Source organism: Lithobates pipiens, unplaced genomic scaffold, assembly GCF_037356315.1.
Source record: "Lithobates pipiens isolate NorthernLeopardFrog02 unplaced genomic scaffold, aLitPip1_a1.2 Scaffold_3, whole genome shotgun sequence".
NCBI lineage: Eukaryota > Metazoa > Chordata > Amphibia > Anura > Ranidae > Lithobates > Lithobates pipiens.
Genome location: NW_027507790.1, coordinates 180,575,353 through 180,647,441, shown reverse-complemented (window position 1 = coordinate 180,647,441; position 72,089 = coordinate 180,575,353). Strand labels below are relative to the sequence as shown.

At 41.4% G+C, this 72,089-nt stretch overlaps 1 protein-coding gene across 1 annotated transcript; it reads right to left on the bottom strand.

The window, feature by feature from the left end:
* Window positions 1-17,605: 17,605 nt before the first annotated feature.
* CRHBP (corticotropin releasing hormone binding protein) lies at window positions 17,606-56,929 on the bottom strand. The gene is made up of 7 exons (XM_077462575.1): window positions 56,783-56,929; window positions 56,525-56,615; window positions 55,394-55,551; window positions 45,079-45,289; window positions 34,844-34,992; window positions 31,038-31,158; window positions 17,606-17,832 (listed from the first exon to the last, which is right to left on the bottom strand). Exons 1-7 carry the CDS (start codon window positions 56,870-56,872, stop codon window positions 17,678-17,680), a joined length of 975 nt encoding a protein of 324 aa, XP_077318701.1. The 5' UTR covers window positions 56,873-56,929; the 3' UTR covers window positions 17,606-17,677.
* Window positions 56,930-72,089: the final 15,160 nt, after the last annotated feature.

Genomic DNA, 72,089 nt, shown 5'->3' with positions numbered 1-72,089 from the left:
TATAGCAAAATGACGTTGGCAAAGTGGTTGTGTTATCCTGATCACATCACACCACAACACCAATCTAGGACTCCAATCGCGACTGATCACTATGTAAACAGGAAGAGACATTTATCGACTTTTCCTCACTCGCATCTGGCAGACGCGAGTATAGGAGAGCCTATCAACTGCTCCCCTGACAGGGGGGTCTGTTCTGATTGTTTATCACTGCAGCCCCCCTCAGATGCCCACCCAGGACCACCAGAGATGCCACCAGGACCACCAGGGATGACCACCACTGATGACCACCAGGTATGGCATCCCTGGTGGACATGGGTGGAAATGTGTGCCCACACATGCCAATGTGTGCCCACGCATGATGCCAATTAGTGCCCACCAGTAATACCTGCCAGTGCCTCAGAATCAGTGATGCCAATCAGTGCCATCTATCAGTGTCAATCAGTGCCACTCATCAGCGTCCATGCCCATCAGTGCCCACCTATCAGTGCCCATCAGTGCCACCTATCAATGCCCATCAGTGCCTTCCATAAGTACACATCAGTTCAGCCTTTCACTGCCCATTTTTGCCGCCTATGTGTACCCACCCGTGCTGCATATCAGTGCCCATCAGTGCCGCCTATCATTGCCCATCAGTGTCACATATCAGTGCCCATCATCAGTGCACATCAGTGTCACCTCATAGGTGCCACCTCATCCGTGCTCACCAGTGCCACCTTATCAGTGCCTGGCAGTACAGCCTCAACAGTGCCCGTCAATGAAGGAGAAAACTTACTTATTTACAACATTTTATAACAGAAACAAAGAAAAACTGTATTTTTTTCAAAATGTTTGGCTTTTTTTTATTTGTTTAGCAAAAAATAAAAACCACAGGGGTGATCAAATACCACCAAAGAAAGCTCTATTTATGGGAACAAATGTTGTTTGGGTACAGTGTAGCATGACCGCGCAATTGTCATTTAAACAGCTACAGCACTGAAAGCTGAAAATTGGCTTGGGCAGGAAGGCTGCTTATTATGGGGCTGCTTATTATGAGGGGCTTCCACCATCCCTGTGCTGTGCTGACTTCCTCCTGGGGCTGTACCTCTGCTGTGCATATTATGAGGGGCTCCCACCATCCCTGTGCTATGCGGACTTCCTCCTGGGGCTGCTTATTATGAGGGGCTCCCACCATCCCTGTGCTGTGCTGACTTCCTCCTGGGGCTGTACCTCTGCTGTGCATATTATGAGGGGCTCCCACCATCCCTGTGCTATGCGGACTTCCTCCTGGGGCTGCTTATTATGAGGGGCTCCCACCATCCCTGTGCTATGCTGACTTCCTCCTGGGGCTGTACTTCTGCTGTGCATATTATGAGGTGCTCCCACCATCCCTGTGCTATGCTGACTTCCTCCTGGGACTGCTTATTATGAGGGACTCCCACCATCCCTGTGTTGTGCTGACTTCCTCCTGGGGCTGCTTATTATGAGGGGCTCCCACCATCCCTGTGCTGTGCTGACTTCCTCCTGGGGCTGCTTATTATGAGGTCTCCCACCATCCCTGTGCTATGCTGACTTCCTCCTGGGGCTGCTTATTATGAGGGGCTCCCACCATCCCTGTGTTATGCTGACTTCCTCCTGGGGCTGTACCTCTGCTGTGCATATTATGAGGGGCTCCCACCATCCCTGTGCTGTGCTGACTTCCTCATGGGGCTGCTTATTATGAGGGGCTCCCACCATCCCTGCACAGGGATGGTGGGAGCCCCTCATAATAAGCAGCCCCAGGAGGAGCAGGCGCAAACTGGACCAGCGGTGCATGGCAGACAATCCGCTTCTCTCTTTCTCATCTAATGAAACTTCGTATTTGGGATAGGAAATTCTTCAACGGAATTTCCTATTTCGGATAAAAACCAAACTTCCATCAGCATCGACTGTCATATTGAGGTATATTTTTGCCTTTAAATTTATCGTAACGAATGTCGTTCATACAAATTAACGGAAATTCGTATTTTGTACGAAATGAAACGGAATTTCGGACACGAAATACAAAGTACGAATTAATTTTAATACGAATCGTAACGGAACAGAACGAAACAAATTTATTGACGGCGCCCATGTCTAATTGTTATTGACATTTTAAATACTCATACCTAATTAGAGACTATACAGGGACTGATTTTTTCTGCCATCTGATCCCAAATATTCCTCTACATCATTATGTAGAGCAACAATTATTTTTTTTCAGATCCTCAGCGAGTTCTTTGTAATGAGGTGCCATGTTGAACTTCCACTGACCAGTATGAGAGAATGAGAGCGATAACACCAAATTTAACACACCTGTTCCCCATTCACACCTAAGACCTTGTAACACTAACAAGTCACATGACACCTGGGGAGGGAAAAATGGCTAATTGGGCCCAGTTTGGACATTTTCACTTAGGGGTGCACTCACTTTTGTTGCCAGTGGTTTAGACATTAATGGCTGTGTGTTGAGGTATTTTGAGGGGACAGCAAATTTACACTGTTATACTAGCTGTACACTCACTACATTACATTGTAGCAAAGTGTAATTTCTTCAGTGTTGTCACATGAAAAGATATTATAAAATATTTACAAAAATGTGAGGGTGTACTCACTTTTGTGAGATACTGTGTGTGTGTGTACATATATATATATATATATATATATATACTAGACTGTGTGTGTGTGTATATATATCTATATATATATATATTGTAATGTTGGGGTGATTAAGCACAATTGGTAGATGCACGTTTTAGTCTACATCAGGCAGGCGTTTTATGGTTAAGGGCCTGGTAGCCCACGTTTATTATAAGAAAACAAAAATATTTAGTTCATCCAGTAATCCCACGCAGGGGTTTAAATTCATTCAGTACACAAATGAACATACCAAGCCACCTGGCTCTCAATTGTCAACAGTTCCTCTGCTTGCTCCCAACAGATTTGTCAACTCTTTCCAGCCCCCTGGACTCACCGGCTTCCTTAGTCTTCCTGACTCTCAAGGTTGTCAGCCTTTCCCAGTCCCTTACACGGACTACAGTCTCCCACAGGGCAAACCACTCTTCAGCCAGCAGCAAGCTGTTCACACTCCTCCACCTTCCACACCAACAGCCCTTCATTTATATGGCTTATATGCAGCTGGGCACACACCCTGCTCGTTAACATCAAGACCCAGACACAGGGCTGGAGATATGCAAACTCTGTGTCTGCGTCTCGTTTTCCTCCAATTTCATAGGGACAGAGCCTCGCTCTGTCACATATCCCCCCCCTTTGTTTCGATCCGGAGGGAGGAACACCAGCACCCATCATGATGGTTGGGACACCTCTGTGCTGGCTGTCAGCCACGTAGGCCCAACCTTTTTTCCGGGTGCGCTTCCAGGAACATTCCCCCCTGGATCTTAACAGGTTCCTATATTTTCCTATACTCAGCCTTCCTCTTCTTTTGGGGTCCCTGGGCTTATTCACTTTTCTTGGGGGAACTCTGCCTTCCTTGAGCCCTCCTTTCACCTTACAAATACCCATTTTACCCTTCACCATCGGTATTTCAGGTTTAAAACAGTTTCTCTTGGTACCCACTGCAACCAAATCATTGTTTACAGAACGAACTCTTAACAGATCACAGCTTTCCAATTCAGTGTTTGTTAGAAGAAGACCTGAGGAGGGACTACATCCGACGGGACCATAGCACAGCTCCATCTCACCCGTTGTCCAACACTCCATGGGTACCTGTTCTAACAAACTACCCTGACCTAAGCATAAACCATTTTTTTCAGGTATACACATTACATTGTTATGGCAACCAATATTAACACTTTCTTCCACAGTGTCTCCAGGCACCTTAACTTGTACCTCTGGGCCAGTGACAGAAAGCATCTCTGCTACTGCCGAGTCCATTCTGGGCCGTTCTTTCTCATGAGGCCTAGCGGGTAAGGCAGTATCTGCGCCCTCTACTGACAACTGCTCCGCCACACCTCGGACCACACCAGCAGAGATGTTTCTAGTCATCACATCAGACGGAGAGACCTCTGATATCTCAAGCAGTTCTCTCGCGTGCCTTCCATACCAATCAATAACTAGAAGTACGCTCACAGAGAATCTGGAGATCCTGTGCCAAATGGGTAACCATTGGTCCCACCAATTCCACTGTTGGTCAAGGTTTCCCAGCACTGCCTGTACCACTTGGCTCCACCCATTGGTGCTACGCAGCACCACCTGGTCCAACTGCGGTGGAGATACCCAAGTATACAGCAAGTTCATTTTTACCAACTCTAGCATTTCCAGTAAAGTTTCTGTCATCTCTAAACATCCCATGTCTAAACACCAAAACTTTCTAGGGTCCTTTACCCTGTCCAAGACATGGGGGGGCTCAGCAACTGCAGGTTGAGAGGGTGAGACATTTGAAGAGACCTCATCCTCCTTGGAGGTACTCATCACGGCCTGTTGCTCCCCTGGAGAGCTGTCAGACACATGTCTCACACTTATCCTTTCTGCACCAGTGTTGGTGAGCCTCTGCAGGTCATTACAAGTCACACTATCACTTTGATACTCCATATCATTTAGCTGTGGGGCTGTGGACAACACATCTGCGATGCCAGTGCCCTGAACTGTTTCTTCAGAGTGGAGGGCAGCAGCCTTTGCAGGGACCAGGACGCCCTCAACCACCGGCGGCTCTGCGATCCCCCTGTCTGGCATAGCAGTTGTGTCCACACCCTTGTTACTTAAGCTAGCCTTACCCAGCATGGCTAGCAATTGTTTGGCCCAGCTGTCCCAGTCCATGGTGGTTCCACCATGGGCGTTCCACAGCGTTGCATCACCTGCTGTAGAAAGCCGCACAGAAACCTGGGATTCATTAGCTTCAACTGCACATTCCTCACTTCTATATACATCATTTTGTAACACCACACTTTTATCAACGTTGCATTGGGGTGATGCTTCACCTAAAGCTTGGTGCAGCACATCATTCTGAACACCTTTTTCTGGTGGCACTACAGACACATCCAGCTTTGTACACTCAGCTTTTGCAGGCTGAATTAACCCCTTGCCCACTGGGCTACACGTAGGGTTGTGGGGCTGCGCCCACACTCTCTCACTGTGTGGCTCAGTCATAACATTACAGGAAACACATTTCTCAGCATCATAATCACCAATCACATCACATTGGCGAACACTATTGTCAGCAAGACCATCAACATTCTCATTATGTGTAGACATAGCTCCTGCTTTTGTGGGTTGTCTATGAGTCACCATAACCTCTGAGCGACTCTTCACAGCACCTGCTCTCTGTAAAGGGGCACTTTTGCCTATTTGGGCAGCTCCATAGCTGACCTGGGAAACTCTCTGCTCCAACACTGCAAGCTCCTTGGAAGTTTCCCTGGGCAACCCTGCAGCAGCTGTCACTAGGGAACATGGTACCAGCACTGTTTTGGTCACCCCTAGCTCAATTTTCCCAGCCATCTGCTGGATCATAGCAGGCATATGCAGAGTCCCCATGTCCTTTTCAGTCTTTAGCCCTGCGTCTAGTTGGGCTTTACGCTGCGCCTCCCCACTGCTCTGGGTAGCACAATGCAGAAAGTCTATGTCCATTTGTACTGCGGATCTCCCCACTGGACATACTCCCACTTCACTGGATTCAGCATCATAAACTGAAACAGTCTTACCAGTTCCTGCAGCTGATGTCATAGCCTTCACTTGAGTGCGTTGTCTCACTGGTGTGGTGTCTCCACAGGCTGACTCCCCCATGTGGCCAGGGAGCAAAACTGCAGCCTTTCTGGACCCACTGACGCCCCCTGTAGGTAACACAAGATCCTTGTTGCTAGGGGTAACTGCAGACTTGCGCTCCAAAGCTGGTTGGCTATACCTCATGCAGGATTCAGGCTGATATACTCTCCTTTCTGGACTGACCCCTTTGCCTAAGTGGCCATGACAGAAAACCTTACTTTTCTCTGGATTTCCAATTCCTAGGACTTCCGGCGACACTTCTCCCATCCTGGAGCATTGCTGGCGGCCCATGATACGATGGAACTCTCCTCTAAGAAGGATTTCCTCTTTAAACTTGCGATAGTCATCCTGGCCCCCATCCATCAAATGGTAAACCGACCGGAACTCTATCCGCAATAAGGTTTGCAGCAGTTTTGGCCACCGGTCCCTAGGCCATTTTCTCTTTACAGCAACTTTTTCAAATCTTACAAGGAAGTCTCCCACCTCCTCTGTAGGCAGCATGGGTTGCATATAGTCAGAGGCCAAGATCTCAGCCCCTTGCAGTGCACCCGACTCTTTGCGATTCCGCTTGAACCATTCATTCGCTGTCTCACATGTCACTGGCCCCTTTTTACTGGTCCTACAAGGTGGAGACATCTTCTCAGACCATGCTGAGCTCACTTCTTGGCATCTCCTCCATGACTGGCTCTCACTCGTTGCCATTGGATACCACTTCTGAGGACACAGCTGATCACAATCATTAGTAGATGAGCTCCAGAATTCATCAACCTCCCATCCAGCTTGGTTATTCCACAAACATTCCTGTGACAAGGGGCAATGGGCAACAGCATGTCCCCACTCACTACAACGGATGCAGCGCAGAGGCCTCCTTGCGTCATGCTGTGGCACCTTTGGGCTCAGGCTGCCAGGAACAACATCCTCTTTAACTTGATTAAACATGAACTTCTTGCTTTTTGACTGCCTCATCCTTGCAATCACATGCACACAGCAGCTTGTAACAGTTCCTGATGCGACTCACCATAGAGCAAGGACCCGGATTCCACCGTCTACATGCCCGCATTCGAACACCACTTGTAATGTTGGGGTGATTAAGCACAATTGGTAGATGCACGTTTTAGTCTACATCAGGCAGGCGTTTTATGGTTAAGGGCCTGGTAGCCCACGTTTATTATAAGAAAACAAAAATATTTAGTTCATCCAGTAATCCCACGCAGGGGTTTAAATTCATTCAGTACACAAATGAACATACCAAGCCACCTGGCTCTCAATTGTCAACAGTTCCTCTGCTTGCTCCCAACAGATTTGTCAACTCTTTCCAGCCCCCTGGACTCACCGGCTTCCTTAGTCTTCCTGACTCTCAAGGTTGTCAGCCTTTCCCAGTCCCTTACACGGACTACAGTCTCCCACAGGGCAAACCACTCTTCAGCCAGCAGCAAGCTGTTCACACTCCTCCACCTTCCACACCAACAGCCCTTCATTTATATGGCTTATATGCAGCTGGGCACACACCCTGCTCGTTAACATCAAGACCCAGACACAGGGCTGGAGATATGCAAACTCTGTGTCTGCGTCTCGTTTTCCTCCAATTTCATAGGGACAGAGCCTCGCTCTGTCACAATATATACATTAATACAATGTCTGAAGTGTATTAGAAACTGTACACACTGTATTAGATACTGTGTACACTGCCTGCACTGTATTAGAAACTGTACAATGGCTGCACTATATTGTATACTGTATAAACTGCCTGAAGTGTATTAGAAAATGTACACACCGCATGCGCCGTATTAGAAACTATACACCACCGAATGCACTGCATATATAGGCTATTTATATATATATATATATATATATATATAGTGTATGCTATATTGTACACCACTGACCATATGACTGTATATATCTACCACAGTCCATATGACTGTATATATATATCTATCGAATACACTGCCACTAACTGAATAACCTGCCTGCTCGTCCCTACTCCTAACCCTTATTCTAAATAACATGTAGAAGGAAGAAGCAAATACTTATCTATTCTCAGGGCACTATGGTCAGGTCAAATGATTTCTCCAGTGTCCAGCTTCAGGGTAGAGGAGAGAGAGCGCTGACAATGGATGGAATGCCTGGGCAGTGACGTCACCCATAGGCTTACTATGGAGCATCCATTGTTGGCTGTACCTTCTCCACACTGAAGCTGGCCGATGGGAGCTGATCATGTGACCGGAAGTAAGAGCCCAGAGAACAGGTAAGTATAAGCATCTTCCTTCTGTGGGGTAGTTAGAATAGGAGTTAGAAGGAGGGAGGGAGTCGCTTTAAGCTTAGTTAGTTAAAGCGTGGACTTTCACCATATGCAGGAAGACGGATCTGTGTGTTGTCCCAGGCAGTCCACCCCCCAAACACATTAAGCCCCTAATGTTAACCCCTTCTTTGCCAATGGCATTGGTACAATGTCAGTGCATATTTTTAGCACTGATCACTAATAATGTCAGGTGTCTGCTCTGTCTGCTGCAATGTCGCAGTCCCGCTAAAATCCGCAGAGCACCACCATTACTAGTAAAAAAAAATAATAATAATAAAAATGCCATAAATCTATCCCCTATTTTGTAAATGCTATAACGTTTGCGCAAACAAATCAATATACACTTATTTATTTATTTAATTTTTTTACCAAAGATATGTAGCAGAATACATATTGGCCTAAATTTATGAAGAAATTAGATTTTTAAAATGTCTTTATTGGCTATGTTTTATAGCAGAATGTAAAAAAAATATATTTTTTTTTCAGAATTGTCAGTCTTTTTTTGTTTGTAGAGAAAAAAATAAAAAAACGCAGAGGTGATTAAATACCACCAAAAGAAAGTTCTATTTGTGGAAAAAAAAGGACATCAATTTTATTTGGGTACAGCGTCGCACGACCGCACAATTATCAGTGTAAGTAACGCAGTGCCAATCGCAAATAATGACCTGGTCAGGAAGTGGGTAAATCCTTCCGGGGCTAAAGTGGTTAAACATAGCTGAGCTCCACCCTTATATAACTAAATGTTTTAAAAGTATTTATGTAATTAACCACTTCAGGACCGCCGTATTGCCATTGTACGTCAGCACAATGGCACAGGCAGGCACAATCACGTACATCTACGTGATTGCCTTCCAGCGGGTGGGGGGTCCGATCGGACCCCCTCCCGCTGTTTACGGCGGTCCGATTCGGTCCAGGAGCGCTCCGTGATGAGGGGATGGCCGTTGGTTTTCGGCCACCCCCTCTGGATCGCTCCTGGCCAATGAGAAGCTTCCTCCCCTGTGTATTGTTTACACAGGAAGGAGGAAGTGATGTCATTCTCCTCGGGGCGGTCTTTTTGACCGGACCACGAGGAGAAGACTAAAAGTAAGTGTGCACCAACACTACACTGACATGTAGGTACACACAGGCACACAAACCCCCCCCGATCGCCCCCCGATCCCCCCCCGCCCCCCCTCCCCCCCCCAGTCACAGTGTCACTGATTGCATTGATCATTTCTTTACTGATCAATGCATTCAGTGTCAGTTGTGACAGTAAAAACTGTCAGGACAGTTAGTGTTAGGTCCAGGGTAGCCCCCTATCACCCCCCAATAAAGATTTAACCCCCTGATTGCCCCTAGAGTTAACCCTTTCACCCCCTTTTGTCAGTGTCACTAAGCGATCATTTTTCTGATCGCTGCATGTGTCGCTAGGTAGCTAGTTATTTTTTTAGGTTCACCGCCAGGTTTTTATATCGCTAGGTACCCCGATATACTACCCAATAATGGTTTTAACCCCCTGATTGCCGCTAGTTAACCCTTTCACCCCCTTTTGCCAGTGTCACTAAGCGATCGTTTTTCTGATCGCTGCATTAGTGTCGCTACAGTCGCTAGGTAGCTAGTTATTTTTTTAGGTTCACCGCCAGGTTTTTATAGCGCTAGGTACCCCGATATACTACCCAATAATGGTTTTAACCCCCTGATTGCCGCTAGTTAACCCTTTCACCCCCTTTTGCCAGTGTCACTAAGCGATCATTTTTCTGATCGCTGCATGTGTCGCTAGGTAGCTAGTTATTTTTTTAGGTTCACCGCCAGGTTTTTATATCGCTAGGTACCCCGATATACTACCCAATAATGGTTTTAACCCCCTGATTGCCGCTAGTTAACCCTTTCACCCCCTTTTGCCAGTGTCACTAAGCGATCGTTTTTCTGATCGCTGCATTAGTGTCGCTACAGTCGCTAGGTAGCTAGTTATTTTTTTAGGTTCACCGCCAGGTTTTTATAGCGCTAGGTACCCCAATATACTACCCAATAATGGTTTTAACCCCCTGATTTCCGCTAGTTAACCCTTTCACCCCCTTTTGCCAGTGTCACTAAGCGATAATTTTTCTGAACGCTGCATCAGTGTCGCTAGTGTCGCTAGTGTCGCTAGGTAGCTAGTTATTTTTTTAGGTTCACCGCCAGGTTTTTATAGCGCTAGGTACCCCGATATACTACCCAATAATGGTTTTAACCCCCTGATTGCTGCTAGTTAACCCTTTCACCCCCTTTCACCAGCGATCACAGTATAAGTGTCACTGGTGACGCTGGTTAGCCAGTTAGTTATTTAGGTTCCCCGTCAGGTTTTTATATAGCGCCAGGGACCCCCATATACTACCTAATAAAAATTTGAACCCCCTGATTGCCCCTAGTTAACCCTTTCACCACTGATCACCGTATAAGTGTTACGGGTGACTCTGGTTAGTTTGTTTTTTATAGCATTTTATATTCAAATCCGGAAGGCAGTGCTTGGTTTTCGGGGTCCCGTACGTGGCTAGGCTCCCAAAAAGTCCCCCACATGTGGTATCCCCGTACTCGGGAGAAGCAGCAGAATTTATTTTGGGGTGTCATTTCACATATGCCCATAGCATGTGTGAGCAATATATCATTTAGTGACAACTTGGTGCAAAAAAAAAAAAGTTTGTAATATTCCCGCAACTTGTGGCAAAATATAAAATATTCCATGGACTCAACATGCCTCTCAGTAAATAGCTTGGGGTGTCTACTTTCCAAAATGGGGTCATTTTGGGGGGTTTTGTGCTATTTTGGCATTTTATGGCCTTCGAAACTGTGATAGGTAGTGAGGAGTTAAATCAAAAATTTGCACCCTTAGAAATCCTGAAGGTGGTGATTGGTTTTCGGGGTGCCGTGCGCGACTAGACTCCCAAAAAGTCCCACACATGTGGTATCCCCATACTCGGGAGAAGTAGCGGAATATATTTTGGGGTGCAATTCCACATATAACCATGGCATGTGTGAGCAATATATCATTTAGTGACAACTTTTTGTAAAAAAATTTTTTTTTTTTTTTTTTGTCATTATTCAATCCCTTAGGACAAAAAAAATAAATATTCAATGGGCTCAACATACCCATCAGCAATTTCCTTGGGGTGTCTACTTTCCAAAATGGGGTCATTTGGGGGGGATTTGTACTGCCCTGCCATTTTAGCACCTCAAGAAATGAGATCGGCAGTCATAAATTAAAAGCTGTGTAAATTCCAGAAAATGTACTCTAGTTTGTAGACGCTATAACTTTTGCGCAAACCAAAAAATATACGCTTATTGACATTTTTTTTACTAAAGACATGTGGCTGAATAAATTTTGCCCTCAATGTATGACTAAAATTTAGTTTATTCGATTTTTCTTATAACAAAAAGAAGAAAATATCTTTTTTTTTCAAAATTTTCGCTCTTTTTCCATTTATATCGCAAAAAAAATAAATCGCAGAGGCAATCAAATACCATCAAAAGAAAGCTCTATTTGTGGGAAGAAAAGGACGCAAATTTCGTTTGGGTGCAATATTGCATGACCGCGCAATTACCAGTTAAAACAGCGCAGTGCGAAATTGCAAAAAGACCTCTGGTCCTTAAGGTGTTTATTGGTCCGGAGCTGAAGTGGTTAAAACGTCAGGTATAGAACCTCAATTTAAAAACATATACCCTTAAAAAAATAAAATGCAACTCCCACAAAACTATCATATGGTAGTTTCCACTTAAACCATCTTCTGTTTTAAGAATGTATCATGTAATAGTAAAGGATGGCCACCACTGGCCCATGTTTACCTGCTGTCCTAGTTCGGTTTCTTCAAGGCCTGCTTCATGTGTTTCATACCTGGCACCAATGAGTGCCAAATAACTTTAAACAACTGTGAGGGGCATTGATAGTTTCAAGAAACTATTAAATAAGCACCCGAACGACCGCAACATACAGGGATATACAATGTAACACTGACATATAATCACACACATAGATTGGACTTGATGGCCTTGTGTCTTTTTCAACCTCACCTACTATGTGACTATGTAACCTAGAAAGACTTTAGGTTGCATCTGTCCAGTGCTTCTGAATCAGTTAGCCATAGGGCATACATGAATGATTTGCATGGCTTTACCCATTGTCATTGTTCTTTGGATTTGTATTGGAAATGATGACATGTAAATACCATCTGTTTGGTACAATTTTCTTTGCATATGTTTGACTGATTTTTTTATATTTTGCTTGGAGTTTTCCTTTGAAATTACTAATTCAAAAACATGTTTTATATAATTAAAAAAAAGAATGTGTTTGCATAATATAATTGACCTAAGTAAGTTTATATTGGTCAAATTAGCTTCTAATAGGCTATTATTCAGATTACTGCTGTCCAATGGTTCTTATTCAATGTCAAAGCTGAAGTTTAGTCAAAAATGTATTTTGCTTCAATAGTTTCAGTCACAGCGCTTATCTTTAATTATGTCCCATGTCTGTCAGACAGCTGGATCCTGGATCTTCTACGTAATGGTGGCAGGTCCCCTTCCTACTGCTGATCTTTCAGCGCTGAGGAAGGTAAATCAGAACTTCTGCACAAAAATATTTTTAAAAATGTCTCCTCCTATCTCCTACTATCTATTCTGCCTAACCTGTGTAAAAAAAAAAACATACCTTTTTTTGAGTCCACTGTGGTCTGTTCACGTGACCCCCTGTGTCAGTGAGCAACAGCTGTATGGGAAAGAGGGCAGCGTTTAACAGTGGCTGGGAAATATAGGAGTGGTGACATCACCCATAGGCTCCAATGTTGCAGCCATTGTCAAAGCTCCCTCCTCTCCCCTGCAGCTGACGTTGACTGACACAGGGGAGCTGGAACTCGTGACCAAATCGGTGCAGATAGAAAATGGGTAAATGCACATATCATTTTTTTACACAGGTTAGGCAGGTTAGTATTAGGCAGGAATTCCACTTTAATAGCTCACACTTTTCTGTGAGCTGCAGCAAAACATATCTGATAGGGAGCCATCTTTTCCTCCTTCCTTACTTGAAGTGTTATGCAATAATTTTAGTAAATATAAACTGCTAAATACCCTTTCTTATCAGCAGTACATAGCAGTCATGTGACTTCATTCAGTGTCCAGCCGATCACTGTTAAAGATTATAGGAGAAGTTTTCATTCTCCCCTCATTGTCCTATGAAACTGCAGGATCCCTGACCCTCTGTCTGGACAGTGCTGATTGACCCTGTGCTAATCACATGCACCCTCTTTATAAAAAAATATTTCTCTAGCAATTCACACCAAACTGAGCATGTGCAGATTCTCCCCATGGCTTTGTTCTACCAGGAGATATATTGGGGACTGTGGAAGAAGGGGAGGATCGGAGAAGACAGGATCAAACCGCCTTTTTACATAATGCAGATGATTAACCTCCTAGGTTCCACAGTGAGTATAACATGCATGCTTTACTGCATGTACGGTACAGTGCATCTGGAAAGTATTCACAGCGCTTCACTTTTTCCACATTTTGTTGTTACAGCCTTATTCCAAAATGGATTCAATTAATTATTTTCCTCAAAATTCTACAAACAAACAATACCTCATAATGACAAAGTTAAAATAAAAAACGAAAAAAAATCATGTGTACATAAGTATTTACAGCATTTGACATTACACTCAAAATTGAGCTCAGGTGCATCCTGTTTCCACTGATCATCATTGAAATGTTTCTACAACTTGATTCCACCTGTGGTAAATTCAGTTGATTGGACATAATTTGGAAAGGCATACACCTGCCTATATAAAGGTCCCACAGTTAACCATGCATTTCAGAGTACAAACCAAGCCATGAAGTCCAAGGAATTGTCTGCAGACCTCTGAGACAGGATTGTATCGAGGCACAGATCTGGGGAAGGGTACAGAAATATTTCTTCAGCGTTGAAGGTCCCAATGAGCACAGTGGCCTCTGTCATCCATAATGGAAGAAGTTGGAAACCACCATGACTCTTCCTAGAGCGGGCCGCCCGGCCAAACCGAACGATCGGGGGAGAAGGGTCTTAGTCAGGGAGGTGACCAAGAACCCGATGGTCACTCTGACAGAGCTCCAGTGTTTATCTGTGAAGAGAGGAGGACATTCCAGAAGAACAAACATCTCTGCAGCACTCCATCAATCAGGCCTGTATGGTAGAATGGCCAGATGGAAGCCACTTCTCAGTAAAAGGCTCATGACAGGCCGCATGGAGTTTACGAAAAAGGCACCTGAAGGTCTGATGCAACAAAGATTGAATTCTTTGGCCTGAATGGCAAGCGCCATGTATGGAGGAAACCAAGCAATGCACGTCACCTGGCCGATACCATCCCTACAATGAAGCCTGTGGGTGTCAGGATCATGCTGTGGGGATGTTTTTCAGTGGCAGGAACTGGGAGACTAGTCGGGATTGAGGGAAAGATGAATGCAGCAATGCACAGAGACACCCTTGATGAAAACCTGCTCCAGAGTGCTCTGGACCTAAGACTGGGGTGAAGGTTCATCTTCCAACATGATAACAACTCTAAGCACACAGCCAAGATAACAAAGGCATGGCTATGGGACAACTCTGAGAATGTCCTTGAGTGGCCCAGCCTGAGCCAAGACTTGAACCTGATTAAACATCTCTGGAGATATCTGAAAATGGCTGTGCACCGACGCTCCTTATCCAACCCGATGAAGCTTGAAAGGTCCTGCTAAGAAGAATGGGAGTAACTGCCCAAAAATAGGTGTGCCAAGCTTGTCACATCATAATCAGGAATACTTGAGGCTGTAATTGGTGCCAAAGGTCCTTCAACAAAGTACTGAGCAAAGGCTGTGAATACTTATATACATATGATTTTTGTTTTTGATTTATTTTTAATAAATTTGCAAAGATTTTACACAAACTTCTTTCACATTGTCATTACGGGGTATTTTTTGTAGAATTTTGTGGAAAATAATGAATTTAATGCATTTTGGAAAAAGACTGTAACATAAAATGTAGAAAAATAGACACGCTGTGCATACTTTCTGGATGCACTGTATAGGCTGATTTTACTGTTGCGGATTTAGTAACACTGTACATGAGCAAAATTAATGACACTGTAATGGTGTGTTCAATAAAAACATGGTAACAATTAATTATTTGTGTGTTATTAGTTTAAGCAGACTGTGATTGTCTATTGTTGTGACTTAGATGAAGATCAGATCACATTTTATGACCAATTTGTGCAGAAATCCATATCATTGAAAAAGGGTTCACATACTTTTTATTGCAACTGTATATCTGCTGTCTTCAGCTTGCTATATTCTTTAGAAAGTGCACATAGTGTTAGAGATTTTTTCTTCCTGTTCAGCACTGGGAGTAAAGTCTTGGCATACGCTGTGCGGCAGCTGATTGGAGGAAAGGCGCACACACCCCCCCACTCCACAAAGGAAGGAAGGAATGTTCAGAGCTGTGCTGTGAATAGACCAACTCTCTGCTAATCTATTTATAGCACCCACCCTGGCACAGATTTCAGGCTGGTTTTATCTCCGTTGTCAGAGAACTTGTCAGATGTTATCATGCTGATAACAGAAGAATGAAGCAGCAGAAAGACACGGGACTTATTTCTTTGGAGAGAGATAAAAGTAAACACTACAGATACAGTAGCTGTGCTTAGGTCAAATTTCATGAATCAGGTTTACATCCACTTTAAGTCTGTCAGTGCAGGAAGAGGACCTGTCATCACTGCACAGAACATTTCTACAGGATCCAGCTAACGTGGGACATACATCATTGTACAGTAGGTAAGTTTTATGACTGCAGTTATAGAAGCAAAATATTTTTTTTACTAAAGTTCAGCTTTAATGGTGCATTCAATTTTTTTTTCCTGGTATTTGCTGTCAGTGGGCTGATGAAACTCAGTATCCAATCAGATTCTGCCTTTGAGAATAAAAAGAGTCGGTCTAATTATTATAGAAGAATTTAATTTTACTACAATGTTCTGTCCCCCAGGGGACAAAATATATGTACTACTTTGTACACTCGTCTCACATGCTGTGGGAGGCTAGCATTTTGGTTAGAAAGGAAACCCCCTCTCCCACCCCAACATACATTTGACAATGCACCCAGCAAGTAGACAGCTACATTGATTTGGTTGGTGCTTAACTCCAACTTCAAGCACTTTCTCAAGACAAGCGCCGGCAAGAGGAATGCAGAGGGGGCATGTCAGCCTCTTGCCCCTCTGCATTCCATTTGTTGATGCTTGTCTTGGAACAGTGCTGAAGTCGGACATTAGCGGCAAATATCAATGCAGCCGTCTCCTTGTTAGGTGCATTAAGGGATGCCAGTATGGGGGAAAGGGGGAGTGGCATCTTGTCCGACCTTCCAAAATAGCCTTCCAGAGTATGTAGGAAGATGTGATATATACCTGTATTGTGTTCTTTGGGAAGAGAACACTATAAAAAAAAGGAAGAAATTAGACTTCTTCTTTAACAGCCATGAGTGAGACAATTCTATTAATTAAATCAACCCTGATACTAGGTTAAAAAGTAAAAGAAAAAGGCTTCCCTGCAAAAGAGTAGAGTTCACACTTGCCTGTCCCACCTCCTTTACTCACATGAAGAGCTACCGTGGATTAGGAATCTTCACTATCTGACATACATCCAGGTGTGTTGGTTGATGGTCTCCTGCTACATTCTGTGGTTCTATCCGATGGCTCCAAGTGGCTAACAAACACAGTACTGTCATATAGGGTAGTGGATGAAACCACAGAGCACAGTGGGGGGGGGAGAGGGTGCAGTCTTTTGACTCCCCTGGAAGTGTGTTAGATATTTAAGATTCTTCAGCCAATATAACTCTTTTAGAGAGAACATTAATGGCACTAGTAGCTGGAACAGTAAAGCCCCGTACACATGAGCGGACTTTTCAACATCCAAAGTCTGACGGAATGATTCCGTCAGACTATTCGATCGTGTGTGGGCTGCAACGGACTTTTGATTCGCAAAAGTCTGACAGACTTTAGAAAATGGAACATGCTTCAAATTTTTCCGACGGAACTCCGCCGGACCCAGTTCCTACCGAAAAATTTGCTCGTGTGTATGCTATTCCGACGGACTAAAACCGACGCTAGGGCAGCTATTGGCTACTGGCTATGAACTTCCTTATTCAAGTCCAGTCGTACGTCATCACGTTCGAATCCGTCGGAGTTTGGTGTGATTGTGTGTGGCCAAGTCCGCTCATTCGGAAAGTCCGGCAGAACTCCGGCGGAACTCCTTCGGAAGTCTGTCGGACATAAGTCCGCTCGTGTGTACGGGGCTTAAGTAATAATTATTATTTTCCAGGGAGACCATTTTTTTAAACTTTTTATAATTTAGTGACAGGGTCATTTTACATAAGTTTATTGACATAATAAACGATTATTTGATTTCAGCAATTATCATATTATGTTGTGATTTTTACATCTGTTTGTAAATTTCGAACAAAATTTTTCAAAGATCTAAGCGCCATCTTGCATAAGAATCAAGAAGCAGGAAGGAGTCTATTAAAATAACATAGAAAATGTCATAGCTGGTTTTAACTCCTGCTTGTTGAGCAGCTAAAAAAAAAAAAACAGTAAATTGTTGCAAATGAATAATTATGATTCTGTTTATTTGAAAATAATGCTTTGGAATTAGGGAGAAAATGCAAGATCAATCAATTGGAGAGCAGACCTCTTCTACGCTATTTCCCTGCTGTCTTTCCAGTTGTCTGTCCAGCTGTATGTACTCAAATGTCACCCGGTTAATATATTGGCCACTTGAAACCATTCGTATCACGCTGTTGTCACATCCAATCTTCATTTGGGCTATGAACAAAAGTACAACTTAGTAAATCGACAATAGACATAAAAATGTAAAACCATAGAACACATGTCAAACATGCCAAGGTTTCAATGATTTGCAGACACACTGATTGTGTTATACACTTATACAAATTTATTATACTTATACTTGTTATACAAAGCCATCCACAACATTGCCCACATCTACATCACTAACCTCATCTGCAAATTGTCCCCTCCGCTCCTCCCAGGACCTCCTGCTTTCTAGCTCCCTTGTTACCTCCACTCATGCTTCCTTCAGGACTTCTCCAGAGCCTCTCCCATCTCTGGAACTCCCTGCCCCGTTATATCCGATCAGCCCCTACCCTGTCCACCTTTAGGAGATCCCTGAAAACTCATTTATTCAGGGAAGCCTATCCCATAGCCACCTAACAACTGTCACCGAGCCACCCCCATCAAATCTTTCTCTGCAGCTATTACCTTTTGTACCACCACCCCCTCCCTTTAGAATGTAAGCTCTCTGAGCAGGACCCTCCTGTACCTTTTGTATTGTACTGTAATTGTGTTGTCTCCCCTTATACATTGTAAAGTGCTGCGTAATATGTTGGCGCTATATAAATCATGTATAATAATAATAATACACTTACTTAGGCTAAATATGTTTATCAAGTTCAACCAATGTTGCTGGGGTCCTCTATGCACCTTATTAAAACATAAATGTGGGAATCCAAAGAAATAAAACAATCATACTCACCTAGCTGGCTGCAGCACCAATCCCATCTGCAGTTTTCCCCCACCACCACTACACCGAGAACTGAGTGATCAAAGACCGCTGATCGTTCATTTATCGGTATGCAGTGTGAAGTGAGCTGGTGACTGTCAGTCAACAGCTCTCTGCCCTCCTCCTCCAGAGCTCACTGGAGCACTGGGCTGTGCATGGGGCGGGAGCAGCTGGTTCTGTCTCCCAGCGGCTTGTTAAGAAGCTGAGCTAGTCAAGGCAGCTGGATGGATCCGGACTATAAAGTCAGAATCAATCCAGAGCCTGGACCAGCGGAGTGACTTCAGCCGACAGCATGCTTTAGTCTGCTGTTGGCTGAAAATGGGTCATAGGAGTGCAGAGAGCTATGTGCACTCCTGTGACCCATAGAAGAAGTTTAGCCAAAAGAGCTTTGGCAATACTTCTCTTTTTACAGTTCTGCAATATAATTTTTGTGAGCTGGTATTCAAAACTGAATAATTAATGGTTTGTATGTGTGAGATTATGTCTCTTTTTTTATTTTAGTTTATACGTATTTTAATACAGGTAAGCATTTTACTCATGTTAGAAGCTGCAGGTTAACATTGCATCCTGTTATTGTGATGAATTTTATTTATTTCCCCAAAGGAACAAGTGCATGTTGTACTTTGTCATGTTCTGATTCTATGCCCCATTATTTCCTAAACACACCTCTTCTTAACCACTTGCCTCCCAACCCAATTCTGGAACTTCTCTCCTATGTGTAAAAATCAAAAAATCATCTTTTTTTGCTAATAATTTACTTAGGACCCCCAAACATTATATATATAATGTTTGGCTTAGGGAATAAAACTTTTTATGTCATACTAAGTTTCAAACGCAATTTTTTATTTTTTTTTAACAAAAAAACAAAACACATTCATGAATTAAAGCAGAACACTTCAGTAATTTTTTCATCCTTCCATTTATTAAATCTTCTGCCCTTGTTGTTAAAACTTTGGATAGTAAAACATTTTTTTTGCCAGTAAATACCTTATACAGCCCACTTCCGGTTTCTTGTCTGGTAAAAAGCCTAGGCTTATGACATCATGCACAGCTCTCTCTCACACTCTTGTGAGAGTTTGCCAGGAAGGGAGGGGGGATGAGTCATAAGAGGGCCAATAAGAGCTGCAGAGCTGGAGATGTGCTTCTGTGTATCTGTGTAAATCCAGGAAGTAAACAGGCAGCAACATCAGCTGCCCACAGTTAAAATTATTTTAGCCAGACTCAGTGGAGGGAGATTTCTGCAGCATATTTGGCAAATACAGAATCACAGTATGTATAAAATAATATGTAAAGTGGTTGGAGGGAAGCTTCAGAATGACAAAGATGTTTTTATTACAAATTATGTGAGCACAATATTTACCCCAATTTCTTTGTATAATGTGAAAGATGATGTTATGCCAAGTAACTAGATGCCTAACATGTCACACTTTAAAATTGCGCACACCCGTGGAATGGCACCACGCTTCGGTACCTAAAAATCTTCACACACTACACTTTAAAAATGTTTACAGGTTACCAATTTAGAGCTAGAGGAGGTCTGGTGCTAGAAATATTGCTCTCACTCTAACGTTTGCGGTGATACTTCACTGGTGTGGTTTGAAAGTTATTTACATATGCGGGCATGACCTACGTATATGTTCACTTCTGTGTGTGATTACTCCGTAATTGGGGCGCTTTAATTTTTTTTATTGTTTATTTTATTTTTATTAATTATTATTATTATTTTTTTTTTTTTACACTTTCCCTCAAATTTTTTACTTTATCAGTTTTATTTATATTATAAGGAATGCAAACATCCATTATAATAGGAATAGGGCATGCCAGGTTCTCTTTATTGGGAGATCTGGAGTCTATAAGTCCCCAGATCTCTCCTTATATACTGGAAAGCCTGAGATTAACAAAATAAAACGATCTCAGGCTTTCCAACAAAAAAAAAGCAGTGTTTACATCTGCCTGCGCCGGGACGTCGCTTACGGTCTCCGAGGTTCATAGAAATGGCCGGGTACCAGCTGCAGACATCATTCAGATATCGCCACTTCACGTTCCTGACGTCAAATGACGGCAACCCGAGGGAAGTGGTTAAAGCTGGCTATAGCTCCGTCCTATTGTAAAGCTCAAATTATGGGCATTCCTATGGGGGTAGGTACACCTGGCACAGAGCCTCTGTTCCCTCTCTAAGCTGAGTTATCTGTCACTATTATGAATCACTAGCACTGATTGTTCATTAGTAATAGTTAAGCCCCATACACACTATCAGATTTTCTGTTAATTTTTGTTTTCAGATTTACCAAACCATGTACTGCAAGGGCCTGCCTGATTGCATACAAATTGAAAACTCCTAAGGTTTGACCTCATATTTTTGGTAAATCTGAAGGAAAAAATAAGCAGAAAATCTGATCGTGTGTATGGGGCTTAAAAAATTACTCAGAGCTGCAGCTCTATGTTATGTATCTGCCAGTGCCCTGTGTGTGTGTACAAGTAACCACAGACAGTGCAGCCCTGAGTGATCTTTTAATATTATGAATGAACAGGCAGTGCTGAATGCTCATTCATAATAGTGACGGATCACTCAGCACTGAAGCACTATGTATTTATCTGCCAGCTGCTTGTAAACAGACACAGCCCTGGCCATTGGATAATACAGGACCGCAGCACTGTGTGACTTTTCACTTTTATGAATGATTAGTAGTGACAGCTTGGTGCCATGTATGAAACAGCCGTGCAGCACTGCCTATTAGTAAAATAATAGTGAAAGATCACTTAGCACTGTGGGTTGTTAGATTAATTGGCTGGGTCACATTAGCCACATTAGAAATCTGTGAAGCGCTATGTCAAATGCTGTAGCAAAATCCAAGTCCTTTCTTGTATTAAGAGAGGTATGGACTCCAGAGAGAGAGATATCGTTTTGCCCCTGTTCAAATCATTAGTAAGACCTCATCTGCAATATGCTGTTCAGTTTTCGGCACCAGTTCTCAAAAAGGATATCGGGGAACTGGAGAAAGTACAGAGAAGGGCAACCAAACTGATAAGAGGCATGGAGGAGCTCAACTATGAGGAAAGATTAGAGGAACTGAATGTATTCTCTCTTGAGAAGAGGAGAATAAGGGGGGATATTATCAACATGTTAAAATATATAAGGGGTCCATATAGTGAACTTGGTGTTGAGTTATTCTCTTTACGGTCAACCCAGAGGACACGGGGGCACTCTTTACGTCTAGAGGACAAGAGATTTCATTTTCAAATACGGGAAAGTTTCTTCACAGTAAGAGCTGTGAAAATGTGGAATAGACTCCTGCCAGAGGTGGTTCTGGCCAGCTCAGTAGATTGTTTTAAGAAAGGCCTGGATACTTTCCTGAATGTACTTAATATAACTGGGTACTAACATTTATAGGTAAAGTTGATCCAGAGAAAATCCGATTGCCTCTCGGGGGGATCAGGAAGGATTTTATTTCCCTGCTGTAGCAAATTGGAGCATGCTCTGCTGGGTTTTTTTTTTTGCCTTCCTCTGGATCAACTCTGGGTATATAATTGGGTATATTGGATTGTACAATATTTTTTATTTTATTTATTTATTGTTTTGAAGGTTGAATTGGATGGACTTGTGTCTTTTTTTCAACCTGACTAACTATGTAACTATATAACTATGTACCTGTAGCCACTAATGCCGCGTACACACGGGCGGACTGTATGGCGTACTTAGTCCGTCGAAACACATTTCAGCGGACAATCCGCTCGTGTGTGGGCTTCAGCTGACTTTTTCAGCGTGCAGTCCGGTGTACTAAGAATTTCGGATTTTTCGAAATTCTGTCCGTCGTACTTTGGTTTCAGCGGACAATCCGCTCGTCAGTATGCTAGTTCGACGGACTAAGAATGGCCCATGCCCAGAAAGGATTTACACGGCGGAAGGGTGCTTTGCTGTGTCTTGGACTTCCTATTTCTAGTCCCGTCGTACGTGCTGTACACGTCATCACGCAAGCTTTCGACGAACTGTTTGTGCATCCGTGTGTGGTCAAGTCCGTTCAGTCGAAAGTACGACGGACTGTCCGTCGGATTGTATGACGAACTAAGTACGCCATACAGTCCGCTCGTGTGTACGCGGCATAACTTTGCTAATTTTAGGCTTACTTCCTTTAAAGGAGAATACATTTACCAGACAAAATCTGTCTTTGGTTTTACCAGTATATTGTTAGGATTCTGTAATGAGGTAAGAGAAGATTTTTTTCTCTAGTAGTCTCTAGGAGGTAGCATAAAATCATTTCTTCCCCTTGCTGTCTCTTATTTTCTCTGCTTTCTGATAAGGATATTCATAGCAGAGAATGATAGTAAATTATAAGGTTAACTCTAGAGATGAGAAAATCTGCCTGGGTATGATTTGCGGTCGGTTCTGTCAAATCCCGTGTGAAATCCACACAACCCAAACTTAGTATCAAACCCAAATAAAGTCTATGGGTGGAAAAATCTAAATTCTGGCCAGTTTCAAGGCAAATTAGCAAGCTATTGTCAGAAGGTCATGGTGACCTGAGCATTGCCATGGAGGACATTTAACAAAGCAAACAAAATTCTATTTACAGTTCCTTGCAAACGTATTCACCCCCTTGGCTTTTTACTGATTTTGTTACATTACAGCCTTTAGTTCAATGTTTTTTTAATCTGAATTATATGTGATGGATCAGAACACAATAGTCTAAGTTGGTGAAGTAAAATTTTAAAAATATATACATAAAACGATTTTTCAGAAATACAAAACTGATAATTGACATGTGCGTATGTATTCATTCCCTTTGTTATGAAGCCCATAAAAAGCTCTGGTGAAAACAATTACCTTCAGAAGTCACATAATTGGTGAAATGATGTCCACCTGTGTGCAATCTAAGTGTCACATGATCTGTCATTCTATATACACACCTTTTTGAAAGGCCCCAGAGTTATTGGTAGGTTATAAAAAAATATCCAAATCTTTGATGATCACTAGGAGCATCATCAAATCTATCATAACCAAATGGAACATGGCACAACAGCAAACCTGCCAAGAGATGGCCGCACACCAAAACTCACTGACCACTCAAGGAGGGCATTAATCAGAGAGGAAGCACAGAGACCTAAGGTAACCCTTGGAGGAGCGGCAGAGTTCCACAGAAGAGACTGGAGTATCTGTACATAGGGCTACAATAAGCCGAATGCTCCATAGAGTCATGCTTTATGACAGAGTGACCAGAAGAAAGCCATTACTTTCAGCAGAAAACAAAATGGCAGGTTTTGAGTTTGTGAAAAGGCATGTGGGAGACTCCCAAAAATGCATGGAGGAAGGTGCTCTGGTCTGATGAGACTAAAATTGAACTTTTTGGCCATCAAAGAAAATGCTATGTCTGGCGCAAACCCAACACGTCACATCACCCAAACAACACCATCCCCACAGTGAAACATGGCGGTGGCAGCATCATGATGTTGGGATGGTTTTCAGCAGTCAGGACTGAAAAACTGATCAGGGTCCAGGGAAAGATGGATGGTGATATACAGGACTATTATTGAGCAAAACCTGTACCACTCTGTGTGTGATTTGAGGCTAGGGTGGAGGTTCACCTTCCAGCAGGATAATGACCCCAAAGACACTGCTAAAGCAACACTTGAGTCCGTCGAAAGCTTGCGTGATGACGTGTACAGCACGTACGACGGGACTAGAAATAGGACGTCCAATACACAGCAATGCAACCTTTCGCCGTGTAAATCCTTTCTGAGCATGCACCATACTTAGTCCGTCCAACTAGCCTACTCACGAGCGGACTGTCCGCTGAAACCAAAGTTGGACGGACAATATTACGGAAATTCCGAAATACTTAGTCCGCCAGACTGCACGCTGAAAAAGTCCGCTGAAGCCCACACACGAGCGGACTGTCCGCTGAAATGTTTTTCAGCGGACTAAGTTGGACAGACAGTCCGCCCGTGTGTACGCGGCTTAACTTGAAGGAGCTAGAGCAGTTTTGCAAGGAGGAATTGACAAAAATCCCAGTGGTAAGATACTTATCCCAAACTACTTGGAGCTGTGATAACCCAAAAAGGTGGCTCTACAAAGTATTGACTTTAGGGGGGTAAATAGTTATGCACATTGACTTTTTCTGTTATTTTGTCTTATTTGTTGTGTGTTTCACAATAAAAAAAAAACTAAAAACTTCAAAGTTGTGGACATGTTCTGTAAATTAAATCATGCAAATGCGCAAACAATCCATGTTAATTCCAGGTTGTGAGGCAACAAAACATGAAAAATGCCAAGGAGGGTGAATACTTTTGCAAGGCACTGTAAATACTGTACAGTGAAGGTTAATGCAACTTTGAGGGTGCCACAAGGAAAACATCAATCATATAAATTACATTTGTAGAGGTCTTTAAGCTGTGGTGTTACAGAACAGTATGATTTTTACACAAAGCATCAGCAACACCGTCTTCTGGCAGCACATATTTTGGATGTATACCGTATATACTCGAGTATAGGCCGACCCGAATATAAGCCGAGGCCCCCAATTTACCCCCAAAAAAACTGGCAAACTTATTGACTCGTGTATAAGCCGAGGGTGAGACATGCCTGTCCATCCCTGTGTGTGTGTCCGTCCATCCCTGTGTGTCCGTCCATCCCTGTGTGTCCGTCCATCCATCCCTGTGTGTGTGTGTGTCCATCCATCCATCCATCCCTGTGTGTGTGTGTCTCCATCCATCCATCCATCCATCCCTGTGTGTGTGTGTCTCCATCCATCCATCCATCCATCCATCCCTGTGTGTGTGTGTATCCATCCATCCCTGTGTGTGTGTGTGTCTCCATCCATCCATCCATCCGTGTGTGTGTGTCTCCATCCGTGTGTGTGTGTGTGTGTGTGTGTGTGTGTGTGTGTGTGTGTGTGTGTGTGTCCAGCCTACCTGTGTCCCGAGCCTTTGTCCCGAGCCTCCGTCCCGTGTCGTGCCTTGCCTTCGTCCCGTCCCGTCCCGTCCCGTCCCGTCCTGTCCTGTCCTGTCCTGTCCCGTGCCGTGCCTTGCCTTGCCTCCGTCCCGTGCCCTCTTCGTCGGCGGCCATTGTAAAATTCAAAAGCCGCGCCTCCTCCTTCGCCTGTGATAGGCGGAACACTGAATTTCCCAGCAGCCTGTGTTCCGCCTATCACGGACGTCGTATCATCCTCGTCCGTAGTACGAGGATGAGACGACGCCCGTGATAGGCGGAACACAGGCTGCTGGGAAATTCAGTGTTCCGCCTATCACAGGCGAAGGCGGAGCCGGAGGCGCGGCTTTTGAATCATAGAATGGCCGCTGTCTGTCTGCTCGACACGCTGATCGAGCGGGCAGACAGCGATGACTCGAGTATAAGCCGAGGGGGGCACTTTCAGCCTCAAAAAAGAGGCTGAAAATCTCGGCTTATACTCGAGTATATACGGTAGTTGATTTTTTAACATCTACATTTAGCTTGAATTAAATACAACAGCACGTTTTCAAGGCTGATCCTTTGAGAACGTGCATGCACACAAAATGATGCATCGAGAGGGGAATACACACTGACACCACCGCCGCCGTGTCCTTATTCTGGGAGCGGCAGCCATCTATTTCTCCCTGCTGAATACTACTCTGAATGGGATGTCACCAGGTTCCAGGATAATAACATAAGGCCCATAGCAATTTGATTTCTGGTGAGTGCATAGAATGGTGAAGGGATACCACAGGTACTGAGCAATACTTGGATCTTCAAGGTTAGGATTATATGCTGTTTCACATTTTCTTTCTGGTGAGTGTTTTGGCACAACACATTGTCACGATTGATCTTTTGGAACCTGTTAAGGACTTTCTACCTCATAGGACTGATTGCACATGGGACTATAATTATTTAATATATGGACATTCACTATATTTTATGTAGCGCTGCACATTTTTGTTATTTTGGTAATTACCCATAAAAACCTTTGCCACTTTAATCCTTCTATTTTCTACTTTGCAACTGACCACCTCTATGACAAAATCACCCCCTGTCTTGCCCTGACCTGGTCACTTCTGCCTACAAATGTTCACTCTCATCCACACTGGACTCATTTGCTCCTCTCACTATGCAAAATATCAGGCCCCGACCAAGAACAACCTTGGCAGACTGACAACACCAAAAAATCCTAAAAGACATAGCTGTGCACTGGAGCGATTGTGGCCTAAAACCAAATACCACCAGGCATTTACTGTATATAAATTTGAATTCTTAAAATACAGTGCCTCTCTCCATGCTGCTAAACAAGCCTACATTGTCACTCGCATTAGTACTCTGTCATCCAGTCCTTATCTCTTCTCTACTTTCAACTCTCTACTTTCTCTACCACCACCTCCACGCAAACACTTGCTCACTGCTCATGAGATTGAAAATCACTTTGAAAACAAGATTGATGCAATTCATGGGGCCATCTCCACCTTGCTGATATCTATCCCACTTAAAATACCCTGTACAAAACCACCCTCAACACTTTCCTCTTTTGACCTTGCTACTCCCAAAGAGGTTGCTAAAGTTTTCTCAGAAGCCCGCCTTACCACCTGTCCGATGGACCCTGTTCCCTCACAACTACTATAGTCACCACCTTCTATCCTATGCTCCCTCACTCAAATCTTCAATCTCTCCCTCTCTACTGGCACCTTTCCCTCTCTTCTAAAAAAGGCACTGATCACCCTAATACCTAAAAAGCCCTCACTGGACCCCACATGCCTGAAAAGCTTAAGACCCAACTCCTTGCTCCTGTTTACCTCTAAACTTTTAGAAAGCTTAGTCTACAGCCATCTGAGATCCTACCTCACTGACAACAACCTTTTTGACCCCTTACATTCTGGCTTTTGCTTACTACACTCCACTGAAACTGCCCTACTAAAACTCGCTAATGATTTACTAACTGCTAAAAGCAATGGCCACTACTCCACGCTCATACTACTAGACCTTTCTATGGTTTTTGATACTGTTGACCATCCCCTCCTCCTCAAAAAAACTCCACTCTCTTGGCCTTCAGGGCTCTACTCTCTCATGGTTCTTCATCTACCTATCACAGTGCTCATTCAGTGTATAAATACCATACTGGTGACCCCACAATAGGGATAAAACATTTTCATGGAAGGGAGTTTAACAAGACACGTGGCCACTAATTAAAATTAGAAGAAAAAAGGTTTAACCTAAAACTGCATAGAGGGTTCTTTGCTGTAATGTCTTGTACACACGGTCGGAAATTCTGATGGAAAAGGTCAGATCGGATTATATTGTCGGAAAATCAGATGCTGTGTGGGCTCTATGGGACTTTTTCCGTTGGAAATTTAGAATGAAAAAATTTGAGAGCAGGATCTTAAATTTTCAGACAAAAAAATCCGATCTGACTTTTTACGATCGTTTTTAGAGAATTCTGATCAGACAAAGTGCCACGCATGCTCAGATAAATTTACGAGACCAAAGCTATTGGCTACTAGCCTCAACGCAGTCCCGTCGTAATGAATGAACGTCATCACGTTCTGAACTTTTCCGACAAATTTGTCCGACCGTGTGTATGCAACACAAGTTTTGGACAAAATCTGACAGAAAAAATCGGAGGGATTTTGTGGTCGGAATGTCTGACCGTGTGTACAAGGCATAAGAGCAGCAAGAATGCGGAATTCCCTTCCACAGGCAGTGGACTCAGCGGTGGGCATTGATAGTTTAAAAAAACGATTAGATAAACACCTGAAGGACCGCAACATACAGGGATATGCAATGTAATACTGACATATAATCACACACATAGGTTGGATTTGATGGGCTTGTGTCTTTTTTTCAACCTCACCTACTATGTAACTACCGTATGTAACTCTGTCTGCTCCTCCCCACATCCTCTTTTTATAGGGGTCCCCCAAGGTTCTGTCCTCAAACCCCTTCTCTTCTTCATCTACACCTCCTCCCTTGGTCACTTGATAAACTCCCAAGACTTCCAGTACCATTTCTATGCTGACTGACATATCAGCATGGATGTCACACCACTTCCTCAAACTCAGCTGAGATGATAATATTCTCTCCTGCCTGTGCACCCTCCCCTGACTTATCCATCAAGATCAATAATACAACTATCAGTCCCTCCCCTCTTGCCAGGGTTCTAGGTATAATCCTGGACTCTGACCTGTCCTTTCAGCCCCAAATCCAAGCCACCCCTATCTGCCAATCCCTCAACTGGCTTCCCGTTGCCCAGCAAATAAAATTCAAAACATTAACAATAGCATACAAAGCCATTTACATATCTGCCCAAAGCTACATCATCAATCTTGTCTCCAAACATCCCCCAAATCATCCTCTCCGCTTCCCCCAATACCTCCAGCTCTGTAGCTGCCTTATTTTCTCTTCCCATGCTCATCTCCAGGACTTCTCCAGAGCCTCTCTCAATCTCTGGAACTCCCTACCCCCGATCTGTCCAGTTTTTTCCTACTATGTCCATTTTTAGGCGATCCCTGAAAACTCATCCCTTCAGGAAAGCCTATCCTGCCTTTAGCTAACCAAATCTTCTATTTCTCCCATCAGCTCATCCCTCACAGTTATTAACTATTTCTTTCAGGACCCTCTTTACCCTCCTGTAATGAATTGTACTGTTGCTGTATTGTCTCCCTTTATATTGTTTAAAGTACTGTGCAAACTGTTAGTGTTATGTAAATCCTTTATAATAATAAGATTAATAATGACAGCTACAAGGGGGAATAAATAGGAGGTGCTTTACCACACAAGTATGTAGTGATATGCTGCAAACAAAGGGTAGCTTTGCACAACTAGCGCACAATGCACACTCCAACATGAAAAAAGGATTTAGCAAAAGAAAATATAACCCCCCCCCAAAAAAAAAGGGGTATGTATGAATGTGAAATAAAATGAAGAAATAAAAAGCCTTGGGGTAGGGTGTTAAATCAGCTAAAGAGCAGCTACATTTGTTGCTGACAAAAGGGAATTCCTAAAATGAACTGTTGGCTTTCTGAACTGTAAACATGTGTGATTGCAACACAGTACAATAATAGCAACAAATTCTCCTTATTCTCCTTAAAGTGGTTGTAAACCCTTACAATCAACTTTGACCTACAGGTAAGCCTAGATTAAGGCTTACCTGTAGGTCCAAGAAATATCTCCTAAACCTACACGGTTTAGGAGATATTTGCTGAAAGACAGGCACTGTGGCGCGCAGGCGCACTGAGAGCACCGTGGTCAACGGCAATATGCCGCGAGTGGCGGCTCCCGTGCGCATGCGCGGGAGTGACGAATGTCAGCCGAATGACAGCGGCGGAGCAACGAGACCCACCGAGAAGATGGATGCGGCCGACTACAGGAGACAGCGGTGACTTCGCTGGCTCCTGTGTCAGTTAAGTGAAACATAATGGGCTACTATGCGATGCATAGTAGTCCATTATGCTTTACCCTTGCAGGGAATGAAAGAGGAAGTAAACTCATCAGGGTTTACTTCCTCTTTAAAGAGACTGTCATTTCTTTATGAACTACTCCAACACACACTAACAAAGGCTGCTAGAAACCTACTGTTTTAATAGTGAGGAGGCAGGCACATAACAAACCCCTCATTATTGGCCCTTCTAAGCCAACTCACCTAAGTTCAAAGGCCATTCATTATATTATGGTTACAAGAAAGTCAACCAGGTGAAATTCACCATAAATTTGTCGGGACCTCAATCCATGAACATGCAGGATTCACTTTAAACCCATGGTAGCGGCAAATCAGGTCTAATCATCTATCCCTAACACCAACAATAATACGAGGATGTAGTGATAGGAGGAGCTGTTATGTAATATTTATAGCCTTTAACCACTTACTGCATCTAAGCAAAGTTTTTTTATGGGATAAATATAGCCTTTCTAATTGATTGTTTATCTCAAAAACATACTGTAGATAGGACCCATAGACAGTAGAATAACATTAACCATATTAAGCAACTATATAATGTTACATTTATTTATTTGTGTCCATACGGGCACAGAGCCACCACCCCCCCAATCCATGCACCGCCCCTTAATTTACATGCAGGGCGCCGGACGCATGTATTCCAAAGGGAGTTTTTTTTTTACAAGCACACGACTGGAGCCTGAGGCTCTTATTGGCTTCATAAAATGGTGGGCTTGGGGCACAGAGCACTGCGCCCCGAGCCCTACATCTCCTCCTGGCCAATCCCGGCTCAGGAAGCGAGTCCTGAGACCCGATTGGCTGCCAAGGAGGAAGAGGGAGGGGATGCAGGGGAAGCCGCGTCGCTGTGAAGCTGAGTAAGGAGGATACGTAGAGGCCCGTCACCCGGAGGAAGCCTGTGACCTAGATGGGATAAGTGCAGGGATCGATTGACCGGCCACCAGGGAAGGGGGTGGGGGGTTGGCGGCAGACGGATTGCCGCCACCCCCCCCCCCCCAAAAAAAAAAATTATACCACCTGCTGCCACTGATACCATTACTTACCAGAACCATGAAATGAATGACAGAGGTCAGCTAATGGAAACATATTTGATGGATCTAATCCAGTACCACCCAGGAGTTCCACAAAGTCTCCAGCTCCCCCGCATCCTCTTGGTGGTGGCTTCTGTAAAAAGAGCATGTCTAATTACATGTTACTGAGCAAATGCATTGACATTGTTTAACCTTTAATCTGCATATAGAAGACAAAATTAAAACTACACTAAAAAAGTACAAAATAAGTTGGATGAGCGTCTGCATTACCTGTAAATTAATATTTTAGCTTTTAAGATAAGAACTAGATTTTTTTGGGGGGATTTTTTTTTTTCAGTTATGAAGATTTAACATAATAGAGTTCCTCCTCCCCATGTTTTTCAGTTTGTCTGAGCATTTCGGAGCAACATGTTGGCCATATTGACTTTGGTAGGTATCTTTTGGCACACTAACTAGCACAACATAGGAAGTACTCAGCGAAAGAAATGAATGGAGGAAATCTACAGGGTAGAATCTTCAAGGAATTGCTATGCACTGGCAGTGAGTTAAAATATAACCAAGGGCAAAACTTTTTTTTTATATTTAGACAGAGTAAATATGGATTAGAACCCCTGAAAGTTTTTATTGCTGTCTGGGCCCTCGTTAGGTTGATTCAAAGTTACATAGTAGTTGGTAAGGTTGAAAAAAGGCACAAGTTCATCAAGTCTGACCTGTGAGTGTGCGCTTTTATGTCAATATTACATTGTATAGCCCTATATGTTATGGTCGTTTAGGTGCCTATCTAATAGTTTTTTGAAATGATCTATGCTCCCTGTGAAACCACTGCTTATAGAAGAGAATTCCACATTCTTACCTCTCTTATGCCTTGTACACATGGTCGGACATTCCGACCACAAAATCCGTTGGATTTTTTCAGACGGATTTTGGGCCAAACTTGTCTTGCAAAAACACGGTCGCACAAAAGTGTCGGAAAATCCGATCATTTGGAATGAGATGACATCAAACACGTATGCTGGGAGTATAAATGGGCCAGTAGCCAATAGCTTTCGTCTCTTAATTTATTCTGAGCATGTGTGGCACTTTGTCCGTCGGAATTTAAACGATCGGCTTTTGTTGTCGGAAAAGTCCGATAGAGCCCACAGACGATCGGATTTTCTGACAACATAATCCAATCTGACTTTTTCCGTCTGAATTTCCGACTGTGTGTATAGGGCATTACTGTAAAGAACCCTCTATGCAGTTTCCGGTTAAATTGCTTTTCTTCTAATTTTAGTGAATGCCCATGAGTCTTTTTAAATGCCCTTTCAATGAAAAGTTTTATCCCTATTGTGGGTTTACCAGTACGGTATTTGTACGTTGAAATCGTATCCCCTCTAAAGCATCTCTTCTCCAGAGAGAATAAGTTCAGTGCTTGTAATCTTTCCTCATAGCTATCTATTTGTCCTGTTTACCATTATCATTGAAAGTGAAGAGATTTATTCTCACTTCCTGTTTGGCAATGGGACAGGAAGTAAAGGGAAATCTCTACAATGGGACACAGATGGCAAAAAAAATAAAAATCTGACAGGTGTTATAACCCTCATTTACTCTATACAAAATGAAAAAAAAGTCTAGAGTTCTACTTTATAACATTTAACTGTAGTACAGCAAACTGTGCTGTTCTTAGCCAGACCAAGGCTACACGAGGCTACAGAGCTGGTTTAGGTGCCAGTTGGACAAATGGCTAGCTGCAGAAGTACATACACATTCTTCTCAACCTTCTGGAAAGTTAAGAAGAAACATCTTCAAAGCTGAAAACAGTTCCAAAGGGGGGAATCTTTGGTCTGGGAAAAAACACAACTAACTAGCCCTTTTATGGTAGGACAGGTTTGTGTGAGCTAAGTACTGTAATTTATATCATGCAAAGTGCTCCATGCTGCCACATTAACTTTTAGGCATCATGAACCTCCTATTTTCCTAAAGAACATGGCTTATGACCTGTTCACACTGTTACGGACACTGGCTCCAGGGACCTTTTCTGCCTACATTTACCCTGTTATTTGTTATTGTTATATTTCCCTTTTTTGTTACATTTTTGGCTGTTGAGAGACTGTTTTCTTGCATTTGCCCTAAAGATTATTCCTGGTTTGTTTTATTTGGAACGATACATGTTCATTGAAAGAGCTGGTCACATTGGTCTCTGTTCCATGTGCTCCTGTGTAGGCGCCGGACTGTTTAGGTGGCATGCTAATAATTAGCTTACTGCTAATTACATCACTGTTAGCTGTTGGCTGTTCCTTAGATGTGCTAATGATATTACTGTTTACATTGTTTAGGATAATGTGATCAAGCTCTTACCTGATCTTGTGTGATATATATTCTGTGTGAATTTACAGTAAAGTCAGTTGCTGTTTGCATCTAAGCTAGTGTTGTCTAGTTCTTGGGTGCAATCTTCAGCTATAAGGTCCTTATGATACCCGCTAGAGAGGTGAGACCGGTGGGCACCTAAGCCGTCTCCCCCTCCTCTCTGTTTACATCTACAGGAGGGGGAGGTGGCTTTGGTCCACTCTACTGTGTGAGAGTGAGTCCAAGGGACACACCACTGTATTCTGCGTTGTTCTGAGGTCTGTAAAGTTTGATGTAATGCAAATGGACATGTGCAGGGGGGCACTATGGGAGGAGAAAGGGGGTCTGCACCGAGCAGAGTCCCATACACACAGCAGGGGCCACCTGCTCTTCTGTAGGGGGCTCCTAAACATATCACAGGACTTGGGGAGACTTAGGCTGGATTCACACCTATGTATTTTTAGTGCGTTTTGCATTTTGCAGATTTGCACTACAGAATGTGTTCCATAGGAAACCATGTTAAATGGACTGTAGTGCAAATCTGCAAAATGCAAAAAGCACTAAAAATGCATAGGTGTGAATCCAGCCTTAGAGCTGAAAGTAGAACTATAGTCAAATGTTGTGCAGCTGTATAAGTGTTGTCCCCAGGTTCTTTGTTTTCTCTTACCTCCCCTGCAAACTCTTCAGCTTAAACAATGATCTTTACTAGGTGCAGATTTTTCAACTTTTCTGTGTTGAGTCGAAAATGCTACCCCACCTCTTCTGATATTGTGGCAATATTGTAACCACTAATAGGCTTTTATCTAAGTCCCACCACTATAATGCCCACTGAAGTACCCCATAACTTGCATAAGGTCAAGAGGTCATGGGGGTTGTGATCGGTTCAATAGCCTACACATCATAAATGTACAGGCGCTGAATAGACCTTCTTACTGCTGAGTTCTACAGAGAGAAAACCACCACTAGACACTGGAAAGCTAAGTTGTAGCACATTCTGATGGGTAAGTGAGCACTATGGCTTTGGAAATAAAATAAGCATTACATTTGATAACAGCTTGGCAAATCTTAGGCTATGACTATAGAAGTACTTTAACTGATCATACAGGCAGCACATTTCCTGTACACACACAAGAGACAGTAATGAATGCAGCTTATCTCATTTTCCTCATACAGGATCCATGCTATCCTCCTAATGTGTATGTAACATTGCACTGAACAGATAATACATTTTAATATTTTTTTGCTAGTGCTATTTTTCTTTAATGACCACCTATTAGAGTACAAGTGAACGCATGTGAGCACAAAGCACGTGTACATTGTTGAGTATATGCAAAGCCTAAATTATAATGACCGAAATTTTCATGAAATAGCATCACAGTACTTGATATCATAGTATAACCTAATCAGTACATGCCCCATACAATTTATAAAAGACAACTTTTGCATTACATGAATGCCTGGGCACTGAAAACAGGAGTGTGCTGTGTTCATACCTTTAACTGTAGCTCATTAAAGTGACCCAGGGTCAGGTCAGATATTTTCATCACAACTGGGTATATAATAGAAAAACTGCAGTTTCTGTGTTGATGGGGGATGATCATGGTAAATTTTCCACTTGGTGACTGGGAGATTACATTGCATGCTAAAGAACAAAGAATACAATATGTTACCATTATTGTGCTTGAATAATAAAAATTTAAAGAAAAATTCCATCAAAAGAAGTCAAATATATTTTCATGCATCTACATAGTCATCATCACATTGTACTAGAGCTGAACGATTAATCGTTAAGAATCAAAATCACGATTCTACTACCCTCCCAGAAAGGTCTCTGCTCACTTCTGACAGCTAACGAAAAAAAAAATCCAGGCAGTTTGTCAAGTTTATCTCAACATCGCTGATATCTATAAACAAAGTAACATTTGTTCTTAGCTCAAAGGAATGAACTTCGGTCTGTAAATGAAATCAGTTTAACCATTTAAATATTAAACCTTTTTAAACATCTTTTTTGCTAGAAAATTACTTAGAACCCCTTAAAAAAATACACTTTAATGAATTTAAAAAAACAAAAAACAGTAAAGTTAGCCCATTTTTTTTATATAATGTGAAAGATGATGTTACGCTGCGAGGATCATGAGAGAATCATGATCTTTAGTCTAAGCAAAAAAAAATTGTGATTCTCATTTTAGCCAGCTCTACTCTGTGCTTGTCATTTTTGTCATTCATTTTATGATGACCCATATGATTCAGCTATCAACTTTAACCCCAGATGAGAGGCACCTCTTTTATTTCTACAGCCAGTCTAGGTAGTCCCACTGACTGAAACCAAGCTCCTTTCTATACTTCCAACTAAATGAAACCGGTGAAAATGTACAACTGTTCTGCTTTTCTGTAATAGTGGTAGTATTAGCACTGTAGTATGTAAATTGCATTTATATGCCAATTTGTACTATTTAAATGACTTCTAGGTGTGTATGACATTTTGGCGTTACCATGATGTTCTGAGATGCTAAATTATCGTACCGTTTTTCAAGTCAAATTTTTCCAGTAGCTATTATGATAGTACTTTAGTACAGAAAAAGGCCTTCCACCTCGTGCCCCACCATGTAGTGCAAAATACTCTGCTGCTCAGCCTCCCATTAGATTTCAGATTAGAATGACCTGGGTCTAATTAAGTAATTCTTGTGAACACAAGTAAATAAGTAAAGTAAATCTAAAGGGAAATTAAAACAAAAAAAAAACATTTTTAGAGAGAAAGGTAGAGGATTAGAACCCCTGCCAGGTTGCGTGCTCGGATAAGGGTCTGGTATAGATTTTTGGGGGGACCCCCAAGTCATTATTTTTAATTTTGCTGTAAGGTTCCCCTTAAAATCAGTATTGATTTTGAGGGGGGCCCCTACGCCATTTTTTTACAAATATTTGGTGCAGGGTTCCCCTTAATATCCATACCAGACCTAAAGGGCCTGGTATGGAATTTGGGGGGACCCCCACGTAATTTTTTTCAGCGACTTCTTTTATCTGTATTGCCAGGACCGACAATTCATTATTGCCATGAGTACTTTTAAATTACTTTTTTTCCTTTAGAAATGTCATTTTGTGCAGGGACTGTTCTAAACACAGGAAAAATGTGTCAATTTACAACATACTATAGACACCCCCCAGGTGTGAAATTTAAAGGGATATTTCACTTTTATTGTTTTACTTTTAGCATTAGTAAAATCGCTGCTCCCGAAAAAAACGGCCGTTTTTAAAACTTTTTTTTGCATTGATACATGTCCCCTGGGGCAGGGCTCGGGTCCCCAAACACTTTTTATGACAATAACTTGCATATAAGCCTTTAAAATGAACACTTTTGATTTTAATGTCCCATAGACTTTAACAGTGTTCCGGCGGCTTACAAATTTGCCCCGAACACCGCATATTGTTCGGTGTTCGAAGAACATCCGAGCAACCAAAGTTTGGCCCGAACTTATGCTCGGGCCAAACTGTTCGCCTTTCCCCAGTGATCAGTATAATTGATCATCGTAATCGCATGATACAAATGTAAACAACCTCTCATGAACTGCTTGCTTAATGTTGTGATCTGTGATTGGCTTAAAGGAATCACATGGTACCTGGCTACCTGTATCGTGTGATTAGCTTAGCTAGTCACAGATCACAATCAAAAACAATTTATTATATAGGCACTGGTATGATGCACTATTAATATACTTATATATATATATACATATTTTTTCAGATGTTCATTTCTATGCACTTTGATGTTTATTTATTTATTGTTTATTTATTTTTCTCTTGGTATTTAAGGAAGCGCAACACACCCTCCCTCTATCAATCAAAAACAAGCTGCTCCCAAATGTGAAACCCATTCATGAGAGCTAAAGCTATTGTTTATACACTGATCATCATTGCATAAGCAATAACAGTATAAAAAAAAAATCCTTGATCACCCCCCCAGAGTAGTACAGTGTCACTACAATGAACTACTCTGATGACAGGATGTAAAAGAAATATTTTAAAAAAATAAGAAAAATGTTTAAAAAATTGAATAATTTTTTTTTTTTTTTTTTTTTTTTTAACATACTGTCACCAGTCAGCATTCCTGATCACAGTCATATGATGAAGCTGATGAAGCACTGGTGACAGTATGTTAAAAAAAAAAATGAAAAAAACGAAAACAAATTTTTATAAAATTTCTTCATTTTCCAAAACAGTGTCACAAAAAATGACAAATTCAAAAAACTTGCCATGCCTCTTCCAAAATGCCTCAGAATGTTTATTTTCAAAAGAGGGGTGATTTTGGTGGTAATTGTATTGTCCTGGTGTTTTAGGGCCTCAAGAAATGAGATGAGGCTGTCAGTAGATCAATTGTCAAATATATATATATATATATATATATATATATATATATATATATTCCATAATTTGTAGACACTATAACTTTCCCGCAAACCATATAATATACACTTATTGGGATTTTTTTTTTAAACAAAGACATATAACACAACACATTTTGGCCTAAATCTGTTAAGAAATTTGACTTAATTGGATATATTTTATAACAGAAATTAGAAAATATTTTTTTTCAACATTTCTTGAAGACTCCCTGCACCACCCAGCACTGCTTCTGGGTTGAATGACATCCAGTTTAATTCAACCCACTCCCTGTTAGCCCAGGCTGTCATTAACACGGACCCTGAGGGTGTGTCTTCAAGCTGGCTTGATTCTATAGGAGAATAATGCAGAGACTGGCAGTCATATCACTACGTGAGCCCCTTCTCTGCTTCAGGACAGACCATGCATGACCAGAAAGCTTGAAAAAATTGATTTTTACGGATTTGAAATAAAAATAAATGCATTGGAGAAGGAATCATTTGAAAATGGAAAAAAAAAAACTTTTCAATTTACATACTCTTTAACCCCTTCGCGCATAATGCCCCGTACACATGATCGGAAATTCAAATGCAAAAGTCCGATGAGAGCTTTTGGATGAGAGCATGCTCGGAAACAATTTGAAACATGCTCGGAAGCAATGAACTTTATTTTCTTGGCTCGTTGTAGTGTTGTACATCACCGTTTGTGTGACCATGTGTATGCAAGACAGCTTGAGCAGAATCTCGTCGGAATTCCGTCGGAAAAACCATCAGAGTATTTTGCGACCAAAATTCCGATCGTGTGTACGTGGCATAAGGGTAAAACAATTCTAAATGCCTAAGCTCAGTTTTGCATTTTTGACATGTGTAAGTAAAGCCGAACATGTCATCATCATATCATCAAAACTACTTTGGGCATCCAGGTGGAGTATACCTTGTATACCAGGCTTTCATTTGGCTTTCATTTGGTGGTAAATGGTAGTGGATATCTCCAGATTTTTTTTTTGTAAATATAACTGTGTATTGTTACTACTATAACCTACCACCAAAGAACAACCCAAAATAAATTCTCCTGCTCCTGACAATCACAGCGATACCACATATAGTATCTCACAAAAGTGAGTACACCCCTCACATTTTTGTAAATATTGTATTATATCTTTTCATGTGACAACACTGAAGAAATTACACTTTTCTGCAATGTAAAGTAGCAAGTTTACAGCTTGTATAACAGTGTAAATTTCCTGTCCCCTCAAAATAACTCACACAGACATTAGTGTCTAAACCGCTGCTAACAAAAGTGAGTACACCCCTAAGTGAAAATGTCCAAATTGGGCCCGAAGTGTCAATATTTTGTGTGGCCACTATTATTTTCCAGCACTGCCTTAACCCTCTTTGGCATGGCATTCACCAGAGCTTCACAGGTTGCCACTGGAGTCCTCTTCCACTCCTCCATGATGACATCATGGAGCCGGTGGATGTTAGAGACCTTGCACTCCTCCACCTTCCATTTGAGGATGCCCCACAGATGCTCAATAGGGTTTAGGTCTGAAGACATGCTTGGCCAGTCCATCACCTTTACCCTCAGCTTATTTATCAAGGCAACGGTCGTCTTGGAGGTGTATTTGGGGTCGTTATCATGTTGAAATACTGCCCTGCGGCCCAGTCTCTGAAGGGGGGGATCATGCTCTGCTTCAGTATGTCACAGTACATGCCGGCAGCACTCATGCAGCTCCAGACCATGACACTCCCACCACCATGCTTGACTGTAGGCAAGACACACTTGTATTTGTACTCCTCACCTGGTTGCAGCCACACACACACTTGACACCATCTGAACCAAATAAGTTTATCTTGGTCTTATCAGACCACAGGACACGGTTCCATAATCCATGTCCTTAGTCTGCTTGTCTTCAGAAAACTGTTTGTGGGCTTTCTTGTGCATCATCTTTGAAGAGGCTTCCTTCTGGGACGACAGCCATGCAGACCAATTTGATGCAGTGTGCAGTGTATGTTCTGAGCATTGACAGGCTGACCCCCCACCCCTTCAACCACTGCAGCAATGCTGGCAGCACTCATACATCTATTTCCCTATTTCAGGCAACCTCTGGATATGACGCTGTGCACGTGCACTCAACTTTTTTGGTCAACCATGGAGAGGCCTGTTTTGTGTGGAACCTGTCCTGGTAAACCACTGTATGGTCTTGGCCCTCGTGCTGCAGCTCAGTTTCAGGGTCTTGGCAATCTTCTTATAGCCTAGGCCATCTTTATGTAGAGCTACAATTCTTTTTTTTCAAATCCTCAGAGAGTTCTTTGCCATGAGGTGCCATGTTGAACTTCCAGTGACCAGTATGAGAGAGTGAGAGTGATAACACCAAATTTAACACACCTGCTCCCATTCACACCTGAGACCTCGTAACACTAATGAGTCACGTGACACCGGGTAGGAAAAATGGCTAATTGGTCCCATTTTGACTTAGCGGTGTTGCCAGTTGCTTAGACATTAATGGCTGTGTGTTGAGTTATTTTGAGGGGACAGCAAATTTACACTGTTATACAAGCTGTACACTCACTACTTTACATTGTAGCAAAGTGTAATTTCTTCAGTGTTGTTACATAAAAAGATATACTAAAATATTTACAAAAATATGAGGGGTGTACTCACTTTTGTGAGATACTGTATGTGTATGTTAGTTGTTGTTTGTACCCAAACACTAACTCTAGTACTGACCTAGATCAAACCTTAATCTAGGTTTGGTTTTTTTTACTTTATTTGAATCTTATTACATTTTTTTTTTAAAGTTTTGTTTTTTCTTCACACACTTTTTTTTTCTATCTCTGCAAGGACAGAGAATGATACAATGTATCTCTCTCGTCCATTCACAGAGATAGAAAACACAGGGACAGGCGTCACAGTGACCAATCACTGTGATAGCCAATCAGAAGCTATCACAGGCATCAGGTGACCCGGAACTGGCCGTTCGGGGTCCCAAGCGTTAGAGCGGGGCCCAGGGCTCCCGATGGGAGCATGCACCTAGCAGAAAGGGAGGTACACACATATGTGGTCCCACAAAAAAAAGCTCAGTGAGGCTGCATATTTGCATACAGTCAGCATGAAGGGGTTAAATGTCAAATGCTTTATATCACAAAGATAGGGAGAAGTTTAGAAGTAAAGTGTATCATGATATGGAATAGGGCATGTTTTAATGTCTGCAAATAACATGGAGGCACAGAAGGCCATGCTATAAGAGCACTATCATTGAAAGAGCCAAGTTCAGTGACATTGTTCAAACCCTTGTCAGTGTCAGCAATATGTTTATTGCAAAATTGCATGTGTTTGATAGGATATTGTGACATTCACAGTTGCCTGATGCAGATATACTAAAAGCAAATAAAATGTATGCATGTTCTGATTTAAGTGTTAGACCCCATACAGACTATTAGATTTTCTGCAGATTTTTGTCTTCAGATTTATCAAAACCATGTAGTGCAAGAGCCTGCCTGATTGCATACACATTGAAACTATTAAGGTTTGACCTCATATTATATGGTAAATCTGAAGACACAAATCTGCAGAAAATCTAATAGGGTCTACAATAAATACATCTGCACATACATTTAAAAGAGAAGTCCAGGTTTCTTTTGTTTTTCCTGAATCATACTTACCTAGGTGGGTGCAGCATCGGTCTGATGCTGCATCTGTCCCCTGGTGCCTCTACACTGAGAACCGAGTGATCGAACACCGCTGATGGCTTGGTTTTCAGAGCTCCGTGAGCAGAGATCTGTAGTCTGTCAGTCACAGCCCTCTGCTCTGCTCCCTCCTCGTCATTGGAGCACGGTGCTGTGGAGTGGGCAGGAGTAGGCGGCTCGCTGAGAGGCTGAACCCATTGTCAGTCCAGGGATCTGGCGGATCCCGACTCCATGGTCGTGATGAGGATTGGACTGACAGCAGCGACGTAAGCAGAGCATGGAATGCAGCCCGCTCTCTGCTGAAAATGGGTCACAGGAGTGCAAAACGAACTGCACTCCTGTGATCCATAGAAGAAGTACAGCCAAACGAGCTTTGGCTTTACTTCTCCTTTAATCTCATTAAAGTTTACACAAAATGTTTATTTTTTGTGACACCCTCAGTCATCTTGACTGTCAGAACTGTTATGGAAAGAAATATACCTATTTTATAATTTTTTTTAATTTTTTTGGACTAGTTTTCTTACCAGGCCCAAGACATTGTCCTATTAAGACCCATTTCACACCACACCGCCCATAGCGTCGGCGGTAAAACACCGCTATTTTTAGCGCAGTTGTACCGCCGGATTTGCGGCACATTTCGGCCGCTAGTGGGGCGCTTTTACCCTCCGCTGGCAGCCGAGAAAGGATTAGAACTGCCAGCAATACGCTGCAATAGCGGTAAACACAAAGAAGCTGCTGGCAGGACTTTTCCCTGACGTCCTGCCAGCGCACCGCTGTAGTGTGAAAGCCCTTGGGCTTTCACACTACAGACAATGGTGCAGCTGTTTTAGGGCGGATTACAGGCGCTATTTCTAACGCTATAGCGCCTGTAAAACGCCCTGGTGTGAAAGGGGTCTAACATTTAACTTGATTGCAAACAGGTCAAAGGACAGTGTCCTCTTAAAGCCTTGTACACACTATTAGTTTTTTCGGCGTGTGCTATTATGTTCTGACAAGGGGACACCAGTGCCCCTTTACATTACAGTGTGGAGGACTGACTCAATCAATATCCCGCCCCCCTTCCCCAGCCCGTGGAAAAATTAGCTGCTCAGTCTAAAATGCCTGGGCTTATTTTTTTCTGGTATCCCTACAACACCTAAAACCATGAAAGACAAACTGACCAATATTTAAAAGGATTTCCAGGTCCCATCAATGTGGAGTGTGAAGACACCTCATATGTGTGACCAGATGGACCAGAAAAATAAATCTTTGTCAAGAGAGAAGTCCACTGCATTGTATTACTTGTGGACCAAACAGTTAACATCCTGGTTATCCAGTGACTCACCATTGTCTCAGCTTTGAGAACAACAAACACAGGATGAGACCCCTCTCACAGAAAAAAACTAACAACCTCACTAGCTCAAATAATATTAGTCAGTTCATAAACTCTATATTGCAAGTCAATTGTTAAGCCCTTATGACACTGTGTAATATATACTGTATGTATATATACAGTTGTGCTCATAAGTTTACATACCCTCGCAGAATTTGATTTCTTGGCAATTTTTCAGAGAATATGAGTGATAACGGGCGCAAACAAACTGAAATTTTTTGAAACAAAAACATCAATTGCAGACTCACTGTGCCCATCAATTGCAGCCACTGTGCCATCACATCAAGCGCAGCCACTGTGCCCATCAAATACCGTCAATGTGCCCCATCAAATACCGCCACTGTGCCCACAATAAAATGTATGCATTTTAGGAGGGGAGGAGAGGCATGGAGGACACAGACGAGGAGTACAAAGACAAGTGTGTCTTGCCTACTGTCAAGCATGGTGGTGGGAGTGTCATGGTCTATGGCTGTTTTTAGAGGTGTACTCACTTTTGGCTGTGTGTTGAGTTATTTTGAGGGGACGGCAAATTTACACTGTTATACAAGCAATGTGTATAAAGTGTAGCAAAGTGTAATTTCTCAATCGTTGTCACATGAAAAGATATAATAAAATATTTTCAAAAATGGGAAAAAAAGGGATTTATTGCTATTTATGCCTGCTTACAAGTCAATGGGTTATAAAAAAAATTCCCAGACAAAATCACTAAGTAACATAGACATGTTTAATAAGTATATGGTTTTAAATCGTAACACAATGTTGCAAGGTATCTACAGTATATTGATTGGATATAATTTAATTGCTGCTAATACCAGACTCTCCGAGGTGTTCTACATATTTCAGAGAAACTGACATAATTGTAATTGAAGATTTCACATGTACTGTAGATGTACTATAGATAGTAATATGACAAAAAAACAAATATACATAAATATGGCTGCCAGACCTTTGAAATAGTTTATGCTTTATAGAATAAAATAACCTTTAATTAGCATCCTCTACCAGATCATTATATAAGATCCATTTCCAGTTAAACTCAGGATGCTATCTGGTGGCCAAGTGAGTTACATAAGCAAGCACAGGTTTGATAATTAAACAAAGCCACCAATAGGAACAAGGTTGCGCCTTCTGTGTGTGTATTATTCACAACTAGATAAAACAGCAAGGGAGGTAGACAGAGAGGACACTCATGATCTGAATCACCTCCTCTGGGCACTCACACATCATCTGAGGCACAGCCATCACCTGGCACTTTACTGAATGTAGGGCACACAGCTCCAGCCTAACTAGTCGCCATTTTGGGAAAGATCAACTCTACCCAATAATTGGTAACCAGCTTAGGTAAGTCTGGTTACTGGTAACTATATATTCCACACTTATTATTGTTTTTTTTTGTGCGTGTGCAAGTATTTTATTCTAGTTGATTTTCTACCCCACCTGATATTCTAACACCCCAAAAATGTGGTCATTTTAATTGGTCGTATTGGCATAACTTTAGATGGACTTCAACCGGGAATCCAACTGCAGTGGCTTCACGGGTCAAGTTAGTAAGATTATTATCTGCCAAATTTTCTACATACAAGCTAGGAGATCTATAATTGGGAAAATAAAATATTTTGGCTTTTTAATTATAATCAAATTATAGTATCTGTCAACCTATTAATTAAACTGTTAGTGGAGTTTGTATGTGACTTTTTGTAATAAATTTAAATTTATTTTTGATAATCTGCTGTCTCTATTTACATCAATCTTGTGTACTTTTTTTTTTAAAGAATCCTGCTTGGCAAAATGAACTCCAAAATAATGAATTTAGTTAAATGATTTATATAAATGATTTTTCTCTTGGAGGCATTGTGGTTCATCGATCGATTAAATTGATCAATTTAGCTGACTAAATTAATCGTTCAGGCATCCCCTGACATAACATGACACTTTACACTAAGGTGTGTTGGCATTCACAACTATGTGGATTTTTTTAGCACCAGTACTGACTTGTGGTTATTCTCCTGCTCTTGGCTTTGGCACCCAGCGTAATATATGCAGTTATCACTAGCAATAATTATTTAGGGAGTGATGTGCTTCCTATCTGTCATAAAACTGTACTTCAGTATTTATTAGTAGTAAATATATGTTTTATTCACTTCTGTACGACAAGTAAAAATCAATAGTCATTACCGGCTGGACATTTATCATATTGCCCTAACATTCCCTCATTACTTCATCCTCCCCGGGAGATGTATGATCATGTCGGCAGTTCAGTGAAGTTCTTCTGAGAAGAAATGAAGTGACTTACGGAACATATTAGGAGTCTTGCGTATTGTCAGTGTGAAGCCATGGCCTGGCTTGTGAACTCTGAAGAAAATCATCGCCACATTCTGAGATGACCTTGTGATACTTTGCATGTTGCCATCTTCGCATATATCGATGTAGCGCTCACTGGTGGAGAGGGGGTGGTCCAATGAACTAGGAAACTTCTCTCCTTTAATGATCCAGCCATCAAAAACCTGACAATATTATTCAGAAAGTATTATTATGGAGCAGAATCAGAATGGTATAAAAAAAACAAGCAGACAAGAACATTTTACCTAAAAATGTATTTTTATTCAAGTTTCAATGTCACCCAAGACATTGTTTTAATTTATTTAAACTTGCAAAAAAAAATTAAGTACTTCGGGCTGCAATGCCTATTTTTTTTTAAATAAAGAGGCAATAGGCCTGAATAGTGGAAGTTAGATATAAAAGCTAAAGAAAAGTTTACTCTTAAAAAATAATGTTATATAAACTGGGCACTGGCAAAACAGCTGAAAATACTATAGATTGTGAGGTAGACCTGCAAAGTTATCTTATTGATATTGCTATCCAATCTTAATGTAAAATCATTGATGTCAGTTTACTTGGCTTGTGATGTGAACTGAATCACCACACCATTGCTAAAAGGTCCAGTAAGGATCAGGGGGATAATCAAGAAAACAGCAAATGTGTTTCGTGGGTCCAAAGTCATCAGGGCCCAACATAGAACACAATGTATACAGACTAGATGTTTACTGGACCTTTAATTGCATTTCCTCCAGTGCGATTGTCTGCACAGGTCTCATCAGCAGCTGGTATGGAACTTTTTTTCTCGGTACCACACTGCATTGTCTTAAAAGTGTAAAATAAGTCAAAATAGAGTACACAAAGAACTTCAAAACCACAACCTTACATCCCAAGAACTTCTTCCTATCCCCATATCCCTAATTATTTCCCAAATATAGACTTCAGGTACATGTTATATATTTGCTTACGTACTTACATACAATAGGTAAACAGATTGGTTAGGCTGCAATATAAGAGGGATAGACAAGGCACATTTTATCCTGAAACAAAAACATTGGATTATATTATCTAAGAGATAATAGCCAAAAATATTGTTCAGTGGCTGAACAATCTGCAAACAGTTTGGTTAGCCCACCATATAATAGGGAGTCAGAATGGTGATTTTATCTTGAAATAGAAATTATATTATGTGTGAGACAGTAGCCACATGAAGCAAGTTTTATCTCAAAATAAAAATAATTTATTTATAGAGACACAAATCTTGTTCAGTGGCTGGACAGTATGTGAGCAGCTTTGTTAGGCTGCAATATAACAGGTAGATAAGAGGAGACAATTCAGGTTTTATCTTGAACTAAAAATTAAAGCTGAACTCCAGGCAAAACCTTTTTTTAAATGTCCTTGTTGCTGATTTCCTACCTTCACTGAATATGTCAACCATCCTCTGGGTCATTCAGTAGTTGCTCTGAAAAAGCCTGTTCATTTTTAAATCTACCATTTAATTCCCAGTGGTTTCCTGTTTGTAGGACCGATGGCTGTTATAACTTGTATTCCCCTATTCGCCTATGTTTCCCATTTCCCTGCCTTGGAACCTCCCTCTCTGCCTTCTGCCTTGAAGATCTGCACCTGAGAGAAGAGTTCTGTTTTGTGTGCACATGAGAGCGAAAGTTTCAGTGCTGTCTACAGGTGAGAGAGGTGTTTTGTGCTGTCTGTAGGAGAGAGAGGAGTTCTGTGCTGTCTGTACATGAGAGGAAGGTTCTGTTCTGTCTGAAAGTGAGAGAGAGATGAGGATATGCCTGCTGTTACACCTCCTCCTCAACAGGGAAGATACTGTTATCTTTTGAATTACAGGGATAACGTCATGAAAGCTCAATTGGACTTTACTCCTCAATGGTATAGATTTTCTACATTTTAGTAATTGTTAGTGTTTTATGGGGGGGGGGGGGGGGGGGGGCTAGTGAAGAAAGATGTTTTTGCCTACCCTGTAGTTCTTCTTTAAAGTGTATTACTTGAGCGAAAAAAGCCGCAAATTATGTACACAGCTCAGTTGGGCCTCAATATAGAAACAAGGCACGTTTTAATCTTGAAATATAAATTAAAGTGGATTATTTGAGGGACAGCGGCCACAAACATGGTTACAGCATGTAAGTAGCTTGATTAGGCCAAAATATAAGAGGGAAAGATAAGGCAGGTGTTATGGTGCAATAAAAGTGTGACTGTATTTCCTGGGAGACAATAGCCACAAATATTGTTCAGTGGCTTGACAGTATGTAAGCTGCTTTCAAGGCTGTAATATAGGAAGGAGAGACAGGGCAGGCTTTAGCTTTCAATAAATATTATCTAATTGTCACAAATCTTTTTGAGTGCCGGAGCATTGGAATAGGCCATAAACATTGAGATGCAATGCAGGACTTTCCCTTTAGCAAACATTAGAAATTTGGAGATCGAGTTACAGCAACATTATGTGATACATTTTCCCTGTCTGGGCACTAGAATAGACTGCAAACTTTGAGACATAAAGCAGAATTTACCCTACAGCAAACTTCCCTAACTGTATCCTGATAGTGTGATTCAGTGACACAGAAACATTACATTCCACATGCTGGTAGAGGGCAATGATGGCCTTCTAGGGCAAATAATGGCAACATAGTACCTGCCACTGTGGTATAGCACAGACCATAAATTCAAGGAAGGGGCTAATTCCATAAGATAGAATGGGAGCAGCTGCAAATCTAGTAGTTTTGCCAAGCTTGCATTAGGATGCTTGCCATGGGGGTGATTTGGTGACATTTTTCCTTCTGCCAGAAATGGTGGGGTGGGTATAGAAGAATTCTGCAGATAATATGTATCCCATCACAGTTATTTAGTACAATATAGCATAGCATAACATCGTATAGCAAATAACTCTCTTTATACAGGCTGCAAGCTCTTCCTAAACTATTCTAGCACATTGACAGGAAATTTGTTCTGGCAAATTTTTTACATAATTTTGCTGGGACCATGAATTTCAAAGATGCTGGATCTGCTGTTAAACCATAATAGTAATAAAGCTTAACCCTACCGAAATCACTACCGAAAGCTGCTATTTCTATTTGGGGGCATTTAGTGAGCGGATAGGGATATCTTTGGTAACCATACAGGCTTTGTGGCAGCCATTCACACTAGTCGCTGCTCAATAAATGAAGCTACGTTCTGGATAAAACATTTTCTCCAGCAGTTTGATATAGTGTTATTATACACATATAATATATACCTTATACACAATATATTTCACTTGTTTACAAGTGAATGAATAGGACTGAAGAAATTCTAAGGAAAATTATATAGAAAAGGAAGATGAAATACTTGGAACTACTAATTTTTTTTCTATAAACTCTATTTGGTTAGACTAATTAAAGTGTTTGGTTTTTAGCTCTTGAGCTCCTATAAATCCTATAACCTGGTAGAGATCATGATGCTGTCACTTTCTAGTCACACAGTGGAGGCCAGCCTAATGGTACTGTGGCCAAAAAGTGAAAGTTTACACATAGATATTGGATAACATTCTCTGGATCCATTCTGCTCCCTCTTCTCTGCATAGAGCATCAGAAACAGGTCAAAGTGATGCTTTGTGATAGCACTGACCAATCAGAAACGCTGTGGTCCATCCTGGACGAGCTGCACAGAGAAGGAGAGCAGGGATTTCAGATCCCCAGACCACTGGACCAGCTGCATAAGCACTGACAGCTCAGCATCCTTGGAGGTAAGTAGAGCAGGGACCAGGGGGTGGGGATGGGGAGGGGCAGAGTTGGAGTTGTGAGGGTGTACGGTCTTAGTTTACATTTTTTTTTTGTAAACCTGATCTAACACTTTAAATAATGTACTGCTATTTTAAAAATGTTAAAAACAAAAAGAAATTGCATTTTCAGAGAACACAGGTTTGGTGTCCCAGAAAACCTTTGAACCGACACAAGCTGATGTGTAGTAAAAGTTATAAAACCACAGAAGTATGACAATATCTGAAACATTGGATACGTCTATAAATGGATAAATGGAATAGGAAAAAAAATCAACCTAAAAATATTTCAAAGGTACTATTTATAGTGCAAGCCCCTAAAGTCACTGATTTTTTATTCATAAACACTACCTAAGGGAACATCTATGATTTAGTGGTTATGAGGCTCCTTCGTGCATCTTGTTCCTTATAAAGTTCTGACATGCTGTTTATGCTTCATCTGGCTGAACTATGACCTGCAGCAGAATGAGGCCCTGCAATTATTATGTTATTCATGGCCTTTATGGAAACTAGAGAGACAATGGCAGAAGATTTTTTTATTCTAAACATATGTTGTTACAGTAAGCAATGGAACTTAAGTTGAAATGACAATAACGCCTATAATAGCAAAGTTTTTTATATTTTTGAAAACTTGATAGGAAGATGAGGGTTTGAAGGGCTGGATTCCTCAATAACTGTAAGTTTTGCAGTTGGATAGAAAATTCAATATGAAAGTTTTTACAATTCAACACTCACAAATACCATGGCTAGGGTCTTATGACAATTGATCAAAGGTATGAGAGGTATGAAAATTCTTCACAATGTTGGAATTATTTACAAAACTGCACACACCCAGCTTAATTAGGCTTTGTTATTTACTACTTTATTGATATTGGATTTAACAGGCAGAGCCAGTTGTGGTAATTTCACATAAATACAGCTAGTCTACAAGGGGCAAGGACCGGGTGACAGCATCACTTAAAGGGCATACTCTCTATATACATGGCAAAAATATGCCTTAACTACAGTGTCAAAAAGGAGAATCTCAAAGACACACAAACCTCAGCATAATCATTTTGTATACTTTTTCAGTATACTTTTGTATTAAATATGCTTTTCTGCACCAAAAATATAGATTTATCACTAAGTAAGTCTACCTGAAATGAGAACGTCATTAAAATTGTAAGGCAGGACTTGGCAACCAACATGAAATAATGCATTGCTCAGGAATATGTAATGTATTAGATAATATAAAAAGTGCAAGGGTCAGGAGTATGTAACATACAGCATCCATAGGTCAGGAGTATGAATTTAACTGAGTTTAGTGGTCAGGAGTATGTAAGCCCAGTGTGTAGGGGTCAGGAGTATGTAATGTACAGCAAGCAGGTGGCAGGAGTATGTAAGATACAGAGATATAGTCAGGCGTATGTAATGTACAGAATGCAGGAATCAGGAATATGTGACACACAGGGGGTTATTTACAAAAGACAAATCCACTTTGCACTACAAGTGCACTTGTAAATGCAGTCGCTGTAGATCCAAGGGGGACATGCAAGGAAAATAAAAAACAGCATTTTAGCTTGCACTTGATTGGATGATAGATCTACCCCTTAGATTTACAGCGACTGTACTTCCAAGTGCACTTGTAGTGCAAAGTGGATTTGCCTTTCGTAAATAACCCCCACAGAGTGCAGGGATTACAAGCATGTAATGTACAAAGTACTGCGGTCAGGAGTATGAAACATATAAAGCACATACAGATCAGCATACAGAGTACAGATGTCTGGAGTATGTAATGTCTAGAGTGCAGTGACCACAATTATGCAACATTCAGCACACTGTGCAGAGTATGGTAGTTATGGATATGTAACATTGAGCTCAGCATACAAAGCAAGGTGGTCAGGAGAATGTAACTTACACTGTATATTATATTTTCCTGACCATTGGTGCTCAGTGGTTCCTCCCATCAACCCTTACATCACTAGAGGGGTAGCAGGAGTAAAAATGTCTGTTTCTGAAGAAACGTACAGTGTTACTATACTCAGGACCCTGCATTTACTATATCTGGTCTCCCACAGTACACAGATAATGGAAATTCAATTATTTTAGTAAATATAAACTGCTAAATACCTTTTCGCAGTATAAAGCAGTCTCGTGACTTCTATCAATGTCCGGCCAAGCACTGGTTAAAGCTTGTAGAAGGAGTTTTCATTCTCCTCATGTTTTTTCTATGAGGTTGCATGACTCCTAACTTTCTGTCTGAAAAGTGCTGATTAGCCCTATGATGATCACATGCACCCTCCCCCCAAAAAAATTATCTCTAGCAATACACACCAAACTGAGCATGTGCAGAGTGCCTCCAAGGCTCGGTACTATCAGAGGATTGATTGGGGACAATAAAGAAAGGGGAAGATCAGAGAAGACAGGATCAAAGATTCTTTTTACACAATGCACAGGGTTAACCCTTTAGGTTCCACAGTGAGTATGACAAGCATACTTTACTGCATATACAGATTGATTTTACTGTTGTGGGTTTAGTAACACTTTAAGCCACCAATTCCTCTTTAGAGAAGCTGTGTGGATGCCAGGAGAGGTGGTTATTCACTTTGTTCTTTACAGAGAGTAAATATATTTGAGAGCACCAGGCATCAAGCTACAGGCACCTGAGTGCTCATAGTAGATGGTGTAGTAGCACTAAAATAAACCTGAATAATGAATGTTCAAATTCTTAAAATGAATTTGATTAGAACATCCTTTTAAAAAGTCCATAATGATCTGGAAAGTGGAAAGTTAAGTGAAAATCCACTTGCTTCACATAAGGCTGAGTGAACATGTGGCCAATATTAAGAAAGGATTTCCGAAACACAGTCTGTCCAAAAATTATGACTTGTGCCACAATCAAGACCCTAAAGGTATTGTGTTCCTTGGGATCGATAAATTTACCAATAATTGGAGAGGTAGTAATACGATCAGAGAAATATCACGCTTAGAGACCAAGTGGATATATCAGGTCAGGTGCAATGCTCCACATGAAATTAACATAGAGTGGGAAGTTAACTCCTTCATCAATAATAGTTGATTGAGGTTGTGAGTTAATCGATTCCTAGTTCTGTCTCCTAAAAGCTTTTTAATTAGGTATATCTTTTATATAAAATTTTCCTTTTTGAATAAAAGGGTTCATTTAACCATTATGTTATTGTTCATGTTAACAATGTAATTTGATGTGTTAACCAGAAGATGGTGCTGTTTCCTGGTGCGGTTGCTATATTACTATTTATATACCCTAGATTTGTGCTGCCGTAGCTTGGACTACCACTTAATGGTTTGTTACCTATGTGTAATGTCCTGGTCTGCGATAGTGTTCTTATTTGTATATTTTTATTTATTCTTAAAATGCTTCCGATATCTGGAACATTTATACTCTATTCTGTTCCTCTTGGATCATGTCAGGTTGTTGGAGCGCATAGGAATTTCCTGCTTCCTGTATTTGGATTGCAGTGATTGATCCACCCATTGTGAAACCGTTCCCTATATAAATTAAGCACAACACAAGTACGGCCATGCCCCTGGTGACGTCAATGATGACGAAACGCATAGGACGTTTCTCCCATTCGAATGCTTATTATCAACCACTGAAATATGTGTAACAACTTTTTAACTTTGCAATAAAGCAAGATGTTTGGGATGTCTGCACTATGAAGTGCTTTCTTTTTCTACTAGGTTATTGCATTAGTGGATGAGCTGGTATATTCAAAGTCAAACTGGTGAAGATCTGTCATTGAGATGCATCCAGGTTTGCTGACATCCATGTGAAGAAGCTGCAGTATTTTATCCCCCATACTGCTGAGGAGCGGTTGTTAGAAAAATACCTATCTATGCCTTTGTTATCTACCTGAGGGTAAGACACAGTTTGTTTGGGTGTTGGTGGTGGTGTCCTTACAAGCAGATTTTCACTTGACTTTCCACTGTTTATCCAGATCATTATGGATTTTTTTTAAATTATGTTCTAATCAAATTCATTTTAAGCATTTGAAAGTTCATTATACAGGTTTATTTTAGCGCTACACCATCTACTATATCAATTACTGTGTAAACCTTGCATATTGCGTTGGCTGCTTTTATAGTTCATAATTTATTAATGAATTATTTGCTGATTTTAACTTATACGATCCTAGCGCAACAAAATTGTGTCTTTTCTACCTGAGTGGTCATGCTGTATGTAATCAGCCATAATTTAAATAAATGTGGTTTTGGAGGTCGAGAGTTTTAGAGCTTTGAGCTACAAAATGCTCTGATGTGAATGGGGTCTAACACTTACAGAATAAGAGCACACTGAAAGTTCAAGGACTATCAAAAAAGCATAAAACACATTTTCCACCAGTTCAGAAGGCAAGGATAAAAGAGGTAGGGTGAAATTATCTACACCGTTAAGCCACCAACAAGAGATTATTTTTTAGGGTGGTTAAACCCCTCCACAGTGTATCAATCTGTTACAATAGTACAAAAGTTTTAAATATATAAAATAAGCACGCAACATAGCAAAAATACTTTAGCAATAAAGCCGTATTAGGCATAATGCAATTAAACAATATGTAAAAAATCCAAGTATGTCATATCACATCAAGGATAATACAGCATAAGTATTTGCTCGACTGTTAATTCCAACCAACAAAAATGTATGCATGTGAAGTATATAGGTTCAATGAGCATCACTTAGGTCATATGGCAGTTGAGTTCAGAAATACACAAATTGAGTACCCAAAATGGAATAATGGGAAGGATAGCTGAGCCAAACCCTGGTGAAAAGAAAAAGAAAAGGAGAAAACCCCGACTTTTCCAGGGTGTGAGAACCCCCTTTCTCAAACACTTCATGTCTAAAAACTGACCTGGAAGCCATCAACTCTGTTCATAGCAATATTCCATTCTAAGACTAAATACTGGCATATTGCTCATGTGGGAGAAATAACATATCGGTAGTATTTCTACTAATGTCCTATTGAAATAAAGGCTGGAGGATGCTGCTCTATCGAACTGGCAGCTAACGTGTGAGCATTGCTGAGGGGATTAGTAGCTAAAGTAAGTAAAATGTATGGAAGGAGTTATTCTGCCACATATCAGATAAATAATCATCCCTTTCAATACATACACATGCCCCAAGCTTCTTCTATAGGAGTATACATATAAATGCCCAACCTCCACAAATGCTCTTTTCAGTTTACACATGAAACTGGCATAGCAGCACAAACCAAATATTCTCTTACACTTTTTCTCATAAGTTAGCATCTGTCTAGTGCCAGGTTGTGATAACCTTCCATCACCAGATTTCAAGGTAAGTTGTAACTTTATTGTATTGTGTTAAAAAAACAGAAATCTATAGGAGTGAGAAAAACCCATGAATCTTTTACATGTACTCTTCCACCTTGCATGAGGTTGCTGATGTTCACCATCCACCAGTACTGAAGGATCTCCCTTGATCTCTGGAAGAGGCAGCAGTGATGGTCGTAGTGATCATGATGAGACATATGCGATCCATGCATTGGGCTTGATTTACTAATGGAGTAGATCACATTCACTTTGCAAAATCATTCTCAGTAAATATGGTAAGGCCATGTTTACTTTGAATACCCAACCGTGTGCAAGGAAAAAAAAAAGTATTTTTGCTTGCAGATGAACAGCTGGCATAAGTGAAACAGCTTTACCTTACTCATTAGCTAAGTGAATACTGTCTATTCCCTAATAAAACAACCTCACTTTTTGTCTCTGCTCAAGATCTCCTGTACCCCTCCTGCAGTTGGCTGGTATTTAAAACCCAGTCTGCCTTTTTATTTTGCTGCTGATCGATGTTTTTTTTTTTTTAAATACAAAGATGGAGTTGGGCTTTAAATTACACATTTCACTTACAAAACCACCTGCTGGTGAAACCCGGTACTGTGTCACAAGTTTTTAGATTCAGTAGTCTTCAGTGAGAAGAACTGAAACAGTACAATAAGATAAAAGTTTCCCGGCAAACTGGATTCCCTACAACGCCTATTTAATCAGAAAGACTGCATTAATAGGCATTGAAAATCAATCAAAAGATGTATCCAAGTTAAGATACTTTAACAAACAGTACCATGTAGTTGCATATATTTTACTGTTTTGTATCTCTCCTTTCCGAATTTAAATTACAGCAATAAATGTTATGCCTTGTTCAAATGTATAGCCTAGCCATTTGGATTGACACAGGGAGTTATTTACTAAAGGAAACTCCACTTTGCACTGCAAGTGCACTTAGAAGTAAAGTCGCTGCAGATCCGAGGGGGACATACAAGGAAAAAAAAAAAGAGCATTTTAGCTTGCACATGATTGGATGATAAAATCAGCAGAGCTTCCACTCATTTCAGATCTACCCCTTACATTTAGAGCGACTGCACTTCCAAGTGCACTTGTAGTACAAAGTGGATTTGCCTTTCGTAAATAACCTCCACAGAGTACCTAAATCTGTGCTAATCTAAGCACAAGATGTAGAATTGAAAGCGATAATAGAAAATAGCAATCTTACCTTTAGTATGTCTCCCCCAAGGCAATCTATATTTACAAAATTGTATTCAATGGTGATAAACTCCTCTGGGTCCGCAATGAGAAACAGAGCACAGTGCAACTGAGGTTGTTCTGCTTTAAATGTGAACTGCCCATCTATACTTAACATGTCAATGCACCCTGATGGGAAGGAAAGATAGATACTGTTATTTTTAGTAGCAACACCCTAACACCATGTACAGTTCAACAAATGCTAATCACTTATTGTGCCTTATATGTTTCACAAAAAAAAACATGGTACAGATTCTTAGCGCTTTTATACACAAATCTTTTTTTTTTTTTTTTCATTTAAAACTGCTGTATTTAAGTCATCAAAGCTCTAGGCATTGCACTGATGTACATAGGCAATAACTCATTTCAATTTAAAGGTGATGATAGAAGCATAAATAGAAACAAGGGAGAAATAAGAGTAATTAAAGAAGGAGAAAACATGGGAAGAAAGAAAGAAAAGAGAGCAGGACAGAAAGAAGAGAGCAAGAAAGAGAGATAGAGAGAGAAAAGGGAAAGAGAGAAAGGAGATAGAGAGAAGGAGAGAATGAGATAAGGAGAGAAAGTAGAGAAAAAAAAGAGAGAAAGGAGAGAGAAAGGAGAGAGAGAGGAGAGAGAATGGAGAGAAAAAGAGAGAAAGGAGAGCGAAAAGGAGAGAAAGAGACAGAGAAGGAGAGAGAGAGAAAGGAGAGAAAGAGAGAGAAAGAGAGGAGAGAGAAAGAAGAGAGCAAGGAAAAGAAAAGAGAGAAAAGTAAGAAAGAAAGGAAGAAAAAGAAAGAAAGAAATCCAGTTTGATAACAATTCATAATCTATAACAATTGCTGTGCTCTTATCATTATTATTTTTGGTAATGAAGTACTAGTTAAATTACAGTTGAAATAACTGTAAATTCTGCTCATTGTGCTCAGATGTCATAATCTTCTGATTTGCAATTCATATTTTTGCCGAATGATTTGCATTAGATGTTGTCATCTGTACAACAGAACAAAAAATTGTGATTTTTTTTTTAAATACAACGGTAAAAATACCGAATAACCAAAAATGATATTGTAAAACTGAGCAATGCACATCAGCACTGTCCTGTGATATCCAAATATATACTTACTGAGGGACCTTCTATAAATCTGTTCTTGAGATAATTCCCTTTTAAAATCTGTGTTCAAAACAACCAGGGCATCTTCTGTCGCATCTCTTACCTATAATAGAAAAAATATATATATTAAATACAAATTGATCAATACTTTACAAGATTTTTGTTCCAGATATACTTATTGGATTTGTAGTGCATTAGAAAGTTTTTTCTAGGAAATCCCAGCACTACGTCAGCAGACTGGTGCAAGGGGTAAAGGAAGGATGAGCTCACCTGTATGTACCTGCACTGTCCCCGGAGGCTTGCCAGGAAGAGGAGCAGAACATGCCAGTGAATCCTATGAGCCAGAGTCATGCTGCACATCCACTCTTGCTCTCCTGCTCTTTGTGTGTGCTTCAATCCCTTCTTGTCTGTGTTGATATTAGGAGGAGCTAAAGGGGTTTCTTTGACAGACCCCTTTATATAGAAAACTGAAGGGGAAGGAACCTGGTCCTCTGACTGATAGCAGCACAGTAACCATGGGTTACCTTGTCGGAAAAAAAAAATGATTTTATGTATTTGGCAAGGGGCAAGAACACCAAATCCTACCAAAGTCACGTATTATAATTGAGAACCACCATTTAAATACCTGATGTTTCTGGAAATGTCATGTTAAGAAAATATCACCTGCCTTAAATGCATCTAAATGACAATACCAAAAATACTTTTTTTTTTTTTTTTTTTAAATAAAACCATGCAAGCTGCATTAACCCATATTAAAAAGTAGGAATCAATAGAGAACAATGATGTGACCTATCTGTGCCTTCGTAAAACCTGACATAGATGATATGGAAGAAGTTTCATACTGTATTGTTCTAGGGAAATATGCTCCAAATACATGACATCAGTTGTTGTAGATCTGATAAGTCAAATGAATGTGAAAAAACTATAACTGAAAATAAAAATTAAAATTGCACTGAAACAATTAAAAATGCATTTGTATATAAGTTACTGACTTACTCCTTAAAGGAAACCTGTCATGAAAGAAATGTGGGCACTGCGATTGCTGACCTTAAAAAAAAAAAAAAAATTGTCTGTCTGATACACTGACCCTGTGACATTAATGCATTTTGATTCATGACCCGGAACAACATTGCAGTCCTTCACTTGACTTCACCTGCTGCTAGCGTTATTACCTTAGACGGTAATTAGCATTTTAGAAGGAGGTGAATTAGAGAGGAGAATTTAGAGCTTATGCATTTATTTTATGACAGGTGCCCTCCAATATATTATATTATGAAAATACATAATTGACTTTTTTACGTTTATTTTTTAGGAATGCACTAAAGTTCGGTAAAGCGTGCCTAATCCCAGAAACAATAAGGCAATATAATTGCTGCTTACCATTCCTTAGATGTGGCGGCTGTATTCGATTTCTTTTCTCAGGTTTTTTGCTTTATTTTTATTGGGTGATTTTGCCAGTAACATAGTTCCTGTCCTAGGGTGACAACACTTACTGTACTGTATTCAGTGGCGGCCGGTCCTCAAGGGGCGCAGGAGCGCCTCCCCCCCCAGCCCGCAGTGCCACCCCAAAGCTTGCACCATCTGTGTGACCATGCACTGTGTGGGACGCTGGACCAATAGGTTTCTACCAGGTCCGTCGCACCCTAACAAAGCACGTGACCACATCCCAAGGCCCCAATTGGCCAGTTTTATATTGTCCTCAGGGTGCAGAGCACTGCTCCTCGAGCCCTTCCACCCTGCGATTTAGAACCCAGGAAAAAGACCAGGTAAAGGCAGAATCCACTATGTCGGACATTCCAGGAGAGTTCCGCCAGAGTGTGGACCTGGAGGGTCCAAAATCTTTCAGTACCAGCCACCACTGACTATATTAATGGAGCAGCAGCTGCTAACCCTAGGACAGAAAGTATGATAGAACTACAGAACACCTCCCCCTCTCCTCTACACCATAACATGAAAGTACCAGTGTCGCTCTTTCCCCCTGGTCATTCACAGAATACAAGGTGTTCTGTGAATGGGCAAGGGGAGAGAGGGGTTGTTAAACGATACTAGCATTTTCAGAATGGGCAGGAAGTATAGTGTGATTTGTGCTATTTGGCATGAGAGAAGGTGTAAATAAAAAAATAAAAGGACAGGGATCCTGGATATAGCATACACCTCATTAAAAGTAACTTTATTTTTTATTTTTATTTTTTTACACAGGAGAACTTACTAAAACTGTTTGCCTGGACATCTGCTTTGAAATATACATAACCCCTAACAATTGATCCTTTAAGTAATCTTGTCTGTCAAGATTCTTATCTGTCTGAAGCTTACCAATCAATAGATGTGATGGCTGTATCGGTTTTCTTTTCTTTGGCTTTTTCCCCCTCTGACACACATTCTGTATTAGTGAGACACAACTCTGGAGGAATGAGCGCAGAAGGCGCAGCAGACAGCAGCATTGTCAGTCGGGGGGGGGGGGGGGGGGTGTAATGTAATAGCAAATTTAGAACTGCTAACAAATTTAAGCCAAACTCCAGCTCACACTTTATAAGCAGTTATAGCAAACAGTTTGCATGAATAAATTAAAGCTGCTCATTTTAATCACCCCTGCCAGTGTTAAGTGGTTTATCTCATCCATGCAATCTGATACATTCTGCTGGATAGCTTGGGCTTTTGAAAAAACAACAGACTTGCTGGCTGGATCACCAGATGAAAATAGAAGAAAGAGACTAAAAAAGGAAACGAAAACAGCCATCACATTTCAGAGTTGGAAAGCTGCAATATAATAAATGTTTGCTTTTGGTTTAAATACTACTTAAAGGGAAAACATCCAGCAAAAAAGAATGCAGCCACCACAGTGCTGAATTGCAAAATACAGTATTAACCACTTGCCACCTACCCACAGTACATTTACTGCAGGGAGGCAGCTCAGCGCACGCGCACTGGTGCGCCCTCACCACCAGATCATGGTGCTTAGTACCAGGCAGCTGTGAGAAGCTGGGGTTATCATGTGATTGCAAGCATAGCGATCATATGATTACCTGTAAGCAAAACAGTCATGAATGGCTTCCATTCATGGCTGCTTTCTTACTATTGTGATGCTGTGATTGTCCCACAGCTATCACATGGTACCTGGGCAAATCACAGCACCCTTTACCGTGTGATTAGCTGTAGCCAATCACAGATCACAATAATAAGCAGCTATTATGAATGAAAGCAATTCATGACAGCTAAAACTATTGCATGTAACAATAAATATTGTTGTTATAAGCAACAACGGTGTAATAACAATAAAAAAAAATCCCTTATCACAACACCCCGGAGTAGTACAGTGTCACTATGGTGACACTGAATTACTCTGATAAGAGCATCTAAAAAAAAAAAATCTTTAAAATTTACTGTCACCAGTCAGTATTCCTGATCACCACCACACTAGTCATATGATGACGCTGTACTGCCAGTATGTAAAAAAAAACATTTTGTGAAAAAAAAAAAGAAAATTATTTTATTTAATTTCTCCATTTAAAAAGGGGGAAGTGGTAAAATCTTCTGGGTGTCAAGTGGTTCATTTTTGTTTTTAGATTTAGGTACACTTTAAAATTATTGTTAGGAAGTGGTGTCTTATACTCTGTCCACAGTGCTGATCCTGTATAAGATTAAAATGTAAAAGTTATTTTTATATTTTTGTTTTTGATTTTTATACATTTGCAAAGATCTCCCAAGTCTGCATTTGGAGCTGATTTTTACAGATACAGGCGGTTCTCGAATTACATACATCCGACTTTCGTACGACTGATACTTACAAACAGAAGGAGACAACAGGAAGAGAGAGGAAATCTCCCCCTAGGAAGGGAAATTCACTCCTGTAAGAGTTATTATGGGAAAAGGTGTCTCCACTTGTTTACCAACCCTTGTTTCGACGACAACCCAAAATTTTCAAAATCCAATTGTCACAGGGACAGAAAGTGAGGTGACATCTTCTGAACGGAACACGTACAGCAAAACAAACGCTAACCCATCCCTATGCTATCCAAAAAACGTAAAAATATATTTTTTTGGCTGGAGTTACACTTAAGAAATGTACCTAGTCTAACTTGCATACAAATTCAACTTAAGAACAAACCTACAGAAATCTTGCTTGTAACCCGGGGACCGCTTGTAATCAATACATGAAAAGGGTGTGCTGGATCCTTGGAAATTCCCTAGTTTGGATTGGCCAATGAGTTAATTTATTCTACAGTATGTTTTGAGGACTAAATTGAATTATATTGTATTCTATCTAAATTGGTAAACTTGAGCTTAAACAAATTATTTCATTAGCCTAGCGTGGCAACTGAACTTCAGGAATCTCCTAGGATTCCACATTACTGTTAAAGGGGTTGTAAAGGTAAATGTTTTTTCACCTTAATGCATTCTATGCATTAAGGTGAAAAAACATCTCACACTGCCGGTGCCCCCAGTCCCAGTTACTTACCTGACCCCTTGAAAGTCCCGCGCTCATCCCCACCGTCCTCTTCGCCACTCAGCCTGGCCGCTGATTGGCTGGAGTGGAAGGATTGAAAGCAGCGCAGCCATTGGCTCGCGCTGCTGTCAATCACATCCATTGACGCAGCGCGCCGAGGGGAGGGGCCGTGTGATACAGCCAGCGGCTATAGCCGCTGGCTGTATCACGGGAGCGTGCCTGCAGATGCTTCTCACCATGCGAGGGAGCTCGCATTAACGTGAGAAGTACCTGCGGGAGGAAGCAGAGACAGCCTCAGAGGGACCCCAGAAGAGCAGGTTTGGGGCCACTCTGTGCAAAACGAGCTGCACAGTGGAGGTAAGTATAACATGTTTTTTTTTTTTGTTTGTTTTTATTTTAATTACTTTACAATCCCTTTAATTTACTGATTATTTAGGAGAAGCAGTCATTTGGGAGCAGGATGTGGAATCTTGAATTTCCCAAAATAACCCATTAGGTTTTTTTGTTTATGTGAGGAGCTCAGTGATATGTAGAATGTTCCCTATTGAATACAAATATCTAGTGTTTGGACCATTAAAAAAGTGAAAATGCTAAAAACAATTTTAGGCTGGGTTTGCCAATTGTAAATTGGATGCGGGTTTCCCCCGCATCTAATTTGCATGTCAGGAGATTGTGACTGGCTTTCTATGGTGCAAATTACACAGGAGTCCTGAGCGGCTTCTGGTCTGTTTCAGGTCTGAATTCAGACAAAAATTCCAACTGAAATCATACCTGAAATGGTGAACAGGAACGCACCAGACCCCTGTTTGTGAGCCGTTCGGCTCCATGTGGCAGTGTGAACCCAGCCTTAAGGTGAACTATCACCTTGCCCATGCAGGGCAAAGTGGCATTGTCTCTGCAAAGGTCCCCCCTGTACTTATTTATTACCAATCCCTGGCTCCTCCCCTGCAGCCAGCACTGAAATGACTGGTGTTGGTAAACAAGGGAAGTGGTGATGTCACTCCTTCAGTTATGTGACATTGCTTGGGCATAGTGCTTGGTTGCTAGATCTGCACACTGTCACAAGAAGGAGGTCACATGCTCCCCATAATCAGAAGCACTGCATAATGTGGACAGCATGGGAGATAGAAAGAAAAGCAAGGGAGCACTCATAAAATAAGTACAAGAGAGTCGGGCTGACACTTGCAAAGACACTTCCACTTTGACCCCCACACTTGTGCACAGAAGGCATATCAACTGTCCATGATTTGCTAGGACAATCAAGGTTTTTTATTCAGTTGTCCTGCGAAGACTGGAGATCACAGCATGAAGCGCACTGAGTGGCCCTACCACTGTTTAGCACCCTTTTCCTGATATATTGTGGCCACAGCTTATTCGTATGCAGAACCAGTGGCAGCTTGTTATGAAAACACCACAATTATCCATTAATATGGAAATACAGCTTTGGCCTATTTATATACAACAAATCCTTGCCCCACACCAAGACAATTCAGCACATTGCTCAGTCTGTGTTTGCCTGTGGTGGTGGGATAGGTGGGGCAGTGCCTCCTTATGAGTAAAGAGATGTCCTTGGCTGGCAGTGGAGCAGCACTGAGAATAAGAGGCAGTGAAAGATCTGATGAGAGGGAGAAAGCTAAAATGCTTCTGGCGGGGCTCTCCTTTCGTGCACGTGCTTATCAATACTCGCGACTAGGAGGGGCTGCAGTCATGTGAATGTCAACATTAAGGTGGAAACCCGGCTTAGAGATGAGCCATTCACCGTGTGCATCAATGTAACACACAGAGTCCCTCTGTGAAGTGCTCTGTTCCATGTCACTACATACAGCTTAGATGAATTTAGCATTTAGGATGGACACCACTGAGCCTATGCAATTTCCACCAGTTCAGCATATGTCTGACACCTCATTCCCACTGACAGAATGGGGTCCCACTGTGCATTGGCATGGACTTCATTCATGAACTTATTAACTCTTTCTCTCTCCCGTACAATGCAGCTGGATACATGGGGTCTCCGGATTCGGTACCAGTTGCTTTTAAGGGGACCGACCGCTAGGGAGGGAACTGGGACATAGACCCCCCACTACTAGAGGACCTGAGCCCGGTACCACTCCTCACTGTCTGGCTGCTATTCATTCCCACCAGTTCATGGTCACCCATAGCAACTACATTTCTGCTCCGGCTGATCTGTTGAATTAACCCTTTGTAGTGGCTTTCCTCTTATACTCCATGTGTGCAAAGTCCTTGTAGGTGGGTTCTTTTAGGGGGTAGTCAAGGATGGCTTCCGGCTACATCTTCCACTGGACTGTAACATCTTCAGATCCCATGTGGGCGCTTGCTCCCTGAGCCTGGCCTTCCTCCTGATTTTGAGGCAGCACAGGGTGGATGGCAGAACCCAAAAAGCCCCGGGAAACCAGCAGACCCAGGATTAACCCTTCTCTCCCTCGGCGAACCAGAAATGAATTAAAACAGAAGCACACCAGGTAGGCACCTGCCTACATGCTGCACCCCATGCTATTCACGCTGTTCACTGAAACAAACACCAGGGCACTGGGAACTCTCTGTTGGTGGAAGCAAAAAGGGGTAACCATTTTGGAATGGAGATGTAGGGTCTATTACTCCACTTTCACTTTAAATTTGGAGCATAAATTCTCCTGGCCCCTGCATTGTAAACAATATTGTACCTTATACTCTTATCCCCTGCACTGCATCCATTATATTGTACAATATACTCCTGGCCCATTCACTGCATTCTTTATTGTTGTTGCACAATATACTCCTGCCCCTGCACTGCATTCATTATTGTCATGCATTATACTTGTGATCTCTGCACTGCATTCATTGTGTTGTACAATATACTCCTGACCTCTGCAATGCTTTCCTTATTGTTGCACATTATAATGTACTCCTGATCTCTGCTCTGAATTCACTATGTTATACATTATACTTCTGACCTCTGCACTGCATTTACTATGTTGTATGTTATTATACTATACTACTGACCTCTGTGCCACATGTTGTACATAATATAACTAAAGGCAAAACTTTTTTTTTTTTCATTAGGGAGATTCATTCAATCTATCTGTTTAACATTATCATTGAAAGTAAAAGTAAAAGAAAATCCCACATTTTGGGTTGTCCCCAGATAGAGGTGAAATCTTCCAATGGGGACACTAGTTTCAGCCACCTGAGGGTCCCCAAAGGATTCCCCTAATTTCTAGGGATCTCCTCTCACTTCCTGTTTTGGCTATTGGACAGGGATGGGAAGGGAAATTTCCCCAATGGGCACAGAGTGCAAAAAAAACAAAAACTGTTGAGGGTTACAACCCTCCTTTACTCTATTCAAAATGAAAAAAAAAAAGTTTTGCCTATAGTTCTACTTTAAGCTACAGAGTCCTAATTAATTTTATTACACAGTTTTTTTCCACTAATAAGAATTTCAACCCATCAGCAGCTGTAACAGGTGTCACAGTAATCAGCTGAAAGGTCGCTGTCAAATTATGTTTTCGAAATAATTTTGCCAATTGTGTCTACACTTTAATTAGTGTTTATCTCTGTATTCTCTGCAAGAAGTATTGGTTTGCTGCACTTTAAACAGGCTACAGGCTAAATGTTGTAGCTAGCTAAACAAATACATAAATAATTGTACTAATGACTGATACATCCTTGTCTTTGCCCTTATTATTATTATTATTATTATACAGGATTTATATAGCGCCAACAGTTTATGCTAAAGCTTCCTGATTATACAGTATTCTAAAATTAAATTGTAATTTAGGTTAACACTATATCTCTTGTAGAACCTCCCCCATTTTAAATGAATGCCTTGCCCCATATCAAGTACATTGTCCACCATAATAGCTGGATACACAGCAGAAGAAGCTTGACATTTTTTTTACATGTTGGCAGCCATGAGAAAGACCTTTTTACCAGCACACAGATGTCAAAACCTACTTGCTTCCTCCTAGGAATAAGAGTGGCCCTCCAGCAAAATTGATAACAGCCCATACATTGCCTTGAAAAAGTATTCATGCCCCTTGTAATTTTCCCCTTTTTGTCATGTTACAACCAAAAACGTAAATGTATTTTATTGGGATTTTATGTGATAGACCAACACACATAATTGTGAAGTGGAAGGAAAATGATAAATGGTTTTCAATTTTTTTTTACAAATATTTGAAAAGTGTGGGGGGCAATTGTAAAACAGGCTGAATACTCTGATACCCCTAACTAAAATCTAGTGGAAAAATTGCTTTCGGGAGTCACCTAATTAGTAAATAGGGTCCACCTGTGTGTATATCAATCTCAGTATAAATATAGCTGATCTGTGAAACCCTCAAAGGTTTCTTAGAGAACCATTGTGCACAAACAGCACCATGAAGTCCAAGGAAGGCACTAGACAGGCCAGGGCTAAAGCTGTAGAGAAGTTTAAAGCAGGGTTAGGTTGTAAAAAAAAATATCCCAAACTTTGAACATCTCGTGGAGTCCTGTTCAATTCATCATCTGAAAATGGAAAGAGTATGGCACAGATGCAAATCTATCAAGACATTATCATCCACCTAAACTGAAAGGCCGGGCAAGGAGAGCATTATTCAGAGAAGCAGCAGTGGCCCATGGTTACTCTGAAGGAGTTGCAGAGATCCACAGCTAAGGTGGGACAATCTGTCCACGGGACAACTATTAGTCGTGGATTCCACAAATCTCACCTTTATGGAAGAGTGGCAAGAAGAAAGTCATTGTTGAAAGAAAGCCATAAGAAGTCCCCGTTTGCAGTTTTCAAGAGGCCACGTGGAGACACAGCAAATGTGGAAGAAGGTGCTCTGGTCAGATGAGACCAAATTTGAACTTTTTGGCCTAAAAGCAAAAAAAAAGCAATGTTTTTGCAGAAACATGGTGGTGGCAGCATCATGTTGATGGGATGTCCTTTCTTTAGCAGGGATAGGGAACCTGGTCAGAGTTGATGGGAAGATTTATGGAGCCAAATACAGGGCAATCTTAGAAGAAAACCTGTCTACAAAAGACTTGAGACTGGAGCGGAGGTTCCAGCAGGACAACGACCCTAAACATACAGCCAGAGCTATAATGGAATAGTTTAGATCAAAGCATTTTCTTGTGTTAGAATGGCCCAAAGTCCAGACCTAAATCCAACTGAGAATCTGTGGCAAGACTTGAAAATTGCTGCTCACAGTTGTTCTCCGTCCAATCTTGAGCTATTTTGCAAAGAACAATGGTCAAAAATGTCAAAAAAAGCTGGTAGAGACATTCCCAAAAACACTTGCAGCTGTAATTGCAGTGAAAGGGGGTTCTACAAATTGACTATTGACTCTAGGGGGCTGAATTAAAATTGCCCACACTTTTCACATATTTTTTTTTTTAAATTGGAAAACCATTTATCATTTTCTTTCCACTTCACAATTATGTGCCACTTTGTGTTGGTCTATCACATAAAATCCCAATATGTAACATGACAAAATGTGGAAAATTTCAAGGGGTCTGAATACTTTTTCAAGGGACTGTACATCTTGTGTGCCAGACTGCTAGGATTTAAGCCCCCCCCCCCCCCACATTACTTTTTTGTTCTTTGTCTACATTTTCATTTTCTAGATGCATGATCTTCTGGTGAAATCAGGTGTGAAAATATTAAGCTAAAAAATAATGTTTTAATGATGAAAATGTATCCTCATTCCTTAATCAACTGCTGTCACATATTTCATGATGTGCTTCTTCTTGGATACAGTATGTGATATCACAGCTTGGTGTATTATGCCCAATGTGTTCCACTATAATCTATTATGTGAAAGGTTAAAATCACTGTAAAAACGGAAGCTGGCATTACTGGACTGTTTATTGAAGGTGTAGAATAGTGATTGTCAAGTTGTGAGCTAAAGAGGGCCTCAGATGTGGCCCCTGATATCACCAAGGGGCAGACCATATAGTTCAATATATGTAATGCTTGGGAGGACTGTCAAATTGCAGACCTAGTAAAGGAAATGAGGGTCAGAGAGTGTGGACATGCTACATGTTTGGCTGGGGATGGCTGTAGAAGACAATACGAAACTGGGAACATGTTAAATGACACTAGTAGAGATCAATGCTATTACCCTAACCAATGTTCCTACTACAGACTGCTGAGAGCCGCACATCAGATACCAAAGGGTCAAATGCAGCCCTCGGTCCACTGGTTGGCCAGCAGGGGTATAGACTCTGATGTTTTCATCTTTATACTACTCTTGTGAATTACTGAACCAAAAGTGAGAAGAAGATAAGCCTCAAAATCAGCTTGGCAAAATCAGCTCCCAAATTTCAAACTTTTTATAAAAGCTGTCTGCAGGTATAAATCACATACATCTACACATGCCTGAACATACCCACTAAGCTTCCACTGCCTACTACTATTGAACCATCAAAATGATAAGCTTTCTAATTGGCTAATTGGAGCTAGACCTGCATACTGGTCAGCAAGGAATATCTATGGGTAAGGAGTTGGGGAGCATGCTCCGACTCTACCCGGAAGTATGTAAGCTTTACCTGAGCTAAACAGCCAAGCCTTCAAATGTATCTTTGCTCAAAATATTAAATCATATATTAATTTACACATTTTTTTTAAAATTATTTCTAACCTACTCCTATTACTTTGAATTATCATGAAATTTGTAAACATTTGCAACATATTCACTATACCCTTAGAGTAGGCACTACTGTGCCACACATTTCACAGTGCCTGCCTTCTGAACTACACAGGTTCTGAGAGGAGGAGTTTCTGGATGTGGCGTCAGTACAGGAGAAGCTGCAAAGCATGCAGGGAATCCAGGAAGTTGTGGAAAGAGATCGCCAGCAGCAGAGGTGTCGTAAGGGGGTGGCTATTGTGGCTAGAGCCCCGAATCTGGGGCCCATAGCCCTGAGTCCAGGGCCAGCCCTACCGTGAGAGTGTCACGGACTGCCTGACACAGTGCAGTCCTGCACAGCTGCACTTGAAGATTCACTGACAGCCAGAGCCAGAAGATGATTGTGAGAGCGAGTCTCCTCTCTTGCTCCTCCCATGTCATAGAGTCGGAAGGAAATTTCTCACATGAGCTCCTGAGCTGGGGAAGCAGCAGGTGAGTGCAGACCATGGAAGAGGGGAGGGGGAAAACTCTATACTACCCTAGCCTGTCTTCTGTATACCCAGCCTCTCTGTGTACACGAGCCTCTCTGTATACACTAGCCTCTTTGTATACCCAGCCTCTCTGTATACACTAGCCTCTCTGTATACACTAGCCTTTCTTCTATATACTCTAGCCTGTCTTTTACACACCCTAGCCTCTCTGTATGTAACGCTCTGCATCTGGTGGCAGTTGACATGGCAAGTGACAAGCTGCATCTTGATGCAACATGACAAACTCTCTGGTGACCCCGATGTAAGGGGGGGTGGCTCTCTGGGGACCCTGATGTAATGAATTAAATACTTTCATACATAAGGTGATTTTTATAGTGATCTTAGATTGGATTGTCAAATATACCTATTATTTGTATTATTGTTACAGTGCTGATATTATAAAATAAAAACACTCTATTCTATTACCATAGAACTCATTTCATAGATAAAGGGGGCAGTGAAAGCTGCTGTGCTTATATGTGCCTGTACTTTATATCTTCTGGCAGCTTAAAATTTTAAAGTAGTTTTAAGCAATAAATACAGTGATGCAGCTGGCGTAAGTATCTGAATTACCTCTCTCTCCCGCATCGCATGCCTCCTGCCGGCAGTTCACACTGCCCTATGCGGACTGCTGGGAGTGTCAGTGAAACCTTAATGACACCCCCCAGATCAGTTCGCATATCGCAGTGCGATCTGCAAACTCGGACAGGAATCGGATCGCATGGTGTGAACACCCATGCGATCCGATTCTGCTGCGGACCAAAAAAAGGGTCCCGTGCGAGTTTGCGGCGGGTGCGATGTGAATTCAGCCATACTATCTGTATGGCTGAACTCGCATCGCACAGAGATCGGATGTGATTTGCACTGCAGTGCGGTGCGAATCACATCCGGTTCTCGTAGCCGCTCCAGTGTGAACCCAGCCTTAATATCAAATGCTTGTAATCCCCTGCAGAGCAGCACTAAATCTTGGAAAGGGAGGGGCAGTACTATAAGCCAGTAAGGATCTGCCGCGTGCACATGTGCTAACACTAAAAAGAGTAGACTGAGCAGAAGAATGACTTCAACAGCATTTGTCTAATTAGCAGGCTTGGAGTGGGTTTTTTGACCAGTGCTCTTGATGAATCAGTGCTGTTGCAGTGGAGGTGAAAGGTGTGCCTGGATCCAGAGTCGCTACAATGGGGGCAGGAGGGGCAGCTTTTCTGGGCACTGTATTTTATTGTGGTAAGGGGGACACAATCTTTCCCAGATACTGCACAGCCAGCGCAGAAAATTCTTCAGGATGTATTGCCAGAGATAGCCAGTGACTTAGCTCCAACAGGTAGGTCAGATTACAGCACTAGGCTCACCCCCCCCCCCCCCCTTGCACAGTGCCTGCTTCTCCTCCTCTCCCTCCTGCTGGCTTCAGGAAATTGGTTCCAGTAAATGTCCCGCCCACTGCATCGTTCACTCTCTCTTATCCAGGATCTCCTTCCCTCGATTCCTGGGCCCCCCTGTATGTCTCTAGCACTGCCGTCTTCAAATGAAATGGTAAGGAATTTCATTTATTCCTTTTCTAACGAATTCCATATTTTCAGAACAATTCGAATTTGGATTGTTAGAAAAATTATCGACCAATTAAAATTCTGTGTGAAGAATAGCTGGCTGTTAAGGAGCATGCCAGGAGCAGGCGGCCCCGCCCACCTTGTGACATCACCGACTGGGTCATGCTGGGTAGATGATGTGACACATCATCATCAGAGCCTTTCATGAGGTTGGAGGTTTATTTTTTTATTTTTTATTTTTTTAGGGTCTGGCAGGTGGGGTGATTGATGATGATACTATGTACCCCATGCTCATTCACATGGCAGGGGGAAGAGGATCTGGGGTCCCCTTGTTAAAGGGGGCTTCCATATTCCAATAAGCCCCCCGTCCGTAGACCCTCACAACCACTGCCCAGGGTTGTGGGAAAGAGGCCCTTGTCCCCATCAACATCAACATTTCCTGACAGCCGCATGTTCCAATTTCACACATGTGCAGATGTGGGTGAGTGGCCCCAAATGCACACTGCCTGTGCCCGGGGCCATAGGTCTGCACCAACCCGCCTGTCAAATTAGGACCCGTGGCTATGTTCGTACAGCCACTGTGTCCCCATAGCATAACATAGGCTGCCTGCACACAGCTCCAAGCACATATACAAAATAGCTGATTCACACTGTACAGCTCTCATCTGAATGGGCCCCAAGACCTCATTCCTACACAGAGCTTTATTTATTAACACACCAGTTTTATCTTTTAGAGGCAGGCAGGAATTTTGTAAATTGTGTTGTGGTTGTGTCTGCTAATAATGATTTTAGTGTATTTTTACTAAAATATTGTTTTGATATTTCTGGGGGGAGGCTTTGGCCCTGTCAGGTAGACTATACAGGGCCTTGTGATTCCTAACAGAAGTCCTGAGTATGGTGGTGGGCAGTATGTGCAGGAGAGGCGACCAATCACAGTGATCACATATGTGAACAGTAATAAGGAGAGGCGACCGATCACAGTGATCACATAGGTGAATAGTACTACTGGTTCAATCTACAGCCATTACATACTGTATGTTTTATGCTGCACGTGCCCCTACTAGCTTCGCCCCTAGCCCTGCCTGGGGGGCACAGTATGTCATCTTCGCCGTGGGCGGTGTATGACCTTGTTCTGGTACTGCCTTGATCAGAATTCTCCCTAAAAGTATTACACATCTTTTGGCTGGTACAACAATTCCTACATACAGTATGTAGTTCAGATAGCTGTTTTCTATTGAATTTTTCTTACTATCTCTGTATATAAGCTGATGAGAGAAACTACACTTTGTTTGAATATGATTGTCTCTATACTAGGGATGCAAATACAACAACTCAGTGAATGCAAGCTTACACACAGCCACTTTTCCTCTCACAGTTAAAAAATAAAAGTTTATCAAACCTGATATAATGAAGGTTTAGGACCAATTTTATCTTGGGAGACATTTTCCTTTAGGCAACTCTGGAGTTTAGGAAATTCTTTTTTTTTTTTTTTTTTCATTTAAGGTTAGAAGACAAAGATCTTACTTTACATGCTGGAGTTGAGTTATTAAAAAATTGGAAGAAAGGGAAAATTGTGTTTTCATCTATCTATATTTCTGTATCATTATTAAAGGAAATAGAACAGACTCCTTCTCACACTTTGTATTAGCACCAGCTTTTCTTTGATGAATTAAAGGGTCCATCCAATGCTGAATTTATAAGGGGGTAAAAGGGGCAATTGCTCCAGGGCCCCCTGCCAGAGAGAACCCCAGATTTATTTTATAAAAAATGTAATTATAAAATTTGTTTTAATATTTAAAAAAAAAAATGACAAAGCATGTGTGGGTGTCACGATACAGAACAGAGGCAAAGAAAGAGATGAGAGCCTCTGGCAGATGTTTTACATTTCAACTTCTATTATTTTACTATTCGAGAAGTTAGTTTTAACATGACTGTGTCACAGAAATTATTGCCTTGTTTACGAGAGACAGTGTACCTGTTTAATGTGTATTACAGTCAATAAAAATTAAAAAAGTGTCTTCTTCGGAACATGACATATTTTTTTTTTTATTTAGAACAAATGCGGTTTATCAATTATTTCAGTTCACTTTTTTAATTTCTAAGTTAAGGGGCCCTGCTACTTGAAGTGCCCAAGGCTCCCCAAGGTCTAAATCTGGCACTGGGTGCATCCTTCTTGTAGTATTCTACCTTGTTATTGTGAAGGTGGGGGGGGGGCAGTAAAAAAGTTTAATAAAGGACCTACTCACCACCAGCTATTTAAAGAGGCAATCCCCTTACCAATTCTTCATCAATCAGAATGGGGAAGGGGTTTGAAGGGTAGCTGACACTTCATTTTAATGTAATGTAGTAGTGGGGTCTGAAGGACCTTTTGACCAGATCCCTTCATGATAAGGCCGATAGGGCCAGACTGCATTTAGTTATTTATTTACTTGTGAATATGCCAGATCCAGATCATATACT

Excerpts from the sequence above, each read along its gene's own strand:
- CRHBP (XM_077462575.1), bottom strand. The coding sequence starts at position 56,872 with ATGTGCAGCATGACTCTGGCTCATAGGATTCACTGGCATGTTCTGCTC. Across the intron at positions 55,552-56,524 it reads GATTTATAGAAGGTCCCTCA|GGTGCATTGACATGTTAAGT; the intron begins GTAAGTATATAT and ends CCTTCCCATCAG. Across the intron at positions 31,159-34,843 it reads TTAATGAGCTACAGTTAAAG|AAGCCACCACCAAGAGGATG; the intron begins GTATGAACACAG and ends CTCTTTTTACAG.